Here is a 72,089-nt window from a genome sequence, read left to right on the forward strand (position 1 = left end):
GGTTCAGGACTAGGGTCCTTTATCTGGGAACGAGTTTGTTGCACTGACATTCTACTCGTCTGTAGCAGAGTCTTGGATTAAGATTAAGGGCCAGAAGTGGAATTCAGACAGAGGTTTGGGAATAGCAATGGTGAGTGAGAGTGATTCTTCCTCTCATGCTAGGGTAAGGCCCTCATTTAGTTATAACCCATGGAGGGCTAATAAATGTTTAACAATCAGCTCTCTGAGTGAAATGCCCTGATCTGTGCCAGTTACCAATTTTTTTGATGAAATACTTCTACTGTTTGCAATTTAATGCTACTACCGTGTTGCCACTGAATGTAGAACTGAGATGTTTATAATCAGCTTTGCTGAAATGGTACAAGCCAGTATCAGTTTATCATTAGGCACAATTACAGCTAGTTAATCTTAGATAACAGATACTTACTTATCTAGGTGGAACTGAGAGCAAGCATCCATGCATCCCCTTTCTTGCTGTTTCCTTCCAACTGGGCTGTGGATATGGTTTCTACTTCTACTTATATGGGCCTAGCTGACTGGCAGGGGAAGCAAGATGAGACCGGTCCTGAGGGAGTAATTAACTATGAATAATTATTCTCAGAATCTTCAGTTAGATTTTAAAGATGAGGAAGTGATTCTCACTGAAAGGCATGTTAAGAAATATAGATAAGCATATGCATGTACAAAAATAAGGGAAATAAATACTTAATTTTTAAAAAAATATTAATTGTAATTTAGATGTTTCACATTTATATTTTGAATATAATTTTATCTTGTTTTTTAACTTTGTTCATTTTCTCATATACATGACATACATAATTTTATGTAGTCAATTTAACATATTTTCATGACATATTCTTTGCATTCTTAAGAAGCTATTCCATACACAAAAATATACAGTAATGGAGATAGAGATAGAATGGTAGATAGAGATAGAAAGTGGCATAAATAATGATTAAGAGAAATAGACAGCAATAGGGAAAAGACACAGTAATAGAAGAGAAAGAAATAGAGAGGAAAACTTTTGCTCCATTTCGAGTTTGTTTTGAGGACTTGGGTGATTAGGAGTTTCATTTAATTATTCTCAAATATGTAAACAATTTTTTCAATATTATGTATTAATTGGTGGTCTGTTCTTTCCTAATTTTGAGGAATTATGTATTCTATTTTAATTTTAATTTAATTTTTTATGAAAAGGTAGAGACATTTATTGAAGAAGATACAAGACACAAGGCTGGACATAGGACAATGACATCTCAGTCCCCTTCAAAGGAGGCACCTTGGGATCTCACATAGTTCTCCCAATTGCCATCAGTTACCCTGTCATATTTTCCTGTATTTCACCCATGGTCTGAAATCTCTTCCCTTTCAAAAGTGATTTTAGTTTTTGGAAAAGCCAGAAGTCACAGGACACCGAATCTAGACTGTAGAAGGTCCTGAATCAAGAGAACAAGCCTAATGTCAGGGAGACTCTGAAGTAAATTGGATGAGAAATGATGAGGTGTGAACTCAGACAATGGCCATGTAGATTTACAGGAAAAAAGAAACTGAAGAAATGTGTCCTCGCTGTGAAGGAACTTTGTGATCAAGAAGATGTCAATAAGCAGAGAGAGGAGAAGAGACAGGGGTCAAGTGACCTGGCTGCCAGGATGGTATTTTAATTTTAAATCTGTTCTCTGACTCTATAGTCTGCTCTTTGATCTGCACATGTGTTTTGTCATATCTCACTGCTGTGATTACTTTGTTTTAGTAATGTATAACTTCATATCTAATTGGTCATGTTATTAAATTCTTAGTTATAGAATTAGTGGTGTGATCACATTGTAAGGGAGAAATGTGTTGAATCACTGCATTGTACACCTGAAACTAATATAACCAATATAAGATTGTATACCAACTATAATTAAAAATAAATTTTAAGTGGTGAAATATGCTAATTTTTGCATATTTATTCTTTAAAATAAACATTATAAACCAGCATGCATAAAAAATAAAGCAAAGAGCTCAATAAAATGGTAAAAACCATAAAATTCTTTAAGAAAATATTGAGATATATCTTCATGATATTGGATTTGACAATAGATTCTCAAAACTGATAAAAGCATGAGCTTTGGAACTCATAAAGTTAAAAAATATTCCACATCAAATGACATTATCAAGAAAGTGGAAAGACAACATATAAAAAGAGAGAAGTATCAGATATATGACTTACAAATCATGTATCTGATAAGGGGTTAATATCCAGAATACATGAAGAACTCAATTCAAAGCCAAAAAGATAACCTACTTTTAAAAAATGAGCAAAGGAGTTGTATAATATTTATTTAAAGAAAATATCCAAATGAACAATAGCACATAAAAAAAACCCAAAACCACCATGAAATATCACTTCACATCCACTAAAATGTCTGTAATTTAAAAAAAGGAAAAAACTAACAAGTGTTGACAAGGATATGAAAAAATTAGAACCATCATATATTGCCAATTGTAATGAAAAAAGGTACAAATTCTGTTGAAAACATTTTGGCAGCCCCTAAAACGTTAAACATATAATTACTATGTAACCTACTAATTTTACTGCTGGATATGCACACAAAAATAATCGAAAAAAAGGGATTCAAGCTGATACCTGTATATAAATGTTTATCATAGCATTATTCATAATAGCCAAATGGTAAAAAAAAAAAAGCATACATCAACAAATTAATGGATTAAAAAATGTGGTATATACATAAAAACAGAATATTATGCATCCATGAAAAGTACTAAACTATAATACATACTGTCATATGGGTGAACTTTGATAACACTATTTTGAGTGAAATAAACAAAACACAAAATAATACTGCCTGATTCCACTTATATAAAATACCTAAAGTAAAAATTTATAGAAACATAAAGTAGATTGGAGGTTACCAAGGAAATGAGAATTAATGCTTAATAGGTACACAGTTTCTTTTTTTGGTGAAGAAAAAGTTTTGCAATTAGATAGTGGTCATGGTTGTACAACACTGTATATTATTAATGGTATTGCATTGCATATTTAAAAATATTTAATGTGTAAATATCAAATCACTACATTGCATACCTGAAACTAATATTTTAATACTGTATATCAATTGTATATCAATTATACCTTAATTAAAAATAAGAAAAATGTTATCTTTAAAGTAAAATTCTTTTAAAAAACTAATATAGCAAATTTAATGGTATATAGCTTTTACCATAATAAAAATTTTAAAAAAGTTTTTGAACAAAAATCACCAGTAAAACACAATACAATCATATTAGTATTTTGAATGGGATGAAATTAAATTAATAAATTGTTTTAATAGGATTATTATTACTACAATGAACAATATGCCTTGAACATTTCCTACATTTATTTCCATTACATATACATTTTTTTACCAGTTTGAATGAGGTCATTTTCTATTTCATTTTTTAATTAATTACTGCTGCTATAAAATATTACTGACTTTTCCTCAAGCTTTATTCATGTATAAACTTAAAATAAAAAATTGTACATATTTAACATGTAAAACCTAATGACCCAATTTAACTATACATTGTGAAATATTCACCCAGACTAAGCCAATCACCATATACACCACTTAATGCCTGTACAATTTTCCTTTGTTTTTCTTCTTTGTTGCAGTGAGAATACCCAAGACTTCCCTCTTGGCAAATTTCAAGTACATAACATGAAGATTACAGATTTATATGTTGTTCTTGTAAAACTCTGTTGACTTCCCTGTTTTATAGATTAAAAAAATCATATTACCTTCAAAATAAGTACACAAGTAAATAAAAATTAATAAACAAAATTCAGATTTTTTATCTTATTTTCTACACTTCTTTGATTTATATTGGATAAAAACTTCCATTATAACTGTATTCTGCAGTAGTTTTGACACTATATTATGGTCTGGTTTACTCTCATTATACTCTTCGATATCTTTTCTTAATACTTTCTGCTTTATGTCATAAATTTCACCATATATGAGGCCAATGAGGGCAGAGCAGAAACCACGAGGTGGGAGATTTATTCTTCTGACTATGTAGTCTTTAAATCTGCCTCTGGAGAAAACCTGCAGTTTATCTGCTTAGATGAAATAACTTTTGAATCTCTGAGTTTCAGAGTCTGGTGACAGATTATCCAGCCTCTCCATTATGAAGGACTCTTCTTATTTTATTTAGCCATCTCTTCACACCTTGATTTAAAATATAGGTGTCAGATCAGAGACACAGAAACATGGAATAGACTGACAGCTATAAGAGGGGAGTGAGGAGTTGGGGACTGGTTGAGAGAAGGTGAAGGGATTAGTCAAAGAACATACATGAACAACCCATAGGCATGGACAATGGCTTGGGGACTGACTGTGGGAATAGGGTGCAGGCTTGGTAGGAGGGGACAAAGGGGAAAAATTGGGGCAACCATAGTAACATAAACCATAAAAAGACTAAAAAAGGCAAAAAAGATCTTTGCAAAGAAATAAACATCTTTCAAGTTTATATATATATATATTTTTTTTTTTACACACATATATACACACTCGGTCCAGAAAAAGTTTAACCATTGTTAATATAATGAGGATGGTTTGTGCAACATTGATGTAACCTGGAAGCCAAGGAGAGTGGACTGGTATGAGCATGTGTGAAAAATGACAACTGCACTGTATTAGTCACTGGTAAACACCGGTGAGTGAACATGTGTACTGTGTTTCCATCGCATTCAAAATGACTGAGCGAGGAGAGCAACAAACCTGCATCGAATTTTGCATTAAGCTTGAACATTCCTCTGTGGAAACTATTCAGATGATTCAGAAGGCTGCAACTACAGGCAACCAGTGATTAGTAGCTTCATCACAACATGCCCTACTCATACATCGCATTTTGTGCAAGGATTTTTGGTGAAACATCAAATCACTCAGATGACTCAGTTTCCCTATAGCCCAGATTTGGTGCCCTGAGACTTCTGGCTTTTCCCATAATTAAAAATCACCTTTGAAAGAGAAGAGATGTCAGACTGTTGAAGAGATTCAGAAAAATACAACAGGGTAGTTGATGGCAGTTGGAAAACTGTGTGATTCCGAAGATGCCTACTTCAGAGGGGACTGAGGCATCATTGTCCTATGTCCTATGTTTCTTGTATACTGCATCTTTTTCAATATATGTCTTTTTTTAATATGACATTGCTGGATATTTTCTGGACAGACTTTGTATAATATTTATAAATATTTATATAAATATTTATAAACTATGTATTTATATTATATATAAAGTATTTATAACATATAAATATATATTTATATGTATATATAAAATCTGAAAAAATATGTCCATTTTTCTTAAGTCCCTTCAGAACTCTACATTTCCATTCTGTGTGGTGTTATGTCTTCCTCAGTCATTGTTTACTAGCTGGAGCTTTAGTGATCAAGGAGACAGTAAAGCATGAAAAGTCTCTTTCAAAATTTCCAAGACCACAGCTTAGCATATGGAGTTTGTCAGTTAAGCACAGTGACCTCCTAATTCCTTTCAGCATCTACAAATTTTTGAGCCCTCAATCTGAAAGTTTCCTTAAAAATAAGGCAGTCAATTCAATCATATCTTGTTCCTATCCTATTTCATACATTCTGGATATGAAATTGGCACTTTTTCTTAGCTCCCCATTACCAAATGTGAGCATAACAATGTCTTAAGTCTGCTTAATCATATATTCTGTCATCATGCTGTAATATTTTTACTCTCTTACTCCCCTCCATTCCTTGAAGAATTTGCCCTTGAATCAGAAATTTATTTATTGCAACTTTGTCAATATTTTATGTGATTTCACTCTATAACAGTGACCCATTCCAAACATTTTCTGAGCATTATTGGAAGGAAGGCTCTGTAGTTTGGTGGACTGAGTTATTTAATGTATTTATTTATTAAAATTACCATTATTATCAAAGCCAAAAAATAAATATTTATTAAATATGGAATATATCATATGACATAATTCATTTAATTATCAAAGCAATGATGAGGGTATTAAAATAATTCCATTTTACCAGTTGATAACCAATAGTTAACACAGAATGCTGATTTCATACAGTTAGTGTATAACAGGCAAACAAGAATTTATAACATCAGAGTTTTTTTTGTGATCCCTAAAACACTCTTCTTTGCTGAAATTAAAGTGAGTAAAACATATTTTTCAAGCCAAGGTAATAATCTAGATCTCTAAAGCTCAAGGAAATAACATTTTCATTTCTAACATTGACTATTCGCATTGATTTTTAACTTACCTTTTTGTTAGTATATGACCCTTTACATAATACTCAAAAAAAGTTATCTGAATCACATTTTTCTTTTTTAAAATTATTAATTGCTCCACATTATTTGTATGAACCTGGGTTTCTTTTTTTAAATTTTTAAAATTGTTTTTCAACTACAGTTGTCCCCGTTTTGCCTCTGCCACTCTCCCCCACCCCCACCTCCCCCACTCCATCCTCCCCCCACATGGGTCCTCTGTATGTGTTCCTTGATGATCTTTCCCTTTCTTTCTGCCATTATCCTTCTTTCCCCTCCCCTCTAGTTACTATCAGTTTGTCCTTTATTTCAAGGTCTCTGGGTATATTTTGCTTGCTTGTTTGTTTTGTTGATTAGGTTCCACTTATAGGTAAGATCATATGAGTTTCTGTTTAAGCCTGACCTTTGCTCTGAGAGCTTAAGAAAATAACTTTATTTCTCTGTCCTATGTACCTTCCTCACCCATAAAATACAGATACTGTTACTTGCACTAATTAGTAATATTGTAATAAAGAAATATAGCATTGAGTGTATGTTTCACAGTAAAATATCTAAAGTATTATAGGAAAAATACCAACTTTGAATTTTTAGAAATACATGGGTAAAATCCAAATATTTTGAAGCTAAATCAAAAGTGTTTATTTAGTCCAGTACCACTAGACACAAATTACTTGTATTTTCTATGTCTTCTTTTCCCTTCCCCAAAATGAAAGTGAAATAGGAAAGCCTATTGATAGCTTTCTTCTTTTCTGTTGCACATATGTATGCATGTGTATGTGTGTGTGTTTGTGTGTGTATATTATAAAGAAACAGATTTAAAAACCTAACCTTATAAATAATCAAGGGAGCACCTCAAAGATTTTTTTCGTCTTTAAGTGTAAATAAGGTAAGATTTCACATTCTCATGGCATTATATAAGCCTTAAAGAGAAGAGATTGTAAAAATATTTTTAGATATGAAGGAATTAAGGCACAGTATAGGACAAGTTCATAGATAATTACGTTTGGACTGATTAGAGTCTTTTTTATACAAGATTCTGTGTAAAGATCCTGTTTAATTTTCACTGGCTTTTATTTTTGTGTTCTGAGTACTATGAAGATCTTCAATCCTTTAGTCCCCTAGTGAAGTCTCTGTTAATATCAGAATGCTCCTTGACAATTTGGGCCTAAATTCCCAATATAAAGGGGAAAAGTATTAGCTTTTAAGTTATCTATGTGGTTTCAGGTGGGTTAATTTAATGTTGTATTTTACTTGTTTTAATTCAGTATTATTCATCATTCAATAAATATATACTATACAGGGTGGGGCAAAATAGGTTTTTAGTTGTTTGTATGGAAAATAATATAAAAATTAACAAATGATAATATAAGAATGAACTCTGTGTTTCCTGTACTTACAACTGTAAACAATTTTGCCCCACCCCGTGTGTTCATCTCATAGACTATACTTTATAAGATATCAATCATTCAATAAATATTTGATTTGGGAGCTCACATTTTAACTTCAGAAATAGATGCAGACAAAAACAACTAAAAAATGGTGGCCTTATTCTATCAGTCCAAATATCAACTGAGAGCAATAAGAATATTTCTATTTCAGCAGAATTTCAACTGTCTGTAAAAAATCTGAGTGACTCATCACTCCCACTTCCCAGTTTTATACATGAAAAGTTAATCTGGGTTAAAACTTGAAATATATTTCTATTTTGCCAATTATCTTCATGCATTTTTAGGAAAAAATTAAAATACATGATAATAGGATTTCTAGGAGAATTGAGATTATCATTAATTTATTTTTATTGTATTTTTAATTAATTTTTGGGGTGACATTGGTTAATAAGACAGTGTAGATTTCAACTGTATAATTCTATGATACATCATCTGTACATTGCATTGTATTCCCACCACCCAAAGTCAAATCATCTTCTGTCATGATATATTTGACCCCTTTCCCTTTCTCTCTGGTAACCATTATACTGTTGTCTGTGTCTATGAGTTTTTGGGGTTTTTTTCCTTGTTTGTTAATTGGTTGTTTTCAGTTTTATATTCCACATACAAATGAAATTACATGGTTCTTAACTTTTTGTGTCTTATTCCACTTAGCATGATATTCTCAATGTCCATCCATGTTGTCACAAATGGCAGTAGTTAATGTTTTCTTATGGCTGAATAGCATTTTATTGTATATATGTACCACCTCTTTATCCAATCATATATCAAAGGACACTTCAGTTGGTTCCATGTCTTATCCACTGTGAATAATGCTGCAATGAATGTAGAGGTGCCTATATCTTTGTCAATAAATGGAATAAATGTTTTCAGTTTAGGAGGGATAGATATACAAAATAAGGTTGATTAGGTCATATGGTAACTCTGTTCTTAATTTTTGATGTATTCTTTATTTTAAAAACATGTGCTGATATGGGAGAAAAGCAAAATCACTTGGTCTTGAATCTGTTTGGTCTTTACTCCATAAATAATGGGGTTGAGCATAGGGGGCACCACCACATAGAGATTGGCTATTAGAATGTGGATGTGGTGAGAGATGGTTTTACCCCCAAAGCGATGGGCAAAAAATGAAAAGAAGGCTGGAGCGTAGAACATAAGTATGACACAAATATGGGAACCACATGTGCTAAGAGCCTTGCATCTGGCAGCCCAAGAAGGTCTCTGAAACACTGTGAGAAGGATCAGTGTGTAGGAAATAATGATGAGCACTACATCCAGTCCTGTAGAGATCAGAGCCACAGTCATACCATAAATGATATTGACATTAATATTGTCACATGCCAATCTAGCAATACCCATGTGCTCACAGTAGGAATGGGGAATGATGTTTGTCCCACAATATGTAAGTCGGTATACCAGGAAAATGAATGGAAAACATATGATGAAGCTCCTGACCACAGCTGCTATGCCAATTTTTCCAATGGCTGATGAGGTTAGGATTGTTGTATATCTCAGTGGGTAACAGATGGCCACATAACGGTCAAATGCCATGGCTAGGAGAATAGCAGATTCTGCCACAAAGATGAAATGTATGAAGAACATCTGGGATACACAGCTACCGAAGGATATATACACGGAATGGGACCAGAAGATTGCTAGCATCTTGGGGGCTGTTGCTGTGGAGAGCAGGACATCTGCTATGGCCAGCATGGAAAGGAAGAGATACATGGGCTCATGGAGACTGTACTGGGTCATGATCAAGAAGATTAGGAAGATATTGCCTATGACAGCCACAATGTACATAAAACAGATAGGGATGGAGATCCAAATGTGTGCATCTTCCAGTTCTGGAACTCCAATCAGGGCATACCACATATCCTGGGGATTAGTGTGATTGTAAAAAGAATGCACTATCTGTTGCTGCATACTGCAGACCTGGTACCTTTAATGAAAGACCAGAGGGCTGACTGAAGACTCAGGAACATCACCTTAAACTGGATGATAGCTGGTCAGATATTTTTCCCAATATATTCTTCCCTATAAAAGAATAATGAGATGGGTTAACTAACCTAAAAGTCCACTCTGACTCCTTCAATGGAAGAATTAAATATTTTATCCTGAAAAAAATAGTAGTTAATATTTCATAAGTTCTTAATGTGTCATAATATTTTATATTAATATTAAGCCTTCACAATAGCCTGTTGAAAATACTTTTACAATAATCTGTGACATAGATAATGCTATTCCTACTGATGAAGAAAAGGATGTGTCCCACAGACCTTCATTTAGCCACTTGCTGGTCCCAGTGAATTTAAAGTCTGGTAGGGTAAGATTGAAAGCTATGATCTTAATGACCATCCAATACTAGCTATAAAAATAAAACTATATATAAAAATGACATCAAAAAGTTTACTGATTACATTCCTGAGTAAAACAGACAGATGTGAAATTGAATTATACTGCTTATGGAAGAGGGAGAGACTAGGTGTTGACAAAATGTATTTCAAGCAATATTGTACATATGCCCTCTTCAACAATGATTGACTGCTGACTTGATGCTGAGCTCTGGGGTAGGCATTGAAGACACACAAGTGAGTTAAATTGATCTTTGCCTTCCAATCCCATAAAATTGTGGGATTAATGTTAAAACTATTTTTAATGCCAAACTGAAGTGAGTTCTTAAATGGACATGCTTAGCATGTGATGAAGGAAAATCATTCTATTCCACTTTGGTTACTGAGGGAAAATGAGACAATATACTTTGTATCTCCAAAGGCTACCACAGCAGCAAATAAACAATATTTTCACATTATAAAGCAGGGGTCCATAGCCCTTCAATAAAAGAAAGGGAAGGTAATTTATTGATTACTCTTTTTCCGTAGTTCCCAAAAGATGCAGATAAAAGGAAAGGAGATGTTGGGTTGGAAAGTCAGACTAGGAGATAAGACATTAAGATAGGCAGTATATGTGCGTATGTACATATAAACACATAGAGATATAAACAAAGGTAGAGACATAGATACAAAATAAATGGATGACAAGTGGCTCCCCTCTTCCTGCAGTCCCTATTCTCAAATAAAAGCAAGCTAAATTTCTCACTTTCTAAGGTGGTGTGCAGACTTCAGGAATGACTTCTTCATCTCCTGATTCTACTGCAGTTCAGGGTAGCAATCATTGTACAGTATAATTTTACTATCTTCTATTTTTATTAAGCTTTCAATATATTAATCCTTCATTTTATATGGTTGAAATATTTGGACTACATTTTTTGAGTTATGAGTTAGAATATATAATACTCAAATGGTCAGCCCATTATACTTTTATTTATGTTGGGATGTAATTCTTTCAGAACAATTTAATAACATGTTCCTATGCATAAGTCTAGGGATCTATTTTTATTACATAAACCAATCATTTAACCACTTAACATATAGATAAAATTAATTGTTTAAAATTTTAATGGACTGTTGATGCTTTAGGGAGTGAGAGAAAAGATAATTTTGGAACACACCTACCCAGGTCTATGGCAGAGTCATGTGTGTGTGTGTAATGCGGTTATAAAGATGGGGTTTATAGTGAGCAAGGTTCCATAAGGACATTAAGGAAGGGGAAAGGAAGAGCCTAAGTGATGGAAAGAAAAGCAGAAATGAAGATGGAAGGGAGGAAAAGAAACTTTGCAATTTTTCTTCAAACTCTACTGGTGATCTTTTGAGATACCAGTGATCTGTTTTTATTAGTTTTCTTTTTTCCTTGACGGTAGCATAATCATTTATGGCTATCTACCTTATAGGCCTGAGGCTCCTTGTAGCATTATTTTATAATATTACTGATGGAATATTCTGACTGAATCATTCCATATGCATGGGGCAGTGTGTGCTAATACAAATAGTGTGATTCTAGGACTACGTAGCAATGAATTCAAATATTGTCTAAGTCATATTCTGGATTTTAGGCTTATGAACCACTACACAGAGTTTGAACTGGTTCAAGGTTCCCATAAAGGCCATGACTTATTTTCTTATACTGAGCACATGGTACCAACTGGTAATTTTTACCCTAAAACTATCATTTTACTTTTATAAGGTTCAGAGAGCTTAACATAGTGAAGGATATTTGGGTTTAGAAACAGGGTATTCTTGCCCCATTACTAATGTAACACCTTTGTTATACAGAGAAGAGAGTTAATATCTCTGAGTTTCAAGTCCTTCATGTGCACCTAGCCCAGCACCTGATAGATAATAAATATTCAGTAAATTCTATGGAAAAAAACTCACACATATATATGTACATGGGTGTGTAATCTTTAATAAACTTGTTTAGTAACAGCCATTTTTCACTACTAAAATATAAATTTAATGCATCTAAGGACAACACTCAGATCTGCATGTCATAGAAAAATGGCCACTGCATTAACATTTTCGAAGTGGAAAAATGCATATTTTTGTTCTCTGCAGAGAACCCATTTAATAAGAGAGCACCAAGAGATAATACAATTGCAGGTCAAGTTTGGAGTTAGAATTACATCCAATACATCATAGGTCAAGGTTAAGTAAAATGCCTGAAGATTCAGTTCCACAATGAACAGCTTCTATTCTACAGTTTCCTGAATTAATTTTCCTGGTTTCCTTTCTATATGTCTTCACTAAGCATATCTTAATTTACTTACCTATATTTTCTAGTATCCTGAAGGTATTTAACTGGTTCAGTGCAGAAAAAAATAAAAGCAAGGAGATGTCCAAAACACAAATAGGAATCTGGAACTCTCTATTTATTCCTCCTTTTAAGCATCTCGCTGGTCAAACATCTTCAGCCCCGAGAGGACTGAATTTTATTTCTCTCAAGGAAAATGATGGCCTTGAGCTGTTTCTTGTGCCCAGCCCTCAGGGAGAAGCACCGCTGCTTTCTCTCCCTCTGCAATATATTCAGTTGCTCCCCTGGCTAGCACTCTTAGGCACCCAAGTTAACGCAGACAGCTAAATATCTCAATTTCCTTTACATGTCAGAGATTTGTGCTACTGCAGTAATACCCTGTGCCCATTGAGGTATTTTTTAATCAATGCCACATGTGGAAGAATTGTACACTTCTTAGAAAACTCCTAAAACTGGGTTCTGTCATCTACTTTGAAATTTTCAAGCTCCTTTAGCTTGACGTTTTTCTGCCGTGCACATAGTCCAGAGGGGTCCAGAGGGTCAGATAGGTCCAGAAAATGACACCAGCTACTATAAAGATCCCTTTCATCCTCTGAAAGATGCTTTAATAGCTTTAATGAGGGTTCCAAATAGAGGGGAAAAAAGAGATAATTACAAATTCCATTATACTAATGGGATTCAAAAGTGACTCCAAGCAGATGAAAGAGATTTGTGAAGAAAGGACTGTTTTCTCATTAACTTCTTTCCAATGGAGCCTCCCAAATATCACTGATTTTCTGGTATTTACAAGGCCTTCCTGAAGAATCATTTTTACTATATAGTATAGATTCCCTACAAATATAATGACTGACCATCAGCGGACCTCGACTGGATGATTAATGCTAGGCAAGTGCCCAAATCTCCCAGTCAGTTACCTGAACAGTTTTGTGCTCACTACCTGAGAGAAGTTGTATGTTACTACATGTGTGAGTATTATATGTAAAGAAAACCACTAACTATTCCCTGCATTTCAAATGCTTTTTAACCAAAGGTATTAAGAGCAAAAACGATGGTTAATTGAAGAGTTTCTCTAGAGGTTTTGGATATGAAAAAGGAAAAGGTACTTGTTTTCCTACTTATCCTTGGAAAACAAAATAAGGGAACCAAAGTATAGCAGAGGAAAAGACACTGAGGAAGGAGAGTGAGAAGTTTGGTGACAGTACAAATTTGTCTCTATGTCTGATTTTTTGATGGTGACCAGAAGTGCAAAGAATGGGATCTACTGGTGGAGGCTATAGGCTCTACTTATAATTTATTCTGATACTTTCTAATCTAGGGACTCTATAGCCCTGATTGTCTAATTCCTTTGAAGAGTTATGCTTTATTTTTTGATCAGAGATTTTGGTAGATAATGGTTTCAGATAAGTATTTTCTTTTAGAAATAGTTATGTTTTCCTTTTTTGATAAATAACTTTGGTACATAATATTTCAGATACATATAATAAGCACATGGGCAGTAAACTGTTACTACTTTAAAACCCATTTCCAGTAATATTCTATACAGATGGATTAATTATTATCTATGACCTTCAATATATTTAGTATCTCTCACAGATGTCTCTCATCCACTTTCTAAAATCTTTGGGTCACATTTTTTAGGAAAATAATTTTCCAGATTTTAGAAAAGTTACATATTTATATTCTTGATATCAGGTAACAATATCATTGGGGTCTTGGTGAGTCCCTCCTAGTCAAATAGATTGATATTATTTTAACAAACATACAATATTTAATGATGCAGGACAAATATCCTCACAACAGTTTATCCTCACAACATCTCAGGATGGCTCCTTTCACTTAGCAATATGGATTTAAGGTTCTTCCATGTCTTTTCACTACTTGATATCTGTCTTTATTTTTTAACAAGCTTTCTAAATTTTATTGTTCAATTACAGTTTATATTCAATATTATTTTGAATTAGTTTCAAGCATTCAGCACAGTGGTTAGACAATCCTATGCTTTACAAAGTGTTCCCCAATATTTTCAGTACCCACCTGGCACCATACGTGGTTATTACAATATTATTGACTATTTTCCCTATGCTGTACTTTATTTATTTTTAAGTACATTTTATTGATTGTGTTATCACAGTTTTCCTATTTTTTCTCCCCTTTATCTCCCTCCACCATGAATCCCCCTTCCATCAGCATTCCCCCCTAAGTTCATGTCCATGGGTTATACATATAAGCTCTTTCGCTTCTCCATTTCCTATACTGTTCATAACCTCCCCTTGTCTATTTTGTACCTACCAATTATGCTCCTTATTCCCTTAAACTTTCTCCTATTTCTTCCCCCTCCTAGTGGATAACCTTCCATATGAGATCCATTTCTGTGATTCTGTTCCTGCTTGAGTTGTTTGCTTAGTTTGTTTTTGGTTTTGTTTTATGGTTCAGTTGTTGATAGTTGTGAGTTTGTTGTCATTTTCCTTTTCATAGTTTTGATCTTCTTTTTCTTAGATAAGTCCATTTAAGATTTCATATGATAAGGGCCTGGTGATAATAAACTCCTTTAACTTGACTTTCTCTGGGAAACATTTTATCTGCCCTTCCATTCTAAATGATAGTTTTGCTGGACAGAGTAATCTTGGATGTAGGTCCTTGCCTTTATGGGTCATGCCTTTGAATACTCCTTTCCAGCCCCTTCTTGCCTGTAAGGTTTCTCTTGAGAAATCAGCAGATAGTCTTATGGATAGTCCTTTGAAGGTAACTCTCTCCTAGAACGTACACAAACCCACCCACTCGGGAATCAGCACCAATTTGCTTCCAATTCAGGAAGCAAAAGGGCCCAATTTGCTTGTGGGTAATGGGGGAAGTGACTGAAAGTGAGGCAAGAGCTGAGCAAGTGACATTGTTCCCTCTCAGACCCCTCACCCACATGCAGCACCACTAATGCAGTGAAGCACGTTGCCCACCCTGTTGAACACCTAAGGCTCTTCCCTTACAAGGAATGCAACAGGTAAACTGAGACAAAGAAATATGGCCCAAATGAAAAAAACAGATCAAAACTCCCCCAAAAAGAACTAAGTGATGAAAAGATAGCCAACCTATCAGATGCAGAGTTCAAAATACTGGTAATTGGGATGCTCACAGAAATGGTTGACTACAAATGCAAAATAGAGGAAAAAATGAAGGCTATGCAAAGTGAAATAAAGAAAAATGTACAGGGAACAAACAGTGAAGGGAAGGAAACTGGGATTTAAATGAATGATTTGGAACAGAAGGAAGAAATAAACATTGAATTAGAACAGAATGAAGAAATGAGAATTCAAAAAAATGAGAGAATTCAGAACCTCTGGGAAAACATTAATTGTTCCAACATCCGAATCATAGGGGTGCCAGAATGAAAAAAGGAAGACCAAGAATTGAAAATGTATTTGAAAAAATAATTAAGGAAAACTTCCCCAATCTGCCAAAGGAAATAGACTTCTAGGAATTCCAGGAAGCTCAGAGAGTCCCAAAGAAGTTGGACCTAAAAAGGAACACACCAAGACATATCGTAATTACATTATCCAAGATTAAAGATAAGGAGAGAATCTTAAAAGCAGCATATCATCTCTGTCTTTAATCAAAATTATTACATTGTATTAATATACCACAATTTGTTTATCCATTCATTTCAGTTGCTTCAAGCTTTTTCAGTTATAAATAAAGCTGCTATAAACATGCATGTGCATATCTTTGGATGGACATAAGCTTTCAACTCATTTAGGTAAAATATCTGGAAGTGCATACAATTGCTGGATTACATGGTAGGGCTAGGTTTGGTTTCATAATAAAATGTAAAACTCTTTTCCAGAGTGTTTATACTATTTTGCATTCCCACCACCAATGAATAAGCATCCTAATTGCTCCACATCCTCACCAGTATTTGGTATTGTCAGTGTTTTGAATTTTAGCCATTCTAACAGGTGTATAGTAATATTTTGTTACTGTTTTAGTTTGCAATTTCTTAATGACAAATAATATTGAGCATATTTTCATATGATTGTTGCTATCTGTATATCTTCTTTGGTGATACGTCTGTTCAGGTCTTTTGTCCATTTTTCAACTGACTTGTTTATTTTTCTATTGTTGTATTTTAAAAGGTCTCTGTATGTTTTGAATTCAAGTATTTTATCAGATAAGTATTTTGCAATTTTTTTTGCCCGTCTATAGCTTGTCTTTTCATTATCTTAACTTACTATAAAATTAAATCTATATAAAATTATACCATGATATTTTATAGAGATATAATTTTATATATAAATTTTAACTTGCTATAAAATTCTTACTATAATAAGAATTTATATACATAGAAATATTCTTTTGTTATTTGGTGGATGTCCTCCACTGGCACTGTGTCCTTTATTCTGGGAGAAGTCTTATTTAATTTTCTAATAAATTCTTAATTCTAACAAATTTATCTTATATTTTTATCTTTCCTGTCTTTCTAAAACTTTTATTAGAGAGCTGTTTATGTTATTGGATTAAGCCCATGTATTTTTTAATCCCCATCCCCATATTTAACCTTTAGTTATTTTGTTCTATTTTCTTAAATCTATCTGTCCTGAGATGCCTATTGGTTTTCTTTCATTTCTCATGTTGTTTTTTAATTTAAAATAACCTTTGTGTTATATATTTGCTTCTTATTTAATATTCTCTTCCTGTATCAATGAACCAATATGACTACTTTATTAAGAGTATTTTTAAGGGCTTATTTTCTTTTTAAGTTTTGTTTTCTGTTTTTAAATAAACTCTGCTACATTTGGTTAATTTTTTAAAAATTCATTTTCAATATGTTATCTTTGTACTGGTTGATTTAATCACATCCCTGGAAATTGCTGACTGTCCATCCATATGTCAGGATGAAGGACCAAGAATTTAGTGGAGATTTTTATAAACGTGATGGGATTTTTTATTTGGTCAGTTACTTTGTAGGTTGATTAAGAAGGAACCTCCCTAATTCAGTGAGTGAACACTTAAGTTCCAGTATTTGTCTCTTCTTTTAAGACAGATTTTATAGAGAATAATCCAACAATGCTCTAATTGTGTAATATCAGGTTGGTAAGTATTGTAGGAGATAACTGGAAAATGTTTTCCATGAGCTCCAGCATTATGTGTGTGTGTGTGTGTAATTTTCCATAATCCTTCTTTTTTTATATATAACACCTTTGTGTTAGCACCCTTTGTACCAAATGCCCCTATATGTGAATCACATTTGTTTCAGTTACTACAGGAATTATTGTAATAATATATATACACATTTTTGCCAGATTGAAAAGAAGTAGATTTCTATATATTTTAGTTAGAAATTCTGACAGAGATGTTCACCTTTTCTACCATTCTCAGTCCCACCCTTGCATTTTTCCAGGATTGTTCTAGGCAGATCATTTTTCTTCTTACTTGTATTCCCTTCTGTAGACACCCAGAATCCTTATTTATCTCTCCTGCTTTGTCTTTTGTGAATAATATATAAAATTTCTATTTTTTTTATTTTAATAAACACCACTATCATTTCCTCCCACAATGTCTCTGTGCATGCAACTACAATTTTAGACAATCATAGGAAATAGCAAAAATAAAAACACATTTTTAATCTGTTAAGTTTATATATACACTGAAACCTTAATATTACTTAAATTTGTATTTTATTATTAAATTAAGCACAAAAATGTGCATAACTAATGATATCAATTGATAAATTGACACAGAATCAACAAAGTTTATAACCAACATTCTGAACAAGAAAGAGAACAAACACCACCAGCATCTCCAAAGCTAATATAGATTTTGATACAATAGGACTGAACCGGAGCTCAAGCTTTTGCCTTTTTTTAAGTTACCTGATGGTGCTAAGGATACAGGACTGGAAACCCACTTTTAGTAGAAAAACTTTAGAATACCAATTATCATTGCACATGAGTTCTTAGCTGACTTTTTTTTTTTAATTTCCAATAGAGTCATTCTAGAAAATGGGTATATTTTGGTATTTATTCATTACTCTAGCAGATTCTCCCTTTTTCAAATAATGGTCATAAATATCTTAGGGAAAAAAGACACAGCCTCAGGTAGGAAAATCTTCTGAGTCAGTTTAATAATAAAGTTTTGATAAACCTAGAAAAATTAGTCATATAGTATACTGTAGACATCTGCTTGTGAATTATGAGTAGATTATTTTTATTAAAAGCTTATTTCTCCACTTCCAAAAATCACCCATCTTTCCCTTTCTGAACCTTAGCTTTTTGATGTGGGAGTAAATCCAGCTGAGCCAAAACTTTCTGATTTCCTGCACCCTACTCTGTCACTCACCCCAACCAATATCCTTTAGATTTCTCCTTAACAGTGGTGACTTCATATAAAGGAGCAGTGTACAATGGCATGACAGTCTACCTAAAACAAAAACAAAAAGAAGAGATTGTGTATTTCCCTTAACTTATTGTGTTACTTTAGTAGTGTTTCCCACCCAAACTGGACAGAAGCCTTAAGGTGTCATAAGTATGAACCACTCCTACAAGATTACTATTTCTCCCTGGTTCTTCAGGCCACTAATTTCATAACAGTGCCAGTACTTAATTCATGGATAACAGGTTTCTTATTTCATAAAATTGGCTTTTTGGAACCTATGGAAGAATGCCCCTACCAATTTTCTCAAAAGGCTGCAATGTGCCAGCTCGCGCTTTTAGTACCTGTGATAAATCCATCTGTTCTCACTGTCAGGACCTGAGCTGATGATTCTGAAGTGGTTTCTCTCCCTAAAAAGAGGTGTAGTTATTTTATAAGTTAGTTCCTCAAAATAGAAGCCTTTAGAAAACAAACAATAGACAATAAAAACTTTATAAATCTCTTCCCTTCTGTGTAAATCCAAGAATCACAGGAATTTTACTTTTCATCAGCTTTCTTTACTCAGCTTCTTTCCTTTGGCTGACCTGAATCCTTTTGGTCATGAATTTCAAAAATTCTGAAGTTCTTCATAAATTTCATCAGCATAGTAGAATTATATAGTTATAAATTAAACTGTGATTTCTGAGAATACACCAGATATTTTTACACCTATTTTTACAGCCATTATTTGCAACTACATTGGTTTTACAGTTTGCCATAATCTGAGGTACAGATACTCATAGTATAAAGTTCTCAGATGAACACTCCTACTTACCATATTAAACATTACTCTCAGACCAACCACTCAGGATTGTTGGATATATAACTATATTCTTTCAAGTTGGTACTTTCATCATGCCTGGTGGGTAGAAAATATGTCCTGCTATTGCTGAGGACTTTGCTTCCCCAAGATTGAGACAGGCCTGAGGGTAGGTGATTGCGGGATCAAAGCACTGAAGGGAACTTGCCTGGCCATTGAGCAACATGTGTTCAAAAGTTATCTATGAGCCACCTACGTGGCTTCTGCAGGTTCAACAGCTCATTGATGCTTTCATTCGAAAACTGGGCCATATAAACCTTGTCAAACTGGCCTGGTTTCAGTCTGCCAATATGAACCAGGCAGATATTAATCATCATTAGGGCACTCAGTACAATACCTGACATTCATATTAACCTAATTAGTTACAGTTATTTTTTCTATGTAGCAATATGATAAATCTCATTAAATTAGCAATTAGGACACTTATTTTTCATCCTCACTTTAGACACTACTTTATACTCTTCACTTCTGGTAGCTTTGGCAGAAAGTAGCCTAACTTCTCACTGATATCAGGAAATTCGCTCTCTTCTCCTTCTAATTAACCCCCTATTCTAACCCAGGAGTCCTAATCTATTATCCTGTGGATAATCTTACATTTTTTCTTTTTGGTCAAAATATTTTATCCTGCCCCACATGTTGAGGCTTAAGCTATTGGAAATTAAGCCAGTGTTTCTGTTTTGCAGACAAAGTTGATACACAGAGACTACTTAATTGAATGAAATACAAAAAGGAGAAAAAAAACATAAAACCTATTATTTTAAATGAAAGCTTAAAATACATAGGTTAGATTTATATCTAAAAATGATAAGAGATATTTGCCTTCTTGGTGTAAGATTAGTGCATTAATCTGTTGAGTGTTAACCCTTTCTACCTTATGTACCTAAGAGATATAGGAAGATTAAACCAATTTTTTTAAATCTTTATCCTTATAGACACATAACTGACTTTTTTTTTAACTTGGTGTCAGTCATAAGCATAAAGTTTCATCTGTTCAGGACATTTCTCTTTTAGATTTAAAAGCAAAAGATTCAGAGCAAAATCCACTTCCAGCTAAATGACAGTGGAGTCCACATATAAAATATAATGAACAGTAAGGGTTTCAATTTAAAGTAGACACGGTAAAAGTTGAATCCCAAGTCATATTTGATTATATGTTCTTTTTATATCCTATACCTCACTGTCCAATACAAAGGTCTCTTAATATTTAAATGTAAGTTAACTACAGTTAACCAGAATTTTAAAAGCATTTGCCCAGTTGTACTATGTACATTTCAAGTGCTCAGTAACTATAAGTAACTATTGTTCTATATTGCTGTATTCAGTCTGTATAATAGAAAATTCCTATCACTTTAGAAAATTTCATTGGACAATTCAGGCCCATTAAGTTATCACAATATTCTCATGATTTTGTTGTTTTTCTCATTTTCAAGATTAATCAACTGAATCTCAGCAAATTAAAGAAGCTGCAATTTATCTACTTTTAACACTAAAAGACCTAGGGTTTGAATTTACCTTTGTTTTACGGCAAAGAAAATACTTGAAAATCTGTTTTGGGCACTCAACTACTTTTATACTTTCTTCTATATAATTATACTTATGGAATTACCTGCACATGCTTTGTTTTGCACAAATCAATAGGTGATAGGGTTTATGAAATATTTCAGATGGAGTTGCCCACCTCTAGCTCTAAGAACAACTCATTTTTAGGACATAGATTAAAATGGAACATATTTGTAGTTGGTTCTCTAACTATATTTAATGTGTGTTTTAAAATAAAAAATTATGGACTCAGGACTAAAACTCTAATTCTAATAAAGTTCATTTTTTATTGATTTTTGCATACTTATTAGTGTTGTCTCTTTTTATTTTTTAAAAGAACGGAGTATCTCAATATACTTTCAGGGAAAAAAGTCTCAACATTCTGCTACAAATCTGTTGGGTCTTGACACTATAGATGATAGGGTTCATCAAAGGTGGGAAAAGAATGTAGATGTTGCCCATGAGGACATGGACAATGGGGGAGAGGTGCTTGCCAAAACGGTGCACAATTGTTAGGCTAATGATAGGGATGTAGAACACAAGAACAGCACAGTTGTGGGAGATGCAGGTCTGAAATGACTTATGTCTCTCCTCCTGAGAAGAAATTGCCAGGACTGATTTAAGAATCAGGACATAGGAGAAAAGGATAAGAACAGCATCCAACAACAGTGTGCAAATGACCAGCATCAGGGCATAGTAGCTATTGAATCAGATGTCTGAGCAAGCTAGATGGAGAAGGTCCTGGTGCAGGCAGAAAGAGTGAGAAAGGATGTGGGGACGGCAATAATTTAAGAACTTTAGGCGAATGATGCCCGGAGGTATGAGTAATGTACTCTTACATAAAATTGCCACCCCAATTTTCATGATTTTATCATTAGTTAGGATGGAGTAGTAGCATAGTGGGTGGCAAATGGCAAAGTAGCTATCAAAAGCCATAGCGAGGAGGACAGAGAACTCCATGAAAGACAGACTACGAATGAAATAGGACTGTGCAATGCAGGCATCCAGGCTGACTTTCTGAATAAGCCCCCACCGGCTCCCCAGCACCGTGTGCACTGTGGACAGCCCCATGCCCAGGTCAGTGAGGGCCAGCATAGCCAGGAGATAGAACATGGGCTGGTGCAGGCTCTGCTCAGTCCGGATCACGTGCAGCACCATGCAGTTGCCCAGAAGCACCATGGTATAGATGGTAGAGAAGGGAATGGAGATCCAGGGATATTGCTTCTCCAGGCCAGGAAATCCAGTGAGAAGGAAGGAGGAGGAATTCATGCTAGGGCTTACTGCAGCAATCACTCTGGAACTAAAACACAGCTTTCAGCCAACAAGAGTATAAGCATATTTCAAAGGAAATGTTCTGATTTCAGATGAGTTAGATGGAATTTGGAAGCAAACAGCATTATACTAAAAGTTAACTAACTTTACAAAATATAACCAAGCAACTCTGTTCTATTGAGGCATATTATCTGCTGCATGAAAGAAAATGGTCTTTTCCTGATGCCACTTAAGAGCCATTATTCATCCACTGGCAGGACTGTCCTTAGAAGCCACATGTATTGGATAAAAACAAGTAGACTAAAGGAGAAGCTAATATTCAGAAAAGATATGGTGTCCGGGAAATTTTCCAAGGATGCTGATGTAATGCTGCAACTGTAAAATTGAGAGCTAAGTTTCACAAAATATTCTTCTTTTACCCCTCCAGTACATTAAGCATTTAATAACCTTTGAGCTTTAGTATTACAAATGTCTTTATATAGTTATTTCATACCCATCATTTTCTACTTTGTGTTGTCTCCAAGTGTATTTTTCCTCTGAGTAGCATTTAGTAAAAGTGTTCCTGTTTTATCCCACTTCAGATGACATAGCCAATGGTCACTTTTTCTTCATTGGTGATAGGCAGAGAGGGTTATTTATACACAAGACCTTTGATGAATGATTTCCCACAGGAGTGTTGTCCCTCTGAGATGTTAGACTCATCTGTGTCTTTGTGGCAGAGACTTTGAAGACCCACAACTTCTGACATCAGCCCAGTGTATATTATACAATTATCCATTCATTCAGTTAATCAGTTGAGTATTCATTTAATATGCATTTATGAAAGGGATTGAGTAATTATTTTCCTCTTCCTTAGAATCCACCATTCTAAAAATTAGAAGGCCAATAACAAATAGTTGTTCAGAATCTTTAAAAGCCTCATTGCAGCAGAATTGATTAGCTTCTCCTTCATATAGTTTTCCTGCTTAATTAAGTTCTGGCCTGGGGAGTCTTCACAAAAGATTTAATAGCTCTTGTAATATAGACAGGCATTTAAAAGTCCATGCTGGCTTTCATGCTTTGTTTAATTAATTCAATGTGTTAAAATAGCTTCAGTTTCTGGCTTGTTTCTGTGACCTACTCTTGTTCTTTATTTTATTAGTTCACCAGGCAGCTCCTCAGGCTGAGCTTCTTTTGAATGTACCTTTTGTCCCTGTCAGCACTAGATGGCTTAGTTTACTATTTTAATACATTTCCTTCATCAAATAGAATTCTTTTGCCCTTTAAAGAAAAATTGTTCAGCTTTTGAACACTTCTCTTATTTTTCAAAATTACCATTTCCCGTCTTTTATGAGATTTTTCTCTTGATGTTCTCTCTGCCTAAGATGTTCTTTCACAAGGATGAGACTGAGGTTGTGGAAAATTTTCTCAACCTTTGCTTTCTCTTTGTAAAATAATCTTAAATTTTTTTTTCTGCATCTCAACAATCACCAGGAAGCTCATTAACTAAAACAAGTTCCCCACATATTGATATTATTAATGTTATTACATTATTGTAATGTCATAATATTACATATATTATAATATGTAATCAGTATTATATATTATTAAATTGGTGACATATTTATCCTCATAAAATGTATTCAATTTGTAATTTGACATTCATTAGCCTAGTTATTTGACCAATGTCTCTTTTACACACTGAATTTGAAATCCTCAGAAGTGAGGACAGTGTCAACTTTTACTCCATATCGTGGCCTAAAATTTGCACCTCTAAGTCCTTGCCTCCCCTCTGAGCACAGACTCATGCTTTCAGTTGCCCACTTGATATCTCCATCTGGGTATTTAATCTAAAAATTAAAAATGATAATAAAATATATTATTTTACTCATAAATCTAGTCTCTCTCCATTTCCTCCTAATATCATAAAATGACTCCACCAATCATACAATCGCTTAAGAAAACTCTTAGTTATTCTTGATTTCTTATGTTTTTTCTCTTTCCTGCCTGTTAAATCTTTCATGAAAATCTATTATTTACTCCCTATAACATACCATGAATCCACTCACTTTTCACCTAAAACTGTTGATGCCAGATCATACCATCATTATCTGCTCCTTGATGATTGTATTAATTTAGTAGCTAGTGTTATTTTTTACTTACCCCCTAAAAACGTTTTCTCCTCAGAGAAACCTGACTGCTTTTCTATAAACATTTACTAAATTGCAATAAGTTCTTGCTAAAAAATTCTGTGGATTCTTATTGTTTTTAAAATGAAATATAAATTATTTGTCATGGTCAGAAATCTTTAAATGACCTGGCCCCTCTATCTTTTTTCTACATTGTAGACCACTGTTGCCTTCACTCCCTAATCACTAGGTATCTTTCTGTTCATCAAAATAAATTAAGAGAATCCCTGCCTGAGGATCTTTGTCCTTCGTCTTCTCTCTGCTTAGAATTACTCACTCCAAGTATTTGCATAAAATCTCCTTTCATCATTCAGGTTTCAGTCCAATGTTGCTTCTTCAGAGGGATTTTTGTAACCTAGCACCATTTTTTCTCCCATCCTCTCAAATAAGTTACTCTCATTGGAATATCCTGATATGTATTTATACCACTTATATTCTGATTTTCCATTAGATCTATTGGAAGTTCTAAAAGAAGAAGGAACTATGTCTGGATTTTGCTCATTGACATAAAAAATGAGGTTTGCATAGAGCAGGTATTTATTAAGTAATTGTTGAATTACGAATTGGTCTATAAGTTAAAATTTGCACAATTACAGAAGTACGAAAACAAGATAAATGCAAATACATTGTAAAAATGCTGTGAGATTTAAATGCTCATATCTTACAGCACACATCTGATCCTTGCTGCCCACGCACTACCAATCTGATGTCATTGAATACAAGGTTTGCATGATGTATAAAACAAACATTGCCGTAGAAATCCTTGCTGGCCTCAGGCACAACACTCAGAATTTAAATATTATTCCTATCATTCTCAGCCTGACCCAGACTTCTAGGCAAAGCCTTGGGATTGATGACAAAAGAATCAAAGGATATAAGCATATATTAAAAACACATGCTGTCATTCAGTTTTCTTCATACTAGCCACAAGGGTTAATGATGCCTCCAGAGAGACTATCAACCTTTTGGCAATAGAAGATCAAAAAATGTTGGAAAAATTTTTTAAGTTCTGGTTTGAGAGATAAGATGCGAGTCAGGAAATTATAGTGTTGAATGAGACCAGGCTATGAAGTGAAGATTTCAAAATGAAAATGTTCAGATATGTCAGCTGCACCACATGCTCCACCTGTACTAGCAAAGAGGGGGAAAAAGCCCACCATTTCCCCAAGCATCATGCTGTTATGCCACCTGAAAGTCAATGTCCGTAATAATTTTTTGAATTTCTAGCAACCAGAACAATATCTGGCATGACATGAATAATTAAACAAGATAAGCATCTGTGAATTTGAGTCTTGGAGACAGTAATAGAATTGTGCTATTCTCTCTGTGTATTTTGTTTGGAATCCTAGAATGTTGATTTAGAAAGCACATCTCTGATCAAATTAAACAGATTTTCAGAAGACCCTTCTCTTATCCCTTTTAATTCAAACTGACCCACATGTCTGGATCTCTGTATTTTTTTCTATCCTTTAGAAATGGTTTCCTTACTTAGAAATGATTACTCGTTGCCCTTTTCAGATTAGATAGGTTTACGAGCAACAGCCTTTGCTTACCCCAAAGGCATAGAGGAAGCGTGTTGGGTCTAAAAGTCAGTGTCTTTATAATTATATTGAATAGAAAGCATTGCCTTTTTTCAGGATAGTTCAGATTTTTGCTGTTCTTCGGCATAATTATTTAATGACACACATACAGGACCTGCTTTGAACAATTATGTTGACACTCTTGGTAGATAATTTCTCTACTGGTCCCATCTGGCTACCAGCAGGGGGCAGAAACAGTCCATTAATTTTTCACTTTTTTCAAGGAAGCATAAAGCAGGTTTGTTTTAGACCTGGTTAAGCATAACTGAGGCCAAACATTTAAATATTTTGGCATGGCTAAAGAGCTAAGAAACTTCTGAAAGGCGAGTCCAAAGAATTATGTGTTCAGAGATTCTGATAGGCTAACATTGGAGACAATTTATTTACCACAAACCCACAGTACGCTAAAAATTTCAGTTTACATGAAAGGTTATGCTTATTAATTTTGTAAATAATGTATTTATTATATATTAGTTTTATTTTTATATTCTTTATTATATATTTATTTTTTATATCTATAAATAATACTGCCATCATGATTGAAATATTGAAACATTAGTATCCATAATTCAGAAGCATGATCAATATTATAATACATGGTGTATCTGTTTAGATGTTGCCATCTGAGCATTGAATAAATGTTGTAGTATTTGTATGATCTGATTAAATTATTACATAAATAATCTCTCTCAAGGGAATTTACCTGTTTGAGTACTTTCCTATATCTAAGAAAATGTGAGACAACTTAAATAAAAAACAGATGCAATAAAATGACAAACACTGAATGGAAGATGAAAAACAAGCAGAAAATTGCAAAGAAGATAGCCACTTAGTCTCTCTTTAATTATACTAAAATTATACATTTAAATTTTTGGTATAAATACTTAGAATTTTATACATATTTAAAATTGTCCCCTGAAAATTACAGACTAGGCCAATGCTATCTAATTCAGCCCCTTCATTTTCAAGATAAGGAAAAGTGTAGGGATTTTCTAAGAAATTAATACCAAAATCCAGGCTGCTAGACCCCAAGTTTAAATTGTTCTCCAAGGCCATTTTCTGGCTTTATATAAACCATCTATAATCACCAACTCTAGGACTTCCTTCATCTCTGATGCTCACATAATGAAAAAGAATAGCTTTGCCAGCAATAAAAAAAAAATTGTCATATCAAATAGGATTGTTGGAAATTTCTAATAACTCTCTAAAAAATAGACATAGAAGGAACTTAATTAAACACAATAAAGAATGTTTACAAACTTTAAGAGTGTTAGAGACTATTACTAATAAAACCTGGAAGCTGATGGTCATAGGTAAAATCAAAGGTTTTTTATACCTTTAGTAACCAGTTACATAGAAATAAAAAAAAAATTCCATTTATGTAAACAAAATATATAAAATCATTGATAATGTAATTAATAAAAAAAGAAATAGTAAAAATGGAAAGGTGTTTAGAAAGAGACTGCATGAGATTATGTTGTTCTAGGCTCTGACTTTCCCATCTATAAGTATTTTTGTTACTTTTTTATTTCCTTCCTTTTCCCTATGGAATTAAGTTTATCTACCTAGATTTAGGTGACAAAGCTAACAAGAGGGTGAAATTTCAAACCCACCTAACTAAAGCCATTTAAGAATGTATTAATACCTCAGTCCATGAGCATTCCTTGAAATCCCCAAAAATAATCTGGCTTTTTCCATTGTTTAATTTTGTTTTTATATATTTAAAGTATAAAATGTATATAGAAATGTAAACAGCTCATAAGTATGCAGCTCAATTCATAATTGCAAAAGAATGCATCCCTGGAACAACTCAAATTAAGAAATAGAATATTAAAATTATCCTAGAAGAGCCCCATGTGCTCTCACTTTATTATTAGCCTCATTCTCTCCAAAGTTAACCACTCTCCTGATTTGTCTCATATTATCTATCATGATTGACTTATTTTTTCTTTAAAAATTATATTAAATAAATGTTACCATGCTTTTTGTGTCTGACATTTATGCAACATAATATTTGTGAATTGCATTCGTATTGTTTCTATAAATGTAGTATATTCTTTTTCATTGCTGTATATTATTCCATTTTATGTGTGTTCCACAATAAATTTATTGATACTACTATTGATAGACATTTTGGTCTTTTCTAGCTTTTGACCATAGTGAATTATCCTGCTATGCAGATTCTTGAACATTTTCCCTATACACAAAACACACACACACACATATGAGTAAATTTCTGAAAAGTGATGCATATTAAGATATACACGTGTCTAGTACATATTGCTGGACAGTTTATCTTTGCACTGAGGAAACTGAGTTCTAGAAAGTTTAAATTGCCCATGGCTACATCCTGGAACAATTACCAGTGTGCATGTTTTTGTCTAGACTTGACCAGGAATTGCATGTGAAGAATTGTGTGAAGCAAGTGTATCCCAGGAGGAACAAAATGAGAGAAATACCAGGACACATAAGTGGACCGCACTCCTCTCAAGGTTTTTCTCCTAGAAATGTCTGATTAAACTTTGGAGGAAACAATAAATCATCTCAACAAGGTAAAAAATCCTTCCTTGCAAACAGGTCATTCTTCTTCACAACTGGGTCTAATGTGTGAAGTGAGAGGAAGGGGAATGTTGCCTATTCTAAATCTTTTGTTATTTTAGTCTATTTATGATAGATAGATAAATAATAAAATCAATGTCTAGAACGCCTTCCATGTTGCTCTGCTCTGTTTCTCTTTCTCTTCTCAACCTTTTTCTATCTTTTTACATATTTCTCTTACCTTGTATTAAATACCCTCCCTTTTCCCCACAAAGCTAAGATTGCCTAATTTTTGTTCAGGTGGAAAAGCTGTTATAACAATGAAGTTTAAAGCCTAATTCTACCATTCAGAATGAGAAGGCCAATGAGGAACAGCATCTGCTCAGACCTACGGTCTACAACTTCTCTGATGTGCTCAACATGTTGTTTCTGCAGCTCCTGAACTGAAGGTGTATCAGAAACTGACAAGGGCATTTTATTTCTTTACCAACAAAGCAACGCTACTTTTACCTCTGTATTCCCCTTTCAGTAATCTCTCCAAGAACTTCAATGTAGTATTTTTTGATCTTTTTAGTGTCATCTGATTTAGTTTCAGATATAGCACCTGAGTTATTGTAATGACTATAACTTAAAATCAATGATTCAGATCGGCCAAATGGGCCAAGGGGCACACCATAAATTTGAGTGGAAATACCTTATTGTTACATGCCTCCAAGAAAGAGAATAATAAAAAGGTAATTGAATATCTTTAATAAAGAAAAACCATCTGGGACTAAAGTGTTTATACTGTTTTTGAGGGCAAGACAACATGGATGGATCTTGAGAGTATCATGCTAAGTGAAATAAGTCAAATGGAAAATAACAAGAACCATATTATTTTACTCATATGTAGGATATAAAACAAAAAGCAATAATAAGCAAACAAAACAAAACAAAAAAACAGACTTTCTCAATAGTGTGATGGTTACCGGAGGGGAAGGGGGTGAGGGGAGAATGAAGAGGGTAAAGGGGAGCAAATATACGGTGAAAGAAGGAGATTAGACTTCGCATGGTAAGCACACAATGGAATATACACATGATGTATTATACAGTTGTATAACTTAAACCTATATAATGTTATTAACCAATGTTACCCCAATAAATTTAACTTAAAATTATATTAGTTTTCACCTCCAGCATCTAGAACAGAGTTTTATAGTTAATATATAGATGGTATAAATGTTTGCTGAGTGAAACTAAATCAAAGAGAGGTAGAGAGTAATGACTCTTCAAATTGCTTTCATGATGCACATACAAGAACTGTTAAAGACTTACAATTCAGTGTCCAATTGTGTGTTTTATCATGGGTAATATGATACAAGAAAAAGAGAACAAAGATGATACAGGGACTGTCCTAACAACTGACACCAGGTAAAACTTTTAGCAAATCTTCCAATTGTCTTTGGCAAATAAAAGAGTAGTCATTCACCATTTGAGAGCACTTCAGGTAGAACTCTATCAATTCTAGCCTTTTTTCCCAACCTTATTTGTTTCCTAGAACATTTCTTAGTTTCGAAGTCCCCTTCAATTGATGTTTCCTATGTTTCCTTGCAAACTGAGTTATATCTGGATCCATGGTTCTGTGGAATCCCCAACAAAAGAGAAAGTCAGTCCAAAGCCTAAGGTCTGAAGAAGACATACAAAGTATTTGGGTGAGTGTCATTTCACAGCTTGAGATGTTATAAAGGGCCCATTAATCCATAGAACACTGGCTTTTAGATACTGAAGGAGTTTTAAACCTGTATTAGAATTTATCAGCAACAATGCTTCTATGCTCTTATTATCTGTTTTTAAAAAATACTCAGCAACAGAAAAGTATAAAAAAGAACATTGGGTGACCTATGCAATAGCCACTGAAACAAGTTTATATTGATTATTGATGTCTTTGTTCCTTTGTTTTTGTTTTGTTTTATTTCACCTGAGCTATTTCCAAACCCCTTTCAATCTTCAATCATTTTGTACCTATGATTTGATCTTCTCATTTTCAATTATCTGACTTAAAAATCAGAAAAATTTTCTCTAACTTGTTGACTCCAAAGTCATGTAACAACTCAGTTTTCTTCTAGACCTGGCTCCTGCCAGCATTGCTGCCTTGATGTTGTTCAGGTCCATTAAAAACAATGCTTCAAAATTCCTTACTGCTAAGTATTGCCATCCCAACCTGAGATCCTCTGGGATTTAGGAAGAGGTACAAAATGAATCAACTCACTTTGTGTAAATTTTCATCTGGTTCAATATTTTGTGAAAAAGCAAAATAAAGGAGTCATTTCTTATCATCTATGCCTAGTAGCCTCTGACGTCATGTCTGGTCTTTTGTATTCTAATTTTAGCTCTTCGAGGTTCCTGCTGACAGGTTTTCCAGGATTTGAATGGGCTTGCTGCTGAATCGCTGTACCAATTTTCTCAGCAAGCCTGGCAGCAGTCCTGGGCAATGCTCCTCTCATTCACATTGTCCACAGGGACACTTCCCTGCATCAGCTTAATCACGTACCACTTTCTGACCATGCTGGCAGGAAATGACTTGGGTCTCTGTGCATCAGTCATATGCACAGTACTGGGACTGTTGTGGCTAAATTTTGACAGTATCCATTTATGTCTATGTCTTTCAGTTTTATTTCATCTATACTTTTTCTTTTATGGAGTCAGCCATGCTTTTAGCTTTGGCATGCGATCACTTTGTGACCATCACCAACCTTCTAAGATATCCCTCATTTGTCACCAGCTCCCATATGGTAAAGATCAGTGTTTGAGGGAATTCTTAGTGCATCATTCATATTTCCTGGCGTATACCTGCTTGGATTTTCTTACTGTCACATCAATATCTTTTCTCATTCCTACTGTCTACAGTAGAATATGATCTGACTCTCCTTCTCTGACCATGGTTCAATGGCTTCAATGCTTTGTCAGTCATCTTTCTTGCTATGGGCTCACACTTCCTTTTCCTATTGTTCTCTCATATTCTGATTCTCAGGTCTGTAATGGTCATTGTCTCCAACAGCGGGCAACTCAAAGCTCTCAACACTTGTGTATCTCGCATTCTGGTTGTCCTAGTATTATATGTTTCTGTGTTAGGCCCTTCCATTGTTCCCAAGTTTGCAAGCCATTCCTCCCCTGACCATTTATGTCATATAGCGAATGTGTACATCCTTGCTCTACCATGGATGAACCCAGTCATTTATAACATCCAGATTCACCAGATCCTCTAAAACATTATCAAGGTGTTCTCTCTGAAATGGAGAGAAATCTAGTGTGTCCTCAGTCAGTCAATTCCCCTTCAACTGGATTAGTTGTTACAAAATTTAATGTCTTGTTCACCTCTAACATCAGTCCCTTATATGTGTCTGGGAATCCCTTTCACATTTAATTGTAAGAACTTAGTAAATGTTTGATTTTAGTATAACCTGGAACCAAACAAAAAATAGAAATAAAAATCAGTCCTAGAAGACAATTCAACAATGTTAAAAAACTAGTTTCAGAAGCAAAAGTGATTTCAAAAGAATCACTTTTTTTTGTCTCTGACACATTTTATTAATATAAATAATTGAAAGTAACCTGTACTGTTTGATGGCCTTCCAAGTGAGAAACCCTTTCCATAAGAAGCACAGATGCTAATGGACATTCAAACAAGAATAATAATCTCTTCCTATGATATACACATGCTGTGCTCTCTCTGTTGCTTTCATCCTACTTGGCCTCCAGGTATTGTTAGTACAGGAGGAGGCCAGTAGGCACATACCACCTGGTTTGCCAAAGTTGGGCATTTATCACTTGGAGACACTATACTTCTAACCAGATAGGTACCGGGTGATACTTACTGATTTGATCATCAGCAATGTTTACTGAAGCTTTCCCAATTGTGACATTACATTTTTATACAACTAACGATGCAAGAAGCACAAGCTAGAAAAGACCATTTGAGAATTTGAAGGGTAGTGGGCAAAAGATACAAAAGAAAACTGGGGTTAAGTATTTGATACAGCTTTTTTTCATAAGAAAACCACCTTTAGCTTAAATAAATTTTGCAATAAAAAGAGAACTCTTGCCTAAAAAGAGTATTCTGATAAAAAATATTATTATTAAATTTTAAAACCTGGACCCCTTAATATTATTAGTCTTTCACTTCCAGCCCCAGGCCCTTATTTTGACCTCCTGGACTATCAACATTTCTGCCTGACCTACCTCTCCCAATTCATTTTGGTGCCCATGTAGACATGTGTGGTCTGTGTTCTCTCAGACTGCTTGCACGGCTCTTCCTTCCACTTTACTGTTATCTCTTAATCTTTCAGCTAATACCAATTCTTATTTAATCTAGATCCACAGGGTCTCTGCTCTCTTACACTCTCTCAGTAAGCAAAATCCTTAATACCCAGATCAACATCAAAGGCCAGAGTTTGCTCAAACAATAAAAAAAGCTGTCACCAAGGCACATTTTAAACTCCTTTCTGATCCTGAAGGTTTGGCGAATTCTCACTTATGTGTTTGGAAAAACACCTTCTATCCACCTTCATTCTGTATCTATCTACCTATCTATCTATCTATCTGTCTATCTATCATCTATCTATCTATTTATTTATTTTTCTTGGTACTCTAGTTTTGTGAATAAGCAAGTTCTGATTATTCACCAGGATAAAGCAGCATTGAATAATATTCTCATATCACCAGACTGAGGTCTGGCACTGCTGATAAAAATGTTAGCCATTTAGGTGTAAAGTTAATGCATACATTTTTTTTAATCTCCATCATCCAGAGAGACCTATTTTCTTTTCTGTAACACGGTATGCTGAATGAAAGCTCAGGTTTTAACTTGACCATGGTTATATATTTCTAAAAAGTGAGCCCAAAGGTCAAGAAGAAACCATTTCCAGAGGGAACAGAAAGTAACACGAGTTTAATGATTATATTACTGAAATCTATGGGTACATTTTTAGTGATATTTACCACCTCAAAACAAGTTGGTGCCCACTGTGAATGTCATTGAAACCCAGGAAAGGTGAATAACAGTAGTGAGCCCACCTGTAGTATCAGTGTCTGTTCACCCAATCTCCCTGACTAGTTGGAAGCTTCAGTTGTGTAAATTAGCAGGTAGGCTTTGAAAATCTTCAGTTCCATTTAAAAGCAGAATAGGTCCTGCTCATCTTAGAGTTGAAAATAAATAGGCTTCATAAGAGTGTATATTGCATACACTAAGTAGGAATTGTCTCAGGGCCATACTTTATAAAGGTGACTTCATCCTCTTAGCAAGGGCATGTTTTCCTTTTACCTTCAACTGTTCCTTATCCTCACCCTCCTAGCCTATTCAAGTGCCTAAGCTATCAGGGCAGGGGTATTTCTAGGTTGTATGTTACATGCTAAGTAGTATAATAGAGTTTAATTATTACTTTTGTATATAAAGCCACTTCTCCACTCAGATTTCCACTAGAACTGCTTAGATCATTGGATCTAAGGGTATAATAGTTTTCCATGTCATTTCTGGAGCACCTGTTAAAGCTTCAGTAGACTGTGCATATGCTGGCGGTCTACCTTCTAGCAGAACTGATAGAATGCTGAAATGGCTAGCTATGCTTCTATGGGGTTACTGCGCATACCATGATCATCAACTAAGGCAGCAATCATGCATGAAACTAACCTGTGGAAGCTGACAGGTTTAGATCTTCATCCTAGTTTTCCATGTAAGTCAGAAGCTGCATTTTAAAGCTTGGAAGATAGGTCACATTTGGTCCACCTTCATCAAAGTAGACACCACTTCTTCTTTCTTATTCATCTCTACTTCAGCAATTCTGATTTGCTTTTTGACCTCCTGGATTTTAACTTTTTATTTTATACTAGCTACTGAAACTGCTCTCATTGTGGTCAACAATGAGGTCAACAATAACAATGAATTTATTACTGTTAAGGCTAATGTACAAATTGTAATATATATCTTAGTTAATCTTTCTGCTCTATCTGACTCTTAGTGACTACTATTGCTTTAGTCAAACACTCAACTCTTTTTGATTTCTTAGAACAAGGTCAAAATACTGAGAATAATAGCATGAATTATAGATATTATTTTTAAAGTGTAGATTATGCATTGAACTTTAGAACCAGATGTAATTCCAGAGTACTTCAAGAGTTCAAAATATGAGATTTTAACCTAATCAAGAGAACTTTAAGATAGTAGGTACATATATATATGAGTGTGTGTGTAATATGATTAACAAAAAGGACAAACAGGCAACACACCAGCAGTAGTAGCCATAGTATTAAGTCAGAGAATTAACAGAGCATTGGTCTTAAGTAGAAGTAACATTAAACACTAGAGCAAAATACAGGCTTGAATTTTACCACTTTACTAAGGGACATCATGGGAAAGTGGTACGGTATCTTGTAGATACCTTGTTAAAACAGGGAATAAAGAAAACCTTGACTGGTTATGGTTGAAGGAAAAGATAAAGCAGCAAGTATGTGAAGAAAAGACTTGCCAGTGAAACTCCCGAAAGTCCAATTTTCCCTTTCCTAACTTGTGCAAGGACCAGATTATATCATACTTGGACAATATACCAGTTATATTGTATTATAACTTTAAAGCACTTTTTAAATGCTATTTTTAATCTGGAAATAGTTTACTTTCAACATTTTTGTCTTATTCCAAAATTATGTTCTCCTACATGGTGACCACATTGTTTTATTTTATCAAGTCTCTATTATTGACAATCTTTTTCTTCAATGAAATTCTGAAAGAAAGTACTATCTATGATCTTATTTTTATCTTTCCTGATCAGTGACACTTACCTCTCTTTTTCCATTTACCACATATACACCAATAACTGCCATATCCTCTTCTCTGTGAGCTAGCATTCTGCAAGCTTCTCAGATTCATCACATCCAAAACTTAGGATCTCATATATTTTTCACTGAACACATTTTTTTATTTCTTTTATTTTACAGATTTTATTTATTTTTAGAGAGGAGAAGGGCATGAGAAAGAGAGGGAGAGAAACATCAATGTGTGATTGCCTCTCATGTATCCCCTACTGGGGACCTGGCCCACAACCCAAGCATGTGCCCTAGACTGGGAATTGAACCAGTGACCCTTTGATCCACAGGAGGGCACTCAATCCACTGAGCTACACCAGCTAGGGCCCAATGTGTGTTTCTGTAAGCTCCTTTATTCTTTTTTTCTCTGACATAAAAAAGGCATACTTTTTTTCTTTTTTTTTTATTTATTTTTTCAAATACGTTTGTCTCTGCCTACCGCCCACCACTTTCCCTTGCCCCCTCCCTCCTTCCCTCCCTCAGCTCTTCCCCCCTTGGTTTTGTCCATGAGTCCTTGCTATATGTTCCTTGACTTTCCCCTTCCCTTCCTTCCCTTCCTTTCCCCCTGCCCTCCCCTCCCTCCTTCCCTCTTGTCTCTGTTGATTTCTTATCCTTTCAGTGTTGCTGGTCTTATTTTCCTTGCATCTTTGTATTGTTGGTTAGGTTCCACTTATAGGTGAGATCATATGGTATTTGTCTTTCGCCCCCTGGCTTATTTCACTTAGCATAATGCTCTCCAGGTCCATCCATGCTGTCGCGAAGTTTAGTAGTTCTGTTTTTCTTTCTGTTGCGTAGTATTCCATTGTGTATATGTACCATAACTTTTTGATACAATCATCTACTGATGGGCATTTAGGTTGCTTCCAACACTTGGCTATTGTAAACTGTGCTGCTATGAACATTGGGGTGCATAGGTTCTTTTGTATTGGCGTTTTGGTATTCTTAGGGTATAGTCCCAGCAGGGGAATCACTGGATCCAAAGGCAGTTCCATTTGCAGCTTTTTGAGGAAATTCCACACTGCTTTCCACAATGGCTGCACCAGTCTGCATTCCCACCAACAGTGTACCAGGGTTCCCTTTTCTCCACAGCCTCGCCAGCACCTGTTGTTTGTGGATCTGTTTATGATGGCCATTCTGACCGGTGTGAGGTGGTACCTCATGGTGGTTTTGATCTGCATGTCTCTGATGGCTAGTGATGCTGAACATCCTTTCAAATGCCTCTGGGCCCTCTGTATCTCCTCCAAAAAGGCATACCTTAATGAGTTGTATCTTCAGCCTGGGTAATGAACTGATAAGATAGATAGAACAAAGTCCTAACCAATTTGCAGCTACCGATACCACTATAAGCTACAGAAAAACATTTGGTTTTGTAAGTCATGAGGATTTAAGATTTCTAGTTTCCTCGGAGTGTCTAGCAAAGTTTAATAATACTCACCTTTCAAAAAAAATCATACCTATCAATACTGTATTTCAGTGTCTTTTTCTAATATTTTATTATAACACATTAGCTTAAAAGGTGACTACATCAGATGTGTATGTATTTATCGGTCTAATATGCATGTATATGTGCATGAAAATATACATGTACTTGTATGATATATATAGTTTTCTAACCTACTTTACATTTTATTATGAACATATTTTACATATCCATAAGTGAAATATACTTTAATAATGGTATTTTTATAGTTTTACAAATTTCCATAAAAATGGTGTTAATTTTGTTTTATAGTCCTTATTGTTAAGTTGTTTTAAGTAGTGCTGACATATATGCATATATTTTTATATTTCTCTTTTTCATAAATTCCTAGAACTGGAATTGCTTGGTAAGAAAGGCTATGGGCATGTGTTACATATACTCAGGAAATGTTAACATTTTAGAATCCCAGAAGGAATGTATGAGAGGTGCTGATTGCCTCACCAGTATCTTTGACAATGTGGAACACTGCATGAGACAGTAATGTAAACCAAAACATGTATCCCTTAAAAAATATTTTGAAGTTTACTAGCAATTACCATTTATTTAGCATACTTACATGCATTTTTTAAAGTATTCTTTGAAAGAAGGTGATGGAATTAGCCAAAGAGCAAATATGTATAACCCATTAACAAGGACAACAGTGTGATGATGGTCAGAGGGAAGGGAGAGTGGAGGCTGGGAAGAGGGGGGCAAAGTGGGAGAGATGGGGACATCTTCAATGATGTCAACAATAAAAATAAAGACAAAAATAAGGAAAAACATAAAGTTTTCTATGCTTTTTTTTGTGAATGAGAAATTTGCATATTGGGATGCTAAACACTTTTCTGTCACACATCTTATAAATTTACTTTGTTTTGCAATTTACCTGTTACTTTTATTCATGGAGTTTTATTTTTAATATAAAGAACTTTTAAAATATTTTTATTGTCAAACAAATCTATCTCTTCCTTTGAGTTTTTATTTTGTGTTGAGTTTCTATTTTGTGTCCAAAGCCCTCTTTTATCCCTGAGATAATATATCCTTTTGTATTTTTCTTCTAGTTTTTTCATAACATTATTTTAACACTGATGTCTGTAATTGTTAAGTATGTCATTAAGTAGTGATTTCCTTTTATTATTTCCAAAGAAGTTAGTAGTTTTTCAATTATTATTTATTTGTTTCAATTTTCATGAAATATCTTTTTTCATCTTTTTACTTTCAGTCCATCTATGTCTTCTGACCTGAAGTGAGTCTCTTGTATGACGGTTGTCCCTGTTCGGGCACCAGATGAGGGAGGTACTGCACCACACACAGAGTTCCCCTGGGTTGCTGCAGATGGAGGAAAATAAAATAAGTCATTCCAGACACTTCTCGGTCTGACAGGAAAAGGGGGTGGTGATTCCCTCTAATGGAGAATGCCCCAAGCCCTTCTCTTGAAGTGGTTTTCATTGAGAACCATATCTCAGAGGTATACAGCATGGATGCAAAACTCATCAATCGATGTCAAAGGGCTATGTTTACAGAAAACAGAGATCATAGATAACAAGTGAAAGAACTTAGAGATTTGCCTCAAATCAGGGTTTGGTAGACAGGGTGGGCCCATTTGGCCCTGAAACCTGGGAAACTGATCACATTCTATGCTCGACCCCAAACATCAATTCGAGGGCATTCTTAGCAAAGTAAGTTTCAAAGGACTTAATCCATTCTTTTTCCAGGCCTAATTGTCCCCGGGAACTGCCTGATCCAGATTAGGGCTGTATGTGCCTTTAGCATTGTCTCAAGCCTGAGCCAGGAGGGTGGAGCAGAGCAGCCAAGAGATAAGGAGACTTCTTTCAGATAGAATGAGGACTCCTGCCATGACAAAGCCGAGGGGTGAGGATCTTTTGCCCTTTCTCTGTGTCCCCTAAGTCCTTCCCTGATGGCCCCTATGTGACTGTGCCTGTCTTAGGTTTCCCCTGCCATCAAAGGGTCTCACCCATCATTGACTCACCAGGCATCCTCCCTGGCCAAGCAGGGTGATGTGAGGGAGGCAGGTTTTGTCTCCTGAGTGGCCTGTTTTCCCAAGGCCTCCTTGCTCAGCTCCAGCCTTGGGGCTCTCTCGCCTGTCGGCGAAGCTGCAGTCCCTGAGACCAGAAGGGACAGTTCCCAACACTTGTAGACAGAGTATATAAAGGTCATGTTTTTTTATCCATTCAGGCACTGCATGTCTTTTGATTGAAGCTTTTTATCCATTTGCACTTAAAGTAATTGTTGATAGATGTGTATTATTGCCAGCTTATTATTCATATTTTTATCTCTTTTTCTCTATTTGTTCTTAAAGAAGACTTTTTATCATTTATTGTTATACTGGCTTTTCTAGTTAGCAAAATGTTAAATTGTGCCAGTAGTGTGTTCTGAAGAGGCCCTGGAGGAGGAAGGGGATTCTTCTCCTAGTTCTGGTGTGATCCTCTAGGCAGGATCCTGCAGTAATCTCTGTCTCTGTAGCACCAGACTATGGCAAGAAGCTCAGCTTCTGTGGTGCCAGCCTCCACCAGCACTCATGGTTTTGCAGCAGAGCATTTCAGCCTAGCACCTCCTGTGAATGGCTCCCTTTTTACACCTTGTTTATTGACTTTACAGTACATCGTTGTTCTTCTGGAATTTTTCTATGACTCACTTCTCTTCTTGTACCCTCAGGCAGTTTTATAGAAAGATCTGAGATTTAGTTATTTTATATGGGTGGCTTCTGCTGGTACCCCAGGGAAAAGATTCTCAATAAATGCTGCTGATGTGGCATCTCCCAGTGGGTGGCTTCTCATACATCTTCCCCTGGGCAGCCTTGCAAACTCAAAATTGTTTAACCTTCTGTTAAGCCTCAGTCATGGTCTCTCTCAAGAGGTTTGGCTATCAGTCCCAGGAGAAAGATGCCTCCCAGATTTTTCCTTAATTGGTTACTCTGTCTAAGAACTATGAAGTGGAGCTGCTCTCTATCTCTTCTATTACATTTTTAGAGTCCCCATTACCCTTTATTGACTAATCTTCCATTTCTCCAATCTTAAATTATAGTTAAAAATCCTTTATAGTTAAATGTTTCCTTTCAAATTGCAGTCTGATTTCAGCCTCCTAATTGGAGCTGATACACTGAGCTGGGGCTGTTTAATAATGAACAAATCATACAGATCCCTAAATACAAGAGGTTGAATAGTACCGTGCAAGAAACAATATTTCTAGTTATGTTTTTTCTCTTTAATGAGACAAAATTTCTTTTAGACATTATTATCAATATTAATTAATGATAACACTTCTACCTTTATTTTTCATAATAATTCTAACAAAACACTATTTCATTACATTTGCTAAGTCATCTATCAGGCATTGTAAAGTGGGAGATGTTTCAGTAAACTTTTTTGTATACCTTATCTCATTTAATCATTATGGTTGCACCATAAGATAGATATCATTTTGAATATTTTACAGATAATAAAAATGAGGTACAAAAAACATAACTGATTTCTACAAGGTCAGAGCTAATAAATGGTAATGTTGTTTTCAATACAATTTGATTTCAAAGCTCATGTTATAAACTACTACACTATCCCACTTCACTTGTCAATTTACAGTACATAAACATCTCATGCTTAATGACTAGATTGTATTTTTTGTATATAAATGTTTAATTTTAAATATGTTTTCCAGTGTTCATCAAAATTCATATCCATATTTATTCTATCCTACCTTATCTTATTCTGTCCTATCCTGTCTTGGAGGCTTTAATTGTCTTTGCTACTTACTTGAAATTCTCCGAACACCAAACACATTACTATAATTATCAGTGATTTGGCATATGCCATTCTCCTTTTTTTCTCTTTCTGAAAAAGATACTATTATCATTAATATTATATTAAGGGCTTCACTCTCTGATCTCATAAAACCTGTACATGCTCATTTATAGTCACTTATTAGATGCCTTCCTTTCAATATCTTTCTAAGCAGATTCAGAATTGGAGTACAGGAAGAGACAACCACCATTTCAAATTCACATATTGTTTCTAGAATCCAGCATCCACCTAAGTGGCTATTGAATGAGGAAATAACATTAGGGGGTGCTATTGCTGGTAACACTATGCTATTCACTATATAGGCAGAGAAGCCATCAGAGGTAAGATAAGAAAGAGAAGAGACCTCCTGTCATGTTCAGGATATGGATGCAAAAGTATCCTGAGAAGAATGGGATTCCTTTGGTGTGAGCCCATGACAGGGTTTCAAGACAGCAGTGAATATCAAGCCACAAAAGGCCCTCAGTCCTATCTTTATTACAATATTAGCAGCACCCTCCTTCTAAATACAGCCCATTAAAGGCTCCAGAGAACAGGCAGTGAAAGGACCTCCCACTGCTTCCTGTCCCTCAAGCATATCTCCCGGAGATGATTGAGGGAACTGGCATAAGAGTGATGGGGAGGAGGAGCAATGGGGACAGCAAAACATGTAAGAAAAATCTTAGAGGAATAGGGTGGATTTAGGGCTGTTGGGTTCTGGAGAGCTGAAGAGAGAGAAGGCGTTTATAAGATAGGCTAAATAAAAGAATTCACTTAAATAAAACAGAGCAAAATTCTAGCTTTCTAATTCAGCTTCAACTTGAATCTTTTTCTGAAGGCAACAAAGAATAAGCAGCAGGGTCTGTTTCCCACATATTAGTTATTTACAACCTCTCTTTTCATGGAGTCTAAGACACAGATATCTTTTCCTGAGGTCTGACTTATGAACCCTTCATTTCTTTTTATTTTAAATCCCTTGCCCCGCCATGTGCCACCTGAGTGAGGGACGCAGAAATAATTTAAAACACTAGTGCAATGAAAATAAATGCTTTTTATTAAGCTGAAACTAGATGCTCTGGTCCCTTCATGAAATTTCCATGTGCAGTTGTTGTGCTCTGGGGCAAAGCAGGAAAAAGAGCTCAGTGGTATTTGTGAGCCAGGGCAGTGGCCACACCAGCCACCACCTTCTGATAGGCAGCCTGCAACTCGGGGGTGAATTCCTTGCCAAAGGTGCGAGCCAGCACCACCACCAGCACGTTGCCCAGGAGCTGTGGGGGAAAGACAAACGGCATGGTTGTGGTTAGCAGACTAACCCAGCTTGGACTCAGAATATTTCATCCTCACCCCAAGCTGGGCTTTTCGAATATAAGCAGAAAGATAGGTAGATTTTTTATGTTACTATTGGCGGAAATCCACCCACATTACCCTGAATTTTTGCTTGGTAACGTTCCTCCTTTTCTGCCTTACATCAGAACTTAGGTTATCACTGCAATTTTTTATAACCATCCAAAGAAGCAATAACATGTTTGAAAGGAAAGAAAGAGGTAGAAGAAAGAAAGTATTAGATCATTTTAAATGGACTTTTTTAATTAAATACTCAGAATAAAAAGTTTGTTTAAAAAATAAAGAGAGGACATTGAAGAAAACAAAAAGAAAAAAAAAACCAAGAATGTATTAGAAGAAACAATGGCTGTGAGCACAGAGGGCAAACAAACAAACAAAACATATAAACAAAAAAAAAACCTTGAATTGTCTTGTAGAGTCCATAGAGATGCAACCAGAGTACCTCTTTCTCATTCTCAACTATATCCTGACATTTATACCCTCTCCCCATGACATAAGCTTGACCATGAAAAGAAAGAAGGAGAACACTGAGTGTTCCAGAGACTCACCCTGAAGTTCTCAGGATCCACGTGCAGCTTGTCGCAATGCAGTTCGCTCAGCTTAGCAAAGGTGCCCTTGAGGTTGTCAAGATGCTTCAGACCGTCACTGAAGGAGTCAAGCACCTTCTTGCCATGGCTCTTCACCTTGGGGTTGCCGAACACAGCAGCAGGAGAGGACAGGTCCCCAAAGGAGTCAAAGAACCTCTGAGTCCAGGGGTAGACCACCAGCAGCCTGAGGGGTGAACACAGCACAGAGAACAGGGGGCATCAGTGTCTGTCAGAAACCCAGGGGACTGCACTCTCTCCACGCGCCCAGCCTCCTCTCACTCTCTTTATGTCTGGATACCAACCTGCCCAAGGCCTCACCACCAACTTCTTCCACATTCACCTTGCTCCACAGGGCAGCAACAGCAGCCTTCTCGTCACCACTCAGATGCACCATGTTGGCTGTTTGAGTAGTTGCTAGTGAACACAGTCGTGCCAGAAGCAAGTGTAAATGGCAGCTGGTCCTGCTCTTCTTTTTATGCCCAGCCCTGGTTCCTGCCCTCCCTGCTCCTGTGAGCAGATTGGCCCAGCCTGGGGTGTGGTTCTGCAGGGTGAGGACTGAATGATGACAGCCATACCTGTCCTTGGCAGTTCTGACACTGGCTTATGAGTCTGACTTCAGACTCTCAACCCTCTCCCTAGGTATTTCTAGATCCCATTCAGCCATACAAATTGCTACTTAGAATCAACCTCCTTGGAAAATCTACTTACTTAATTTTTAGAATCACTTGGAGATTGCCTCTTCAACTTTCTTCTTCCACAAATGAAGAAACCAAAGTTCAAGAAGTGGAGGGGAAGTGCCCACTAAGTTCAATTTAAGAGCATATGGATGGATCCCCTACTGTGTCTTTAGAATGCCCAAAAGACATACAAGGACAGTTGGATGAAATATTTGCCCCAATTCTAAGTATATCTTCCTTTTCTTTGTTTTGATTAAATCCTTCTGGTAAGAAAATATCTACTCATTCATTTACTTTTTCTTAATTTAGTCACATAACCAAATAAATGATGAATGAAAAATAAAGTGAATATGAATCAAGAATGAAATAGTTACCCTACTAGATTTGGGGACTCACAGATGAGAACGCAGAGATGTTTCAATGTTGTAAGAAATACAAATAAATGAAAAATCAATTACAACCTAAAATCATTAGTGACTTGAAGGAAGAAATGTTTTCACTGACTAGCCAGGGACGTTTATAATTTGTTTCATCCTGGACGGACCTGGGAAAGTCTCTGAGAGAACAGAGAAGCGTCTCTGTGACTTAAAAGAGGAGGTGGGGAAATGGAAATGAAGTCCAGTCTTGGTTCATGCTACTTTTTTCCATAGGCCACTAAGAATGTTGTGTGCATAATCATTTCCTGATTCAAATTCATCACCCATAGTCTCACTTTCCCTAAATATTTTGTTTGTTTAAACCTTCTTTTACTAAAGTTTACTCTTTTTTCTCTACGGCTTTTCTAATGCACATGCCCCATCCTACCCCACTCTCACCCTCTTTGGAGTTCCTTTTCCCCCTGTAATTAATCTTGTTAACTTTTCAGGCTAGGAACAAAGTCTGAAGTATAGAATTCTTTTTACTATTAAAAGTGCAATGAAAAGATCAAAAGCAGCAAGTATTTCTGAACTCAGCACAGGATCTTTGAGTTCTCTGAAAGGCCCTGCTATTTTCCTTTATTTGCATCATCTCCACTTCCTGCATTTTCCTCCTTCCTGAATCTTCATTTCCTTCCAGTAAGAAAAGGGCCATATATTTTTGCTTTTTTACTTTCCATTTTTCTCCTACCATAGACTCAGCTGTCCTGATGTCCCAAATCACCTTTCTCTCTCTTTTGCCATCACTTGTAACACATATGTAACAGAAATCCCACATCCGTTCAGCTCTAACACTCTGAAAATCCAACTAAAAAACAATTTTAGGTGGGCAAACCAGAAGAAAAGAACTTTCTTATTTTTAGTTATTCCAACTAAATTCATAAAACCCTGCTTCCATTCCTCCATTTCCTGAAATTCTTACTTCATTATTGTTAGATAAATAAAAATAACTCACCCCTTTTACTTGTCCCAAGCCCTGGCAAATACTTCTGAACAAGCTCACTCTGATTATTCTTAAATAGGAAGGAAAGGCTTGGTTTTCATCTGCCTATTTGAAGACAAGTTCAGAATTAAATGCCCCCCCAAAAAGAGAGAGTTTGAATATTTTTTATTTATATTCATCTTTCTCTAAAACCCTGAAGCAAAGAGAATCTTACTGGGGGAAAAATCCACATGCTGACTTCTTGGAAAAAGGTCTTTTAAATGTTTTAAATGTTAACAACAAAAAACACCATTGGTTTTGACCTTTAGATCTTGAGTTTCACTTTATTATATTTAAGCCTTCGTTAGCTTTATCATTTTTTACATTCAGATTGTTTTCAAAACTCTGTTTCAAATCATTGATATCAGAGGCCAGGCTTATGTATGTGTAAAGAGATCTAGGGAATGTTTGGACATGTGTTTTTCAATAACTCAGTGTTGTGGAAAATTCAAATACCTCACTAAATAATAGTATAGAATACATTTACTTTTTTTTTTATACAGAGCCACTTCAAACTTACAAGTTGTGACATCTTGATTGACAGAAATTAGCTCCTACTTAAATATTTCCTCTACCATTCCCTATTCTCAGAAATGGTTCCCCTAAATGTTTCTGTTGTGTTATTTTCCTTAAGTTTTCTCTGGCCACAAATAACTATGAGCCACTCTTTTGTGCTACAGCTACCATCATCCTGGATTCAGGACAGGGGTTCTGCTTTCTCTCACTGTTGCTACTTCATATGATTTAAGAGTGAAACAGACTTTTCCTTCCATTTCCCTTAACCTTATAAGGAAAAGTCTGCCATAATGAGACACCAAAAGCTCAGACATACCAGACAAAAGTAAAAAGTATAAATACTGATAATTGTGGTTATGATCAGAACCTCAGGCTCAAATCCAAATCAGCATTCAAAGGTTCTGGAAACTTCTTATGCTCACTGTCATCTTCACCATTATGACTTTACATCTGTCCTGTAAAGCTACAACTACAGGATATCTGCTTTACTTTGATTCCAGCCCCACTGAGCGCTGAACACACCACACACACACACACAAACACACACACACACACACACACACACACACATCACTTCTCCAGAAGTTCCTTTCCTTTACCCCAGTCTGTCAAGTTTACCTAATTCTTAATGTTCTATACCAGAATTGGCCTAGTCTGAGTATGATTAAGAGGATATATATCAACTTCCTTCAAGAGAATCATGGCATTTGTCCAGAGATATGTGGTTTCATCATTTGTTTAAAAAATTGCATTCAATTAGAACACATTTTTATATGTTTTAGTGTTGGATCCTAAATTCCCCAAGAATACCATTGCAGCAATTTAATCTATAGTTTTTTTGGCTGAACACAGTTGTTTTGGGTTTTTTTTTTTCCTCTTTTTCCCAGATGCAAAACCTCTTAGTTATTTTTATTTAAGTTCTTAAAAAATTCAGTTAAATTAATAAAATTAAATAAAATAAAAATGCTCTGAAAAGAGAATTCATAGAAAAAAGAACATAAACACAGGATAGTTTAGAAATAAGATAGTTTAACTCATTTTTTAAGTCAAATTTTTCTCTTCAGTATTGGAAATTTTAGGCCCTATTTCTTGTCTAGATTCATTGGTTATTTCCAGAGGTAAAAGAACAAAAAAGGGTATAGTAAGTCTCTATATATTTTTGTTCTTTTCATGATCATTTTGAAGAAAGAAGTGTACTTTGTTTCTTCCTTTCCAGACCATGAAACCCACAATTTCTCTTATTCTATTTCAAATTCTCTGTAAGTTTCTTCTATCTGATTCTCACAAGGACTTTTTGGTAATCAAGAATGTGGAACTAATCTCCTTAATATTTCCCCAAGGTGTCTCTGTTTCTGGGATGTGAGTCAATGGTTGTTAAAGAACCTACTCAGATATGAACAGTTCTCAGCGTCTACTATGAACAATGACCTGAGAAGGAAAAAATAAATATAAAAAGCTTCTGCTCTCAGATGATTCAAAATATGGTAGTGAAACAATAAACTATAATGTGTTGTCTATGTCTGGTAATACAAGCAGAGTTTTTATGAAAGCACTTTCATACAGAAAAAAGCAACAGATTCTGTTTCAGGTAGTCAAGTCTAAAATTAATTAACAGGAAATGATACAGATTTAAAGAAATGTGTACAAGTTAGAAGGTTCTAGAAATTGTTCAAAGATGTTTTACCACCTATGATCAGAAAGCAAATGTTGATCAGTACTTTACTTTCCTACATGCCTCTCCATAGTATATTGTATCCTCAACTCCCAAGGAACTCTGTGCCATGTTCTATTGTTCAGACTGCCCTCTGACCCCAAGAGTTCTAACACAAAGAATAATTATCTACTCATTAACTTATATCACTTAATAAATATTTTTTCACTGCCTATAGAAGGACTTAAGGCACAGTACTCATGTGGGAGAGTACAGAATAGTCAGAAATGTTTCTACAGCATGGAGTGTGAGGGTGATGGATAAAAAGAAATGTGAGAAATGGGGACAGAGTAGGAAAGATTTCCTTAAGCAATATTGAAAAGTTCATTGAAGCCAGAGTCTCAAATGGTCACAAGTTATATTCAAGTATTAAACTTTGCCTGAAAGCAAGTGGCTGGGGGCTAGTTTGGGAGGTGGTCTGGTAAAAGTGAGAGAGGTAGGCTATATCTTAGAATAGGAAGACTTGATGGAGTCCAGTATTGTGGGTTACAGAGTATAGGCAAGAGAAGTAGAAAACAAACAAACAAAGAACAACAGTGTCTTGAGCAATTATTATGTCTCTAACTGAGCACAGTATATTCTGAGTAATTACAGGAAATGGACCAGAGCATTGCCTGAAGGCCATGTCTTAGGTTTCACATCCCCCACAGAGTCCCTGTAATGCCTGAATCGTCTCTCCATTTCAAAACTCCTAGAAAATTCCTATGCTTTGGAGGTAGAAATGTCATCCTTTAATAACTGTGTTTTGTTCCCTTCCTTTTCTTATTTCCCTTGACCTCCTTATACAAGACACAAGAGCTCCCTGTGGGAAGATCTTCAGGGATGTTCCCATTCCCCCAGAGGAGTAAAAATAATAAAATAGCTGAAATGAATCAAGAAGTTGAGCTGAAAATCTTTTATTAGGCAGAAGCCATGCCCTCGAGAGTGGGCATTATTTCCTCAAGTTCAGAAGATGGAATCTAGGGAAATAGGGTCTTCCAAAGGTCACCAGGAAATAGGCTGGGAGCTCAGTGGTATTTGTGAGCCAGGGCAGTGGCCACACCAGCCACCACCTTCTGATAGGCAGCCTGCAACTCGGGGGTGAATTCCTTGCCAAAGGTGCGAGCCAGCACCACCACCAGCACGTTGCCCAGGAGCTGTGGGGAAGAGGTAGACAGGCATATACACATGATTAACAGCTTGGATTCAAAGAAGTGGGCCAACAATCATTTTTTTCCTGCCTACACTTGTGCCCAAATTGATCCTCAGGTTATCCTTACCAGCATTCATTAGTAAATATTTATGTGTTTATATTATATATAAATGCATATACACACACACTATATATTTATATATTTTATTATAAACATTATGTGTACTAATAAATGATGAATTAGGATGAAGGGTTGTCTTTCAGCAACAACTGCTGCCTTACTTCCTACTTCTTCTCTTTTCATCCTCAGATATTCACTTCCTTTTTTTTCCATTGAGTATTGACTCTGTGAAGTTCAGATTATTTTTTAATTTTTAAATTATTTAGGCATATCTCCACTTCGAGACATCCTTTCAAACCCCTTTCAAATCCACATGGAGGATTTTCCAAATGAAGAGGTAGCAAGTGGAAGTAGGTGTATATAATTTGGGAACGGGGTAGGGAAAACAGGGGTGGGAAAACAGAGAAGTAAAAAAAAAAAGACATTAAAGAAACAGCTTGATTTTAAAAAAGCAAGTTTGTGAGAAAAAAACAATATGATATTAAAGAAAAATATAAAACTATATACATTCTGAAAAGCATTAAGTAATGAGATACAGTAAAACAAAAAGGAATGTAGAGGGAGAACAGATAAGTAAAAGAGCCTGAGTGAAAGATGAGAAAATGAAAAGGAAAAAGTAGAACATCTAGACTCACCCTGAAGTTCTCAGGATCCACGTGCAGCTTGTCGCAATGCAGTTCGCTCAGCTTAGCAAAGGTGCCCTTGAGGTTGTCAAGATGCTTCAGACCGTCACTGAAGGAGTCAAGCACCTTCTTGCCATGGCTCTTCACCTTGGGGTTGCCGAACACAGCAGCAGGAGAGGACAGGTCCCCAAAGGAGTCAAAGAACCTCTGAGTCCAGGGGTAGACCACCAGCAGCCTGAGGGGTGAACACAGCACAGAGAACAGGGGGGCATCAGTGTCTGTCAGAAACCCAGGAGACTGCACTCTCTCCACGCGCCCAGCCTCCTCTCACTCTCTTTATGTCTGGATACCAACCTGCCCAAGGCCTCACCACCAACTTCTTCCACATTCACCTTGCTCCACAGGGCAGCAACAGCAGCCTTCTCGTCACCACTCAGATGCACCATGTTGGCTGTTTGAGTAGTTGCTAGTGAACACAGTCGTGCCAGAAGCAAGTGTAAATGGCAGCTGGTCCTGCTCTTCTTTTTATGCCCAGCCCTGGTTCCTGCCCTCCCTGCTCCTGTGAGCAGATTGGCCCAGGGCATGGCAGCAATTCATTGGCTTGTGAGAATGTGAGATAAACTCTCATCCTCAGTTCGCTTCACCTGACCTTGAGAGCAGCTGTCCCAAGTTTTGTGTATCTTGAATCTGACACTCTGCTCTCCCTCTATTCGTCCCCTGACCTCATCTTCCTTGGCAGATGCTTCTACAAATATACTCACACTCCCATTCCTGCATAAATGTTTTAGTATGATATGCTGGGATGTATCTTAGAGTTCAATTCATCCCGTTCTTTCATTTTTAGATAAGATAGCTAAGTTTTAGAAGGCAGAAATTTTATCAAGTAGGCTCTTTGTGGATCTTCTCTTTGTCTCTAGAGATGGTTATAAATGGGTGAAATGGGTAAATATTTTGCCATAGCTCTAACTTGCCTTCTTTCTACTACTTGGGTAAATATTTATTATCACACACTCTTTTTTCCATTCCTTTCTTAAAATAAATGTTCATTAAAGTAATGAAAAATAATAAACAATGTCTCTCTGTTAACTACTGAAATAGGTTTGGGAGCATGAAATGTAATTGAAGATAAATAAAAATATATAATACTTAGGACATAATGGTTTAAAATTGTATCTGACTAAAGAAAGGGCGGAGAGAAATTTAAAAAAAAAATTTACCTCATTCAGCCAGATTAAGTCTGACAGGGTTTTAGTGAAAATTCAAGTGCAGAAATTTCTCCAGCTATATTCTTGGGGAAAAAAGTGGAAAAAAGGGAGGGAATAAAGTAGAGAGGGAGAGAGTTAAGAAAAGTAGGAGAGAAAGACTACCTTAATTGAAGTGAATGAACTGAAAGGGAAAGAGGAGTGAAAAAAATATAAATAAGATGAGAGAAGAGATAGAGAATTACAAAATTTGCCAAGGATGTAGATTTACAAAATCTCTCATACTCTCCTAGTGAGAGTGTAAAATAGTTGAATGGCTTTTGAAAATACTTAATAGTATCTACTAAAGCATAAAATATGCAAAACCTATGATCTAGCAATTATACTTTTAGATAAACAGAAATGCAAGCTTGTGTGTATCCAAAAACATGCTTAGGAACACTTATCAATATACATAAGAATCTCAAACTAGTAGCAACTTAAGTGTTCCTCACTTAGTGAAATAAATAAATTATGGGATAGTAAAATAATGAAATATTACACAGCAATTTAAATTACTGTTTCACAGGCAGCAATAGAGATGAATTGTACAAAATAGTGTTGATTAAAAGAAACCAGACAGCAATTCAAACTACATCATTTATATGTGGAGAGATTAACACTGTAACTGTAATTCAGATCACAAGGGGATGTGATCATACAATGGAAAGTTACAGAGGAGCCATGAATAACCTTTAAACTAGGCTACAGATTATTTTTCTTTAATCTGAAAGTCAGGAAAAGTACTGAAAAATTCAAGGAAGGGGGTAGCATGATTTGGTTTGTATCTTTCAAGAATTATTCTTCATTCAGTATATAAAAAGATTTTAGGGGTAGAATACATAAGATACAAATATTTAGGATGTTGTGGTAGGAGGGAGAGGAAAATACACCATCTCTATGTTCAGGATTAAGCAATGAATGAGGTATTAATTCACTGAGATGAGGAACACAAGAAGAGGGCTAAGTTAGCAGGAATAAATTAGCAAGGGATCAGGAATTCAGTCTTGAACATATTTTATCTGATGCAGTCCTGAAAAATCCCAAATTGGATGTTAAGCAAATAGATTTATGGGTCCTGAGTTTAGAAAAAATACAATCAGGTCAGGAATATACAGTTAGCTCTGACCAGCGTGGCTTACTTAGTTGGGCGTCGCCTTGCAAAGTGAAAAGTTGCCAGTTTGATTTCTGGTAAAGGCTCCTGCCTGGGTTATGGGTTCAGTCTTTGCTTGGGGTGCGTTCAAGAGGCAACTGATCAATGTTTCTCTCTCACATACCTGTTTCTCTCACTCTCTTCTTCCTTTCACCTATCTCTAAAAATAAAATAAATATTTTTTTAAAAAAGAATACATAGTAAAACAGAGCACAAAGGAACACCACAGTGCATTGTATAAACCATCACCACAACCTGTAAAAAATGATAGACAATGCACTTTACATATACCTCCTTGAAACCTTAGAAGTATGAGGTCTGTCCAAAAAAAATCCAGCCATTGTTAATATAACAAGAACAATTTATGTGGCACTGATGCAACCTTGTTGGGAAATTCCCTGTCTGGTTTCAGGAACTGCAGCCCCACCGACAGGCTAGAGGGCTCCAAGGCTGGAACTAATCAAGGGGGCCTTGGGAAAACAGGCCACTGAGGAAACAAAACCTGCCCCCCTGGCAGGGGCCCCTGCCTTTTTCACATCCCCCTGGTTGGCCCTGCAGGATGGCTGGTTAGCCAATGACAGGTAAGACCCCTCAATGGAAGGAGCAACCTAAGACAGGCACAGCTGCTTGGACATCAGGGGAAAATCTTGGGGCAAATGGAGAAAGGGTGAAAGACTCTCACCCCTTGGCTGGGATTCTCATTCTATCTGAAAGAAGTTTTCTCATTTCCTGGTTGCCTTGCCCTTCCCCCCACCTGGCTCAGACTTGAAACAATACTGGAGAAAATCTTAAACTGGATCTGGCAGTTCCCAGGGGAAATAAGGCCTAGAAGTAAATTCTTTAAGGCATGCTTTGTTCCTCCCTCAAAAGCTATGATAACCAGCTCATGCTGGGAAGGAAATTTACATTATTCACAGACCCTGACCCTAAACCCTTTGGCACTCTCATGTTTACTCACTCTCATGTTTACTCATCTCCTCTCAGACCCATGTAAATTGGTGTGTTCCTGCTATATGTTTTCTTCAAAGCATCATCTGTTCTCTGTAACCATTAATATACTGCTATAATGAGATCATCTATACATTCCCATTACCTAGCCCCATTGATAACCTTTTCAATAAAAGTCTTTGAAAAAAGGGAGCTAGGTGGCCTTCTCCATTAGAGGGAAGAGCCATACCCTTCTCCTAGCAGACAGGCAGAGAAGTGTCTGGAACAATTTATTATTTCCCCCCATTTGTGACAACCCTGGGACAGGCTCTGCAGGATTCAGAGCCCAAGCTCCCTCCCTCCCCTGGCCCCCAGACAGGGACCCTCAGATCCAGAATCCAGCTTCCTCTCACATAACCTGACAGCCAAGGAGAGTGGACTGAGATGAACATGCATGAACAGTGACAATGGCACTGTATTAGTCAGTGGGGATAATAGATGCCATTGAGTGAGCATGTGTACTGTGTGGCCATCACATTCAAAATGACTGAGAGAGTTGAGCAATGAATCTTTATCAAATTTTGCATTAAGCTTGAACATTCCTCCACAGAAACTATTTCAATGGTTCAGAAGGTTTTTGGGAATGATTCAATGAATTCAGCACAAATAAACGTGTAGCACAAATGCTTCAGTCTCAGCAAGATCAAAGCCATGTTAACTGTGTTTTTTTGATTGGGAAGATTTGTCCATAATGAATATTCCCCTCTAGACCAAATAATTAATGAGGAGTACTATCTCAGTGTTCTTCCTCGGTTGAGGGAGGTGATATGACACAAACATCCACAGCTATAGCCAACAGATGATCAGCAGCTTCATCATGACAACATGTCTGCTCATACATCACATCTGGTTGATAGTTTTTTGGTGAAACATCAAATCACCCCCTAGAGCCCAGACTGGTGCCCTGTGATTTCTGGCTTTTCCCAAATCTAAAATCACCTTTGAAAGGGAAGAAATTTCAGACCACCAATGAGATTCAGGAGAATATAATGGGACAGCTGATGGCGATTCCAACAAAGGATTTTGCAGAGTGTTTTAAATGGTGGAAGAGACACTGGGGGAACTGTGTGAGGTCCCAAGGTGTCTACTTTGAAGGGTACTGAGGCATCATTGTCTTATACACAATGTTTCTTGTATCTTCAATAAATGTATCTATTTTTTATAGTACATGGCTGTATGCTTTCAGGACAGCCTTGTATTTGTGAAGTTGGAATCATTATCCTATTTTACAAATGAGGAAAAATTGTTTAAAACTTTACTTATTCATTTTTTAGAGAGAGGGGAAGGAAGGTAGAAAGAGAGGGAGAGAAACATTGATGTGAGAGAGAAACATTGGTTGATTGCCTTATGAACACCATCCAGGGGCTGAATCTGCAACCCAGGCATGTGCCCTGACTGAGAATCAAACTGATAACCTTTTCACTTTGCAGGACAATGCCCAACCAAGTGAGCCACACTCGTCAGGGCAAGTGAGGAAAATTTTAACTGTACTTTGCAAGTCAAGGGAGGTGTAATTTGATCTTTGTTCATTAAAGCCCAAAGCCTTGGTTTTTCACTTCTATGCCAAGGACCTGGGTACAGGAATTTCAAGTAATTGCCATAGAATGGTTATGCTCAGTGCCAGCTCCAAACATGAGACTTCTAAGCATTTTCAGTTTTGTCAATAAATTTTCTTCTTCTCATTCAGCATACAGGGAAACTGCCTATCATTAATGACTTCTCCACTCTCTATTTTACTATGTTTTAAGTCCCATAAAATCTTTGCTACAATGGTTCGTTACTTAATTTTCTCTTAGTTTCATTGCATCTGTCATGTTCAGTCCTTTAGCCATCACTTCACTGTAATCACAGCAGACTCCCATGGCTATTCCCAAGTTAGATCCTGTCTTTTCAGTCCTATACCTACACATGAATCAATTTCCCTCAAATTCTCTATCTACTATTCCCCTCTCATGTGCAAGAAACTTCACTGGTTCTTTTTGCTTCTAACAATTGTAACCCTCTTTTATGGTGTCTCTAGTAACCTTTAATTTTTAATCAAATGCACTGCACTGCATTTGAAGGGCAAGTTTCTCTTCCATCACTTAGGCCTGGCATGATGATTCCTGGATTTATCATTTTTCTATATAAACAAAATTTTATCTCCATTAATACCTCAATGGAATTAGAAATATATTCCATGTCACAAAGATAACAGTCAGTTCATATGCCTTAGCGATGTTTCTCCCATTAATGCCACTGAAGACACTAGGGAAAATTTTATAGTGTGGCCTTGACTGGGTCTGTGGGAAACCCTAACTTCACTGTATTATAGCTGATAAAAATATGTTTCTTATGCCCTGGTGGAATGGCTCAGTTGGTTGGAGCATCACCTCATACACCAAAATGTTGTGGATTTGATCCACAATTGGGGTACATACCTGGGTTGCAAGTTTGATCCCTGGTTAGGGCACAGGTGCCTGTTTCTCTCTCACATTGATCAATCTCTTTCTCTGCTTTCCTCTCTCTCTAAAATCAATGAAACATGCTCTCAGGTAGGAATGTACATATTATACATATATAATGTATATGTATATATGGTGAGGATTATATATACAATATGTGTTATGTAGTATGTATATTTTTTCTGTTAAATAGAAGTGAACTATAGCCCAACGGGAGCTCTACCCTGAGTTTATACAAATAATAACATATACAGGACCCATTCTAAGTTCTAGGATGCCCTACTCATGATTCCAGCCATCTTCTTGCATGTCTTAAGAGTACTTCTATCCCTTCTCCTTTTCTGAAGATGTGGGCCAATTCAAGAATATACTTTCTCTTTATGGAAGTAGCTACTCCATTGAAACCACTCTTATCTTGCAGAGACTCACAAGAGATTCTTCTCTATCATCCTCAAACTCCCAATCTAATAATTCTATTCTTGTAGAAGTGCTTTATTTTAGCTGAATTAACATAAAAGACAAACACACAGAAAGAAGACAAGGATATTTCTTATAGAGCATAATTTTTATTTTATTTTTACCATATAAGTGTTAAGTCTAGAAGCAAGACATTGTCCCCAGTCTTCGGGAGATGGACTCCTGGAACACAGAACTCTCCGGTAGGCACTCACAAAATTGGATGGGCAACTCAGTGGTACTTGAAGGCCAGAGCATTAGCCACAGCAGTTGTCAGCTTCTGCCAGGCAGCCTGCATCTGGGGGGTAAACTCCCTGCCAAATTGAGTTGCCAAGACAATCAAAATCATATTGCCTAGGAGCTGAGGAGAGAGTGGGGGTAAAAAGAAATTGTACATAGTAAACAGAAGACTTCAAATAAGACTTGCAGCAAAAGATACAACACCCATTTCCTTCCTGTTAAGAATCTGAGCAACTTTCATGGTCATGCTCCTATAAAAGTGCATCATTTTAGGCTTGACATTGGCTTCTATGTGATTCCTTGTTGTGCACCTGCCATTGGGTTCAACTCTTTTCCCATTTGCTCTGCCAGCTCATGACCTCAGAACATTGCTATGATGTTGCTATAATTGCTTCTCTCTTTTAGAGAATATTTGTCTTTAAAAAAAAAGGATTATCGTACTGCAAGGGGTCTCAATATGTACAGTCTAAGTCTCCAGATAGTACATATATTCAAATTACATGGATACTCGTATGACAAAGAATCTTGTACTGTATATACAGGAACATTTCATCACTACTAATAGAAGGAGATGGCAAGGAACACAATCATTCAGTGATAAGATTGCTTTTACTTGTCCTGCTTAGTCCTAGGTCTAACATCAGAATCATGCAGCAATATATTCATCAATTTTTATAGAAAATTTCAGTTAGATAAAGCAAGGGATTTTCACCATGGCTCAATCTGTATTCTCTAGGCCAAAAACATTTAGCTTGATTTTGCCGAGTGCCCTTCATAACAATATACTGTTTCAGAAATATCCGGTAACCAGTGGTCTCTACTGATCCTAGTAGTTACTCCACCCTACTTGGTCTTACCTTCGAAACAACTCAATCACCAAAACCTAGCCCTTCCCTGAAATATTACTTTCAATAACTACCTACATATGATAAAACTTAAGTGCCTGTGTTTCCTAATGTATGCACAACACAAATATCCAAGATAAAAGATCAAGCTACAGACATGCTCAGGACTCACCTTGAAGTTTTCAGGATCCACATGCAGCCTGTCACAATGCAGCTCACTTAGCTGAGAAAAGGTGCCCTTGAGATCATCCATATGCTTAACAGCATTTCCAAAGGAAGTCAGTACCTTCTTACCATGAGCCTTTACCTTGGGATTGCCCATTATTGCAGTTTCAGAAGATAAGTTGCCAAAATTGTCAAAGAACCTCTGAGTCCATGGGTAGACAACTAAGAGCCTATGGGATGAAAATAGTCACAGAGAAGATGGGAAGTCAGAGTATGTAAGAGGAAGTCAGAGTATCACTGAGGGCTCACAGATAATCAAATATGTCATGGTAAATTATCTTTTGTCACTTTTATCTTTTGTAAAGAGAAATTTCTCTTTATAATTTCTCTTTCAGGACACTTTCTGCCTTTTTTCCTCCTTCCCTCACTTCTAGTAGTTACCTTCCCAGGATCTCGCCTCCGGCCACATCCATGTTCACCTTGGCCCACAGGCTAGCAACAGCAGCCTTCTCCTCAGCAGTAAAATGCACCATGGTGTCTGGGAGTTTTCTGTTGATCACAGATGAGCCAGAAGCAAGTCTGCGTTGCTGCTTCTCTGTGTGGCCTTTTATTCTTCATTTGTGGCCCCCAGGCTCTTGCTTCTCCCAATGAAATGTAACCATTGGTCAAGGGTAGGCTGTCACCACCAAAGGTTGGGTTTGGACAAGGGAAGGCCAGCAGATGGACATTTGTGTCACTGATAGTGTTAGGTGGCTCTATCAGGGAGAGTCTGCTGTTCTCTCCCTTACCATCTACTATGCAACTCATATCTCAAGCTCCTCACCAGCATTATCCCTGGTGACCTGTAGGCTGACCATGAGGCATGACTAGAATTAAGAAGGGTAAGAATTAGAAATCTGTTAGTCATTGTGTCAGGTGTTCAAGACATTATTCTGTGGTTCGTGTAGGATATAGAAGAAGTCACAGTTTGACTCAGTTATCCATTTTTCTAAGGCTTAATGAGACTCATACTTATATATTTCTTGCACTTGGTAAGAAAAAAAAAACTCTAATCCAGCATCACTTTGGAAACAGGATAAGCAAAAAGTGGATAATTTATAAAAGAATTGAGCATTTCACTGTTCGTGAGTTCCATTAATAATATATGCACTTGTCTGAGCAAATTTATTTCATTCTGATGGTATGGACAAGTGTCTCTGGCCCATACCATGTATCTACTCATTTTTGTCAGAGAATATACAACCTAGTATTGGGGAAAATAGATGTTTCTGTGTTCAATGAACAGAGTATTAGAGAACTCTGTAGAAGTGGCTATGGATTAAGGGAGTTGTCCCTAGCATATGCTGGATACACACTCCTTTCCCGTGTTTAACTTTTCCTTATATCTAATGACAGAGGCAATCTTCACTGACAGTATGCCACATACTATTGTCATTGTGATTTAAGGTACTTTGGTCTCATGAATATCAAACAAGCATTTATGAGACTAGACAGAGCATAATTCCTGTGGGAGAGGGAAAGGCTTATTTTATTTTCTTTCTTTCATAGGTTAATTGCTCCCATATTTTGAGTTCCAGGATTGTTTGTTTGCGTCTTCCAATATCAATCTTACAAAAAATAGCATATAGTTTATTAATCTCCATGTGTATTTACAGAGGTACTTTAAAATTTAATATATTAACCAAATACATTAGGGCCAATTTTCTGTTTTTACAAAAGAAATCTTTCCTGTTCATTTGATACAGTAATAGACTTTTACCTGTTCAGCTTGGAAAAGACTTCAATGTGAACTGTGGAAAAGAATTGCTGAGGTGACAAAAGATAATTTACCATGACAGACTTGATTATCTCTGAGCCCCCAGTGAGGAGCTGTATTGATGCATGCACTTTGATATGGAGATGTTAAGCAGAGAGTTTGAATCAATCCCAAAAGGATTTGCTTCAAGAGAAGAGGTCAACTGCCATTTAGCTGCTTATCACATTAATGCTAGATCATCATCACAGTCATCTAACAGTTTCCCAACCATTCATCATATATTAAAAAATTGAATATTTATTGACAGTAATCATACAGGACACTGTTTTCAACACTGGAAATCTTAGATGAACAAAACAGCTTGATGAAGTCTTACATGATTGCATTCTAGTGGGCAGAAGAAACTGACACTAATAATTAAACAAATAAATGAATGAGAATTTCAGATAGTGTTATACGGCAGGAAAAGAATGCACCTGATGACAGTAGCAAGTGACTACAGAAAAACAGTATAAGGAAAGATGTCCTAAAGTTATATCTGAAGTGGAACCTTAGTGGTATGGTAGAGAAAGGTACAAGCAGTTTTGAGAAACAAGTACCTGGAAGCAGGAAGAGCAAATGAAAAACTCTGAACCTGGAGAGAAAAAATGGAAGGAAGGAAAGAAAGAAGAAAGGGAGGGAGGGAGGGAAGGAGGAAAAGAGAGGGAGAGAAAGAAAGAAACGACTTGGAATTTCATTTAGAGAAAGACATTACAAGGTCAGAGTAAAACATGTAAGGAAAGGGTAGGAGGAAGCAAAGATGGAAAGGTAGGCACAGGATAGAGTGGATACTATATTCTAAGGCATGGGGAATTAGTGCAGATTTGCAAACCTGATATTAGCATGGTCTCTAATCTACTCAGCATCCACAGCCAGGTTCATCTTCCTAACTTTCCTGTCCATCATACTAGACTCTTGCTAACTAACAGGTATTAACATCCAGTCTAACAAAAACTCCTGTGACCTGTCTGTACTCTGTGTAATTTCTTTCCTTTTCCTTTTGAGCTCACAGTGCAGATCTGTTGTTCTGGGCTGGTTTCTGAGCTTCTTCTGTTTCGTTTTGTCCATGTAAATCTCCATCTCTAAGCAGTTTATAACAGTCTCCCTTCCTTGTAATGCTGCAGCCAATCTGCACACTTGGGCACTGTCTCTCCTGATGACAATGCAATCAGTTTAATCTAAGCAGCTCTCACCACTTAAGCCATAAAGTTCCTCCCTTCCTCTCTCCCTCCCTCCCTTCCTTTTCTTTCTCTCCCTTTCTTTCTTTCTTGCTTTCTTGCTTTCTTCTTTCTTTCTTTCTTGCTTGCTTGCTTGCTTTCTCTGTCTCTTTCTTTCCTTTCTTCTTTTTGCTTTTTATATGTTGTTGTTTATTTACAGTTGTCCCACCTTTTTCCCCATTGCTCACCTACCCATGAAGTTCTTAGTAAAGCCCAGGATCAGTACTTTGGAGCTAACTTTGAAAGAATTATCCCCTGTTCTGACCTCCAACCCCTCCCATCCCTAATCTATCCTCACAAGTGCTTGTAACATACCAGTTGCTTTTAGAAAATGTGTTCCCATAAGCAGAATGGTATTAGGATTCTTTCCTGGATCTTACTGTCTTAATACCTGGGTTAATTTTTCTCTACCATGTCCCTACATGGGTACTCTGCCTCCATCTAGATCCCTTGCCTTCACAGAAGTGTTTACTCAGGCTCATGTAATTGTCTGGTTCTGAGGAGCTCTTTTCCCAGAATGCCCATTTCTCCCACCAGAACTCTTCCATATCTTTAACTTTAACTTGGAAAATTCCCAAGTGTATGTTCCTTCTAAGTGCATGTCGCAGGCGTGTATTTCTTTTAATGCCCCGTTATTTTATTTTCTCATCAAAAGAAAACACACACACACACACACACACACACACACACACACACACAACTCAACATATAATCCCTGGGGTTCTCACATACTTAATAGCACATGGGTAAAATAGAACTGAAGACAATTACAGAAGAATTCTTAGCAGAAAATTTGTTATTATTATTGTTATTATTATCACTACTACCACTATTACCATTATTATTATTTGAAAAATAAAGTTGTTTCTTGAAAGTCCACTTTTTAACTTAGTCCAAGAATTAACATCAAGAAGCACCTCCTTTGTTTCTCTTGTGTGCTCATGAAACAACTCTAAAGGGGCAGAGGTTCTTTCTTCTATAACTAGTTGTCCACACAATCATATCTGGGACATCACTGCACTTTAAATAACTTTATCTCCAATTCACTACAGTTTTTGAAAGGACACGTTTCCAATGTGATGAAGTCAGAATTCTTATTTCTTTTTTCTCTGAGAATAAGGCATAAACCTCAGATGTTACCTGATCAGGAGTCCTGAACCTGAGGAAACCTGACTTAATTATTTGACCCTAATATAGAGACCTGCAGATCAAATAAAACTGAGATTAAGGAGTCACCAGGTACAGTCTTTAGGGTTTTCTAGATACTTAATCATGTTATCTGCAAACAGTTACACTTGTACTTCTTCATTCCCAATTTAAATACCTTTTATTTCTTTCTTTTACCTGATTGCTCTGGCTATGACTTTCAGTACAATGTTGAATAAGAGTGGTGGGAGTAGATATACTTATCTTGTTCCTGATATTAAAGTAAAAGCTTTCAGTTTTTCACCATTAAGTATAATATTATCTGAGGGTCTTTGTCACATCTGGCCTTTATTATGTTGAAATACTTTCTTTTATACCCGTTTTACTGAGGTTTTTAGTCATAAATGAATGTTATATCTTATCAAATGCATTTTCTGCATTTATTGATAAGATCACATGATTTGTATCCTTTATTTTGGTAATGTGATGTCTTACATTGCTCCACCAAAACACTATTAGAAACAATAAACAAACACAATAAAGTTAAAGAATACAAAATCAGTGTAAAAAATCCACTGCATTTCTTTATACTAACAATGAAATTTTAGAGAAAGAAATTTTTAAGAAACCAATCCTTTTCCCAATTGCAACAAAAAGAATGAAATACCTAGGAATGAATTTAACAAAGGATGGGAAGGAACTATATAGTAAAGACTACAAAGTATTATTAAAAGAAATTGAGTAAGACACAATGAAATGGAAAGATATTCCATGTTCATAGACTGGAATAATCAGCATAGTTAAAATGTCCATATTACCCAAAGCAAGATACAGCTTTAATGCAATCTCAAAATCCCAATGTCATTTTTTAAAGAAATAGACAAAAATCAGATTTATGTGGAACCACAAAGACACCAAATAGCCAAAATAATACTGAGAAAAAAGAATGAAGCCAGAGGTATTACATTCTCTGACTTCAAATTATACTGCAAAGAAGCAATAATCAAAACAGCATGGTATTTGTAAGCAAACAGGCACACCGACCAATGGAACTGAATCAAGAAATAAACCCACATGCATATGGGCAAATCATTTTGAACAAAGAAATCAAAAACATACAAAGGAGGTGGGGGAAAGCCTCTTTAATAAGTAGTGTTGGAAAAATTGGAAAGCCACAAGCTGAAGAATAAAACTAAATTATTGTTTGTACCCATCTACAAAAATTAACTGAAAATTGATCAAAGACAAAATATAAGACCTGAAACAATAAATTACAAGAAAGAAAACATAGGTATTAAATAAATGGACCTTGGTCTTAGAGAAGATTTCATGAATTTGATTGCAAAGACAAGGAAAGTAAAGGCAAAAATAAATGAATAGGATTATATCAAACTAAAAAGCTTCTGCAGAGCAAAATAAACTGTAAATAAAACAAAAAGGCAACCAGAATGAGAGGATATATTTGCAAACAATAGCTCTGACAAGGTGTTAATATTGAAAATATATAAAGAACTCATATAACTCAACACCAAACAAACAGTCCAATTTGAAAATGAGCAGAGGACCTGAACAGACACTTCTCTTAGGAAGACAAACAAATGGCCAACAGATATATGAAAAGGTGCCCAATTTCACTAACTAGTAGAGAAATGTAAATCAAAACTACAAGATGCCACCACACATCTCTTAAAATGGCTATTATCAACAAGACAAGTAATAACAAGTGCTGGAAAGATTGTGGAGGAAAAGGAACCCTAATTCACTGCTTGTGGGAGTGTAAACTGGTAAAGCCACTATGGAAAACAGCATAAAAGTTCCTCAAAAAAACAAAGAATAGAGTTACCATATGACCTAGCAAGCTCTCTTCTGGGTATCTACCTAAAATTTTTTAGAACATTTAGTCACAAAGATATATGTGCTCCTTTATTCATTTCAACATCATTCATGGTGGTCAAGACATGGAAACAGCTGAAGTGCTTTTCAACAGATGATTGGATAAAGAAGAGGTCATACATATATACAATGGAATACTACTCAGCCATAAAAAAGATGAAATACTTCCATTTGCAACAACATGGATGGACCTTGAGAATATCATGTTAAATGAAATAAGTCAGACAGAAAAAAGTTAAGAACCATATGATTTTGCTTATATGTGGGATATAAAACTGAAAGCAACAAATGAACAAACAAGAAAACAACAAACAAAAATTCATAGACACTGACAACAGTATGGTGGTTACCAGAGGAAAGGGGGGTGGGGTAAGAAAGAGTAAAAAGGGTCAAATATGTGGTGAGGGAAGATGATTTGACTTTGGGTGGTGGGCACACAATGCAATATATAGATCATGTTATCATAGAAATGGTATTTGAAACCTATATAAACTTTTTTTAAATTTTAATTTATTTTTTCAAATACATTCGTCTCTGCCTACCCCCCACCACTTTCCCTTGCCCCCTCCCTCCCTCCCTCCCTCAGCTCTTCCCCTTTGGTTTTGTCCATGAGTCCTTGCTATACGTTCCTTGACTTTCCCCTTCCCTTCCTTTTCCCCCGCCCCGCCTCCCTCCTTCCCTCTTGTCTCTGTTGATTTCTTTTCCTTTCAGTGTTGCTGGTCTTATTTTCCTTGCATCTTTGTATTGTTGATTAGGTTCCACTTATAGGTGAGATCATATGAAACCTATATAATCTTATTAGCCAATACATGTAATTAAAAAATATAAATAGGAGAATATCTCCATAATATCTGTGTAGAAAACTATCTACTACACAGTATTTTTAACAGTTAAAACTTCACTTTTAAAAAAGACCAGTAAGTTTTACTACATTAAAAATATAAGTTACCCAGGAACTTGATTAGAAGAGATCTCTATATTCACATTATTTTTCTCCTAACATATCAGACTGCCTGAAATTATATTTTAGGCAAAATTCTTTATCCTTATAATCTCATGTGAAGTTTGTGTCTGTCCAGTAGTGGATACTCAGGAAAGGCATAAAGGCCAGGAGAATAAAATTTATAAAGTTTATTTTATAGTTACCAGAAATTTTGTGAGTTCTCACACCCTGAGACTGGGGTAAGGACATTTTCATTGGAATAAAAGTATAACATAGCCTGGGCTGACCTCATATTAGAATCTTTTTAAGAGTGGAGCTTTGTGAGATGAGTATTGACAGGTTATTTTACCACATCTTATGGAATCAGTGTGGAGCCTCTTCTAGGAGGATGGCTCAGAGCTCAGAGGCCAGGCCTCGAAAGGGCTTAACAAGATATTTGATTCTTAATCACCTCCTTCAAACTGAGGAATTTTGGCGGTCACTCCTGTCTGTAAACAACTTCCTCATGTTTCCAGAAACTCAGACAGTGATTTCAACAGTTACCTGTAACCACTGATTTTCACTTTGTTTTCTAGGCAACATCTTTCAAAGGCTTATAGATTCCTCCTTGTCCATAGCTGCTTTACCCTTCCAGTCTTCCCATGTCACTCTATCTGACATTGCCCAAATTCTCATCTCTAAGACTAGTTCTTCACAAAAAGCATGTAAAGTGTGTTAAAATATTTTTCCAATGAATATATTGGGCTACTATGAACCATCAATTGCTCTATGTAATGGTGATTTAAGATAAGTCAGGGAAGGAAATTGCTCTCATAGGATTATGTTTTGTAGATTGGGTGATACATAGAATGAATAAGTAAATCAATAAGCATCATAATTTAATATTTGCTATGAGGAGAATTAACATCTATGATATAAGCGGGACACAATTATGTAAGCAATAATCTCTTTAAGGAGGTATTATTATTTTTGAGCTGGGATCATAATGACATGAAGTTTCTTGCCATGGTAAGGTATTAGAAAAGGACATTAGGGTAGCGAATGTAAAGCTCTAAGGCAGGAAAACACATACTTACACACCAACACACAATGCATGCATACACATGTATATACTTGGTATATTAGAGAGCTCCATAGTGGGTCAGTGTGGCTGATATGTAAATAGTAAAGAAAGTAGGCAGAGATGATGTTACAGAGGTAACATCTACTTAATCTCTTTAAGATTAACTTCAGTAGGGATAAGTGAAAGCCAATAAGGAATTTTAATCATAATAATGAAACTGTAATCTATTTATACTTTTATCTAGATTAATATTGCAAGGATATCTCACTTATTCCAAACTATTCTTGACATTCAGGCTTTGAATTTGCCATTTACTCACAAAATTATCTTTTATCTCTGCCAAGCCTCGGTTGGTTTCAATAATGATAGCTATTCTTATAGCTAATATAATATAAAAAGAGCTATCATTAAGATCAAAGTGATCATATGTATTTATGAATACATACATGTATATACATGTAGATAGAGTATATAGAGAACATAAAAATTACCATTAAAATATGAACATTAATTGTCTACATTTAGAGAGTGAAAAAGAAAACTTATATTGTTCCAAGTATGTACTAAAGATTTTACATGTATCAATTTATTTAACTCTCACAATATAATCTTTGATGACCATAATAAGGAAATGAAGTATTTATGACTATATCTCAGGTCATAGATCTAGCAGGTGATGCTCAGATTCAAAGCCGGGCAGTGGGTTCTTATGTCTTCAGGATGTCTTTCCATGAGCACAATTGACAACACTGTGGAAAGGTCAGTCATTCCTATTTTTTTAAGGTTACACTGGATGCACAATATAACACTTTTTAAAATAGTAATACATACACATCTCTACACAACATCAAAATAAAGCAGGATAGAAAAGAAACTAAGTTAGGGCATGATTGGATATTACTCCAGTGTTTTTTAATCCATTTAATAGTCAGTATACTTAGCATGAGCAAAAGGTGTTCCCTCTGAGTCGCTGGACCACAGTCTGTGGCAGATGGCGTACATCTACCATTTTGTATCAGAAAACACAGATGTTTACATGCTGTTGGAGAAACATGCTCATTTGTTCAATGCAGAGAATGGTAGAGGATTCCATGACATTGGTAGCTGATGAAGGCAGTTAGTTGTCTCTGGCTAGTGCTGGATCTACATTCCTCTCTGTGTTTAATTTCTTATTTCTTATCAGGCAGAGATATTCTTCCTTGACAATATTCCACATGTGACTGACCCTGCGACCTCAGTCTCTTTGGTCTCATTCATCTCAAATAAGCTTTTATAAGACTAAAAAGAACATACTTCCTGTGGGAGAGGAAGTAATTTATTTTCTATTTTTCTCTCAGTCTATTGCTCCTTCATTTAGAGTTCCAGGAAGCTGCTCTGTTTTGTTTTTTTTTCCCCTGAAAAAAAAATCCTTTACAAAATAACTTCAAAAACAAACAAATGAGCAAAATAGAATCAAAGACTTGGAAATAAAGAACCAACTGACAGTGACCAGAGGGAAGGTGAGGAGGGAATAATAGGAAAAGAAGAGGAAGGGGCAAGCAAAGGAACACAAATAGAGGACTCATGGGCAAGGGCAAGGGGGGGGGATTGACGGTGGGAGTGGGGGGATGGAGTAGGGGTGAGCAATAGGGAAAAAGGTGGGGCAACTATAACTGAAAAACAATAAATTTTAAACACACACACACACACACACAAAATAATCCACTTCCACGTGTACTTACAGAGTACTCTAAAATTTAAAGAGCTCAACCCAACACATTAAAGCTGTATTTCCGATATTAAAGGAGCAAACCTTTCAGTCTACTTCACATAGTTGTGAGGTTGTTATTTGTTCTTAGAGAAATAAGGAAGACTTCATGTGAAAGACAGATACAAATCTGAGGCAAAAGCAAGAGGATTTTCTTTAAGATCAGCGGTCAGTGAAATGAAGGAAATAGAGACAACCTGGAGCACAGCCAGGAAATCCACTGTCTTTCTGTGGCCAGACCTGATAATCATGTAAAAGACCCGATTAAAAAGATACCTGTGAATTTTTATTACAGGGTATCTCAATCTTCAAATTAGTTTATCCTGTAACTTATCAGGTTGTGTGAATCTTAATTATTTGTCCTTAGACTAATGTATTTCTATGACCCCTCTTTTCTGCAAATGACCTCTCCATTTTTCCAGAAACAGAGAGTGAATCAAATGTCTTCTGTAATTCCTGCATTTCTCTTATACGTTTGAGGCAATATCTTCCAAAAGCTTGTCAATTTCTCCTCATCCACAGCTGTTTTATCATCCCCTTTTCCCCATGTAATTGCTTCTGACATTGCCTAAATCCTCGCTTATAAAGCTATTTCTTTACAAAAGCCACTCCATGGTTTTTCAAACATTCATTTTCACATGTTCATTCATTTAATAACTATTTGTTGAATAAGTTCATGTCATAATTGTTCCAAGTACTAGGGACTTAAAATAAGTGAGAAAGAGAAAATAACTTTCTCAAGATAAATAAACCATCAACAAAGTAATTACAGAAATTACTATTTGCTGAAGAAAATTAGTATCTGAACTTAACAAGAGAGGGGCAAATTTATATCAGGAATAGTCTCCCTAAGGAGTAATGTTTGGACAGGGGCCAGAATATAAAGAAGGAATCTGCCATGGGAAAATATTGGGATGGAAATCTGAAAGCTGGAATAGTGAATTCAAAACTCTGAGAACAGTAAGCAAACCTCTGGTATGCCAGAAATACAAATAATGAGCCAACGTGGTTGATGTGTACATAGCGTAGGTGAGAATGGCAAGATATCTCCTTGCAGAGAAAGTATGGACCTGACAACTTAGAACTCGTCTTCAGTAGTCGGGGGTGAGAAGCCATTATGGAATTTTAATCCTGGTAATGACATAATCTGAAAAACCTCTATACTCTTAGATAGACTATTATTCCTAGAATAGTCTGTTCATTACAAATATTGTTTTGCTCAGGTGTTTTTTATTGCCTTCCAACAGAAGTAATCTTTTCAACTACTAAAGGTGTGAGTCATCCAGCCCTGCAAGTATGCATGTATGTGTATGTCAATTACAAAGCTACTTTCAGTTAAGTGGTCTTAAACTGACAGAATCTAGATCTAAATCTAGGTTCCAAAGAGATAAAGAATGTATCTTCTGCCCCCCACTCCATCATCACCATCCTAGGCCCCTTGACATTTAGATTCAAAATAATAGAAGAGGGATAAAGAGAAGAGGCTGATTGATTAAAAATGCATGTAGCTCTCATTTGTTGACTGGGTAAAATGGTTCAGTGCCATGAATAGTGTGTTTACTCTGTTTAGGGGCATAATGAGGAGCCATAGAATATATAAAGACTGGGCTGTTGACAATCTACAACTGCAATAGTCATTGGACTCTCATCCTTATTGTGGAAACATAAGGTGAAATTAGAAAGTGATTCACAAGACAAATTCTGATCATTGTGTGGGGCAATAAAATGCCTAAATGAGTTAAATTTGACAAGAAATGGCACTCAAACTTGTAAACTGTGAAGATCTTAAGCCTTATAATGAGGATTTGACTCAAGGCCTGAAGGTCAAGACTCCCTGAGCAAACTAGCAATAACTCCTCTAAAAGGGATTCAATTAATGCCTCTCTTACATGAAGGTCCACAGGTCAGTGCATGGCCTTATTAGATTCACCCAGGCTCGGAGCTCTCAGTCCTCTACCACCACCTCCATCCTTCTCCTCTACCCCAGTCAATCAGATACCATGTCCTTCTTACTCTATCTTTGCTCATTCTTTACTTTTTTATAGATCTCACTGTTCTTCTTATGTTTAGCCCATTATGTCTGTTTCCCTGCATTAACATCCATGTCCAGGCTTTGTAACTTTGAATTTATTTCTGTGTGCATTAAGCTTCCCCCTTCCAATCTTATTTCCTGAGACATTTAAAGTTCTACTCTTGCCAATAACAAGAGTAAAAAAAATAGTTTGAAAAGTGACCACTTTTTATATATTTAGGGCCTTGTATTATCTAGTCTTTTTTAGTACCTTACCTATATTTTATTCTCTCCTCTATTTCCAGAGGGATATTTTCATGCAAATCTCCAAGCCCTAGCTTGCTGGTTTGAACTGTGAGCTTTTGATAGTATCTTATCTCCTAGATGAAGTCTTGGACCTTCTTTCCTCTTAAAATTAACATGATATCCTAATTCTAACTTTATTTTTGTGCATGTTGCATTCAATTAGAATATAATGCACAATGATTTCATGTGTTTCAGCCTTGGCTCCCCAGTGAGACTATGAAACCCTCCTGGAAAGTGCAGGCTATTATTGGTTAATAAAGACTTTTTCTGGAAAGGCTCCAGCCATCCTTCAAATCACCCTGTTATCTCCAATTCTATCTCACAAGACGTATGACAAGCTGTGTGAGTCAAAATGTCCATTAGAGTGAATTGAAATATTAACTCAAGTTTAGACCTGGGATCCCTACAGAGAATTTTCTTTTCTTTTCTTATTTTTTTATTAAGTGTATTGAGGTGATAATATAGGTTCCAAGTGCACAATTCTTTGAGTCATTATCTGTATATTGCATTGCGCGTTCACCACCCAAAGTCTGATGCGTATTATAAATCTATTTTGTTTTTTCTTAGGCACTGCTTACCACCTTCTTCTTTCCCCTCTACAGTAAGATTCTGCCACACTGCAGTATAAATCCATGTCCATATAATTAACCTTTTCCCAACTGCGGAAAACTTTTCACCATCTTTCCATCCTCCCAGACCCCCTAGAATCCTCCCATAATGCATACTTCTCAAAAGAGCTCTCTTTCTTCCCATGTTTCTCCTCTAAAACAAGAGTAAAAGATGAAAAAAATACAATATAATTTATGATTACTGAATAGAATGTACTTTATTAAGCAGAAGATGTGCTGTCATGACCAAACCCCAGTTCCCATTTTCAGAAGGAAAGTGATGGGGACACAGGTGGGCACTGGTGAACGGGAAAGAGGATTTAGTGGTACTTGTGGGCCAGAGCATTGGCAACACCAGCCACCAGCTTCTGCCAAGCAGCTTGCACATCAGGGGTGAATTCCTTGCCAAAATGAGAAGCCAGAATGATCACCAGCACGTTGCCCAAGAGCTGTTAGGTGAAAGAAAAAATGTTGAGTAAAAGTTTCTTAAATAAGTTATAGAAAACAGTGGCTTAATACCTAAACTCCCTGCCACCTCTGTACCTGCAAATGCTGTAAGGGTCGTGCTAACCAATAAACTCAGATAAGCTGGTCCTTAAATTTATTTTCTATGACCTCTCCATTCAATATTCTGCCTACCTATATCTCCATCTTCACTTCCATTTCACCATTTTTGTTTGCCTTTATCCATCCCTCTTTCCTTTACTCATTGTCTAATTCCTGTAAGCAAAGGATTTCAGAGCTGCATGGGCTCTCAGAGTGTGTTCAGCTAGTCTTCAACCATTGCCAGAAAAAGCATCCACTTGGTCACCATACCAACATGTAATTGAACATATTTTAAAGGAGGTGTATTTTTTGAGACATTCTGTGTAAAATTTTTTTTCCAAAATCTCTTCCTAAACTTTAATTATTGGGAAATACATAAAATAATGCATTTCTCCTTCTTGAGATAGGATTTTGTCTACCAAAAGCCAAATTCCATTCCTCCTTAAACAAGTTTGCTATTATCTGTTATTATTCTGTAGGATAAACACATCCAGTTTTGACAAGCATTTTTTAAAAGTTTTAAGCAAACTCAGGTTGCTTGTCACTTTTTACTGTCACCAGTCTTGAATATTGGTTATTCCCACTGGGAATCTGCTCTCCTAACCCCATAACACATAGTTTCTGAGATCTTTGTTAGTTTTACCAATAAAAGACTTCCATTATTATCCCAAAGTGAAGAAGCAAAACAGAGCACATAAACATTTTCTGAACTCACCTTGAAGTTCTCAGGATCCACATGCAGTTTGTCACAATGCAGCTCACTCAGTTTTGCAAAGGTACTCTTGAGGTTGTCCATGTTCTTAATTGCATCTCCAAAGGAGGTCAGCACCTTCTTGCCATGAGCTTTGACCTTAGGATTTCCCATTATGGCAGAGGAAGAGGACAGGTTGCCAAAGTTGTCAAAGAACCTCTGGGTCCAGGGATAGACAGCCAAAAGCCTATAGAATGGAACCATAGCAGATAGAAAAATCAAAGCCTCCCCCGCAAAATTAGAAGACTTTACTGATCAATTTTCAAGGCTCACAGTCACCATCCTTGCCCTTGCATTGAATCCCAGTTCCTACCTGCCCAGTGCTTCGCCTCCAGCCTCTTCCACATTTATTTTGCTCCACACATTAGTGATAGCAGCCTTCTCCTCACTAGTAAAATGCACCATGATGTCAGATCAGAGAGCTTACAGAGATCGCAGAAGTGTCGAAAGCAGGTATGTCTGTTGCTGGAAGGGGCAGCTTTTTATTCTTTACTACTCACCTTCTGGCCCCTTGTTCCTCTTAGTACTTGGAAGTCATTGGTCAAGGTTGAGCTGTGTCCCTCGGGGGTGGAGTCTGGTCAGAAAAGGGTCAGCAATGAAGTTTGCACTCTAGTTTGTGATAATGTGTTTGGTTTCTGAAATATCTTTCTTTTGTTGGTTCCTTCTTCATTGCCAACACAATTTTTCATTCACTCACCCTCTTGTCTTCCTATGTCATCCTCCAGGACAACATTTATCTCTCCCATTCTCCTTCTTCAAGTAAGACCCATAGAGAAGAGCTAAGCCCAAGACAGTGAGAGAGTTCTAGTCAAAGCAGCTTAATATTTGTGTTAAGAATGCTGACAGGGACAAGAACAGGGCCAAGAAAAAAAAAATACAATTGACATGGAATCTCAGCCATTTATATTTCTGTTAAGAGGTTATCCTTATTACTAAGCTTCTGCATCTTAGTTTTCCAAGGGGGACAAAACACATACATGGTTACCTCAGGAAGCTGAACAGTATAACAAAGGATTTACAATAGGATTGAGACTCAATTCCAAAGTACAATACCTCAGGATGATTTCACAGAGAATAACAGAATGAACTTACATCCCATGCTTCCCAGAAGTCCTATCACTATCCATTCCTCTGTTACTACAGAGGAAACTGGCTACTTTAGGGAGGTTGCCCTGAGCTCCCTTCTTGATTTTCTGCCTTAGTTATATGGGTTTATACAAGTGAGACAACTTAGGAGTCTGAAGTTTTTTGAAACCAGGATTTATGATCAAACTAAAGAATAGATGAATCAATGTTAATCAGGCTAGGAGTTGGAGTATGTTTAATATTTGCTATAGCCATAGATGCCAGAGGCTTTAAATTTCTCCAGTGTCCTTACATTTTGATGCCCCTGTTGTCTTTTAGGTTTCCTAGTATTCATCATGAAACAGAGTCTGCACCTGTAACTTTTTCAGTTGCCACATCGTTATTATATTTGAGTCTGGTTGATAATGGTGGTGAGGAATGGAGGAGAAGCATTCTATGTGTATAAATAAATATCAGTCTTTTGTGGACCAGTTTTCCTGGGCTGTGACCTTCACAAGTGGTTCTTAGTTTTTTTTTCTCCCTTAAGAAAGTCAGGAAGTCCT

General features: G+C 36.1%; 6 protein-coding genes across 6 annotated transcripts; all 6 read right to left on the reverse strand.

Moving 5' to 3' along the window:
- Positions 1-8,696: 8,696 nt before the first annotated feature.
- Positions 8,697-9,727, reverse strand: LOC129076380 (olfactory receptor 52Z1P-like). Its single transcript, XM_054580554.1, has one exon. The coding sequence runs from the start codon at positions 9,666-9,668 to the stop codon at positions 8,697-8,699; it is 972 nt and encodes a 323-aa protein (XP_054436529.1). The 5' UTR covers positions 9,669-9,727.
- An 11,771-nt stretch (positions 9,728-21,498) lies between these two features.
- On the reverse strand, positions 21,499-35,584 carry LOC129076437 (olfactory receptor 51V1-like). The gene is given in 2 exon segments (XM_054580608.1): positions 21,499-22,461; positions 35,519-35,584. Coding segments are annotated over 2 exon segments (1,029 nt in total).
- A 6,242-nt stretch (positions 35,585-41,826) lies between these two features.
- LOC129076384 (hemoglobin subunit beta) lies at positions 41,827-43,201 on the reverse strand. Its single transcript, XM_054580559.1, has 3 exons — positions 43,029-43,201; positions 42,688-42,910; positions 41,827-42,063 (listed from the first exon to the last, which is right to left on the reverse strand). The coding sequence occupies exons 1-3, from the start codon at positions 43,118-43,120 to the stop codon at positions 41,935-41,937; spliced, it is 444 nt and encodes a 147-aa protein (XP_054436534.1). The 5' UTR covers positions 43,121-43,201; the 3' UTR covers positions 41,827-41,934.
- A 4,707-nt stretch (positions 43,202-47,908) lies between these two features.
- On the reverse strand, positions 47,909-49,432 carry LOC129076383 (hemoglobin subunit beta). The gene is made up of 3 exons (XM_054580557.1): positions 49,259-49,432; positions 48,917-49,139; positions 47,909-48,164 (listed from the first exon to the last, which is right to left on the reverse strand). The coding sequence occupies exons 1-3, from the start codon at positions 49,348-49,350 to the stop codon at positions 48,036-48,038; spliced, it is 444 nt and encodes a 147-aa protein (XP_054436532.1). The 5' UTR covers positions 49,351-49,432; the 3' UTR covers positions 47,909-48,035.
- A 5,985-nt stretch (positions 49,433-55,417) lies between these two features.
- On the reverse strand, positions 55,418-56,971 carry LOC129076390 (hemoglobin subunit epsilon-2). Its single transcript, XM_054580562.1, has 3 exons — positions 56,877-56,971; positions 56,443-56,665; positions 55,418-55,546 (listed from the first exon to the last, which is right to left on the reverse strand). Exons 1-3 carry the CDS (start codon positions 56,966-56,968, stop codon positions 55,418-55,420), a joined length of 444 nt encoding a protein of 147 aa, XP_054436537.1. The 5' UTR covers positions 56,969-56,971.
- A 12,513-nt stretch (positions 56,972-69,484) lies between these two features.
- HBE1 (hemoglobin subunit epsilon 1) lies at positions 69,485-70,866 on the reverse strand. The gene is made up of 3 exons (XM_054580563.1): positions 70,775-70,866; positions 70,426-70,648; positions 69,485-69,613 (listed from the first exon to the last, which is right to left on the reverse strand). The coding sequence occupies exons 1-3, from the start codon at positions 70,864-70,866 to the stop codon at positions 69,485-69,487; spliced, it is 444 nt and encodes a 147-aa protein (XP_054436538.1).
- Between the last annotated feature and the right edge of the window lie 1,223 nt (positions 70,867-72,089).

Source organism: Pteronotus mesoamericanus, unplaced genomic scaffold, assembly GCF_021234165.1.
Source record: "Pteronotus mesoamericanus isolate MK-2021 breed Mesoamerican mustached bat unplaced genomic scaffold, CSHL_Meso_final contig_591, whole genome shotgun sequence".
In the NCBI taxonomy this organism is placed as follows: domain Eukaryota; kingdom Metazoa; phylum Chordata; class Mammalia; order Chiroptera; family Mormoopidae; genus Pteronotus; species Pteronotus mesoamericanus.

Excerpts from the sequence above, each read along its gene's own strand:
- LOC129076384 (XM_054580559.1), bottom strand. The coding sequence starts at position 43,120 with ATGGTGCATCTGAGTGGTGACGAGAAGGCTGCTGTTGCTGCCCTGTGG. Across the intron at positions 42,911-43,028 it reads GGTGGTGAGGCCTTGGGCAG|GCTGCTGGTGGTCTACCCCT; the intron begins GTTGGTATCCAG and ends TTCACCCCTCAG. Across the intron at positions 42,064-42,687 it reads TGGATCCTGAGAACTTCAGG|CTCCTGGGCAACGTGCTGGT; the intron begins GTGAGTCTCTGG and ends TTTCCCCCACAG.
- LOC129076380 (XM_054580554.1), bottom strand. The coding sequence starts at position 9,668 with ATGCAGCAACAGATAGTGCATTCTTTTTACAATCACACTAATCCCCAG.
- LOC129076390 (XM_054580562.1), bottom strand. The coding sequence starts at position 56,968 with ATGGTGCATTTTACTGCTGAGGAGAAGGCTGCTGTTGCTAGCCTGTGG. Across the intron at positions 56,666-56,876 it reads GGAGGCGAGATCCTGGGAAG|GCTCTTAGTTGTCTACCCAT; the intron begins GTAACTACTAGA and ends TTCATCCCATAG. Across the intron at positions 55,547-56,442 it reads TGGATCCTGAAAACTTCAAG|CTCCTAGGCAATATGATTTT; the intron begins GTGAGTCCTGAG and ends CTCTCTCCTCAG.
- LOC129076383 (XM_054580557.1), bottom strand. The coding sequence starts at position 49,350 with ATGGTGCATCTGAGTGGTGACGAGAAGGCTGCTGTTGCTGCCCTGTGG. Across the intron at positions 49,140-49,258 it reads GGTGGTGAGGCCTTGGGCAG|GCTGCTGGTGGTCTACCCCT; the intron begins GTTGGTATCCAG and ends TTCACCCCTCAG. Across the intron at positions 48,165-48,916 it reads TGGATCCTGAGAACTTCAGG|CTCCTGGGCAACGTGCTGGT; the intron begins GTGAGTCTAGAT and ends TCTTCCCCACAG.
- HBE1 (XM_054580563.1), bottom strand. The coding sequence starts at position 70,866 with ATGGTGCATTTTACTAGTGAGGAGAAGGCTGCTATCACTAATGTGTGG. Across the intron at positions 70,649-70,774 it reads GGAGGCGAAGCACTGGGCAG|GCTTTTGGCTGTCTATCCCT; the intron begins GTAGGAACTGGG and ends TCCATTCTATAG. Across the intron at positions 69,614-70,425 it reads TGGATCCTGAGAACTTCAAG|CTCTTGGGCAACGTGCTGGT; the intron begins GTGAGTTCAGAA and ends TTCACCTAACAG.